Below are 72,089 nucleotides of genomic sequence, written 5' to 3'. Positions count from 1 at the left end.
GACATTGAGATCAGTGATTGCCTTGGCCTCTATCTATGGTTGGAAGCTTTATCAAATGGATGTGAGAAATGCATTTTTGAATGGTAACTTAGAAGAAGAAGTGTACATGGATCAGCCAGAGGGCTATGTAGATCCAAAATACCCACATTATGTATGCAAGTTGAAGAAGGCTTTATATGGACTGAAGCAAGCACCAAGAGCATGGTGTGATAGAATCAGCAAATTTTTATGCAGTATGGGATTTTAGCAGAGCAAAGCTAATTATTCACTTTATGTGAGGCATACAGAAGATGATATGGTTGTTGTTGTCATCTATCTTGATGACCTCGTTATTACAGGTACATTTGAGAGGGAGATTGCTGAAGTTAAGCATGGATTACATAAAGAGTTTGATATAAAGGACCTTGGTTTGTTGAGATACTTCTTGGGTATTGAGGTTATTGACACCCCTCATGGTATATGGCTAATACAAAGGCAATATGCATTTGAGATGTTGGAAAAATATGGCATGACAGGATGCAAAGCAGTTGATACACCATTGGATCAAAATGTTAAGTTGATGGATGATGGATCTTATGTTGAGGATGTCACTATGTTTAGAAATATGGTTAGTAGTCTTATCTACTTGACCATTACAAGACCAGACTTGAGTTATGATGTTGGATTGATAAGTTAGTTTATGTAGAAACCATGCAAATCACATGTGGATGTAGTGAGAAGAGTTCTTAGGTATGTGAAGAAGACAGTTGGCTATGGCTTGTTTTATGAAAAAGGAATCAAGCTTACATTGTTTGGATACTTAGATGCAGACTGGGTAGGTAGCTCTATGGATAGAAGATCTACTAGTGGCTATGTGTTCTCATTTGGTTCAGCCATGGTAACTTGGAGCAGTAAGAAGCAACCTACAGTTGCTCTATCAAGCACTGAAGCAGAGTATAGAGGCATTGCATTGGCAGCATGTGAGCAGACATGGCTGAGATTGGTTTTATATGACATGGGGATAGAGATTGATGGTGGAGTCATTATGTATTGTGACAATGTTAGTAGCATTATGTTAGCAAAGAACCCAGTCTACCATGCAAGGACAAAACACATACAAGTGCATTATCACTTCATTAGGGAAAAAGCCATTGATGGAGAGATTGTCTTGGTCCATGTGAAAAAAAATGACCAAGTTGCTGATATCTTTACCAAAGCATTAGGTAAAGATAAGTTTGAGTACTTCAAGAGTGCACTTGGAGTCTTATGTGTGCAAGCTCATTCTGATCTTGAGGGGGAGTGTTGATAAATATGACATATCCTAAGTCAAATCCTATGGTTGTATGTATCTAAAGTACAAGCATATGTAAAGTGTCCTTAAGTTGAGGGTATTTATCACTGGAGGATTCCACTTGTAAAACACTGTGAGAATGGAAGAATAATAATGAAGAAGAAGATAGCAGGGAGATGACATTGTCTAGGTCTATCTCTTGATGGGCATCCCCCTCATCGAACTCTCCTCCTCTCCTAAATTTCCTGGTCCACACTTAACTACATGTTTCTCTCACCATTTCCACCCCTTCCTCAAATGCCACAAAAATCCTTCAAGATATTATCATTATGGATGTTGACATTGCCATAACTCATTCCCCAAGAAGTCAACAACCGAACCAAACATGACCATTCACTTGACATTCCTCAACTAATCATAAGACACTACCCTTCTATCACTCCCGATGGGACCTAACTGATTGTTGCAAGCTCAAGTTTTTTATAAAGGTAGTAGGACCCTCTTATTAGATGTAGTCTAACAAATGATGGTTTGCAAATCCTCCTTTTACAAGGCATACCTTAGTGGGTGTAATGCTATAAGGTGGTCCCATTAATAGCTACCCAACTTGTGGCATTGCCCAATCTGGCCCCTTGACTAATCAGCCACACTACCTCCCAACTTGACTTTCTTTTGCACTACCATGCCTACAATCATAACACTATTACCATTTTGATCTCCCTCTCCTCAAAGGAATATCTAAAAATCTCATTTAATATCTAAGGGGAAAATGATAGGGAGCTAATGTATCAACCCCTTTATCCATCAATTAAAGTCTCATTCGACCCCTCTAAAATGATACAAGGTTGCTTATATGCTAATCTTCCTAGGATAATTATATTTTAACTCTTATTAATCCATTTATTCTACCATTTTATGGGAAACCTCTCAGTTTGCTAGACCACCCCGCCATAGGATACATATGGCATCTCCCACTTCCCATTTGAGATGGAGCTGCCCTTTATTATATAATAGCATAACATAACTAATTCAACATAGTAGAACATATTCTTTAGTTTCTATGTTAATACAAGGTTCAATTACATAATGTAAACACAATACAAAGATAAGATTAAACAATCTGTAAAATGTACTAGTAATAATGTATTCATCCACACACTCTCTAAGGTGCATTGCCAATTGAGCATTTCTATCCCTTACATCAGAACCCATATTCAAAGCACTTGGATACTCTTAATTAAATCCCATGGATACATTTCATAATCCACCCTTAATCTAGAATAGGGTCTTCCAATGTCCATAGACATTATGCCACAGAAGCTTTCCATCTCCATCCTAGGCCCAACATGGGGTGTCCAAAGCCTCCCTAACCTGCAAGGTATAATAGGGAAAACCAATGTTTTTTGGTAGCCTTCTCACTAAATCCAACTTCAACCATTATATTGAGCAGTGCCCATCCGAGTCTCTTCCATTCACTAGCATCTTCTCTATAGTTTGATCATGGAGGTGATCCATCCATGCATCAAACCATCGTTTGGCAAACCTCGAAACAAGTATAGTCTCCCCCTTTGGGGGATTTCTAAGGTTAAAACAAGAAGAAGAAAAAACATCCTATCTTTAACTAGGAAAATTAAATCTTTCCCATGACAAGTATAACATCTCTTAAAGATAAAATGGAATTCAAGCAACCCCTTTTGAGTATCCCTCAAAGGAAAATTGATTTATCAGCATAATCCTTCGAAGAGTGAGATCACTTGAAAAGTGATATATAATAATCCCAGTTCATGCCTTGGTGGTTGCAAGTTAAGTTAGCACATCTTGAATCTTTTCATATATCATAAGTTTTCCCCCTTTGAATGACCTTCCAACTCCATTGCCTTTCCCCCTCTAATAACCTTCCACTACAATTTGGCACTTCCAACTACTATTTAGATGATGGCTCCAATTATCTTCCAAAGAGAGCATATTGTTTAATTGTAATTCCTAATAGGTACCTTCTTTTGGGAAAGAAACTTACAATGAGTTCCTAATATGCAATCCCTTTTAAATTTCCAAAGAAAGTAAAAAAATAACAAAAAATAAGAATATTGGAGTAGCGTGAGTACATGGGTAGAAATTTCCCTTGATCCTCATCATTAAAAATACTAACAAGAGCCAAAGCTAGGGTTATGGCTAGTATTTTCTAATCAATTGTTCTACTTGATCATAATCCCAATAGTAGTATAAAGCACCACTAATTGTTGAACCCAATTAATGATTATTTATTATGCTTACTTTTTATGCATGGACCCAATACACTTTCCATTGGAGTATGTTTCAATTCATAGAGGCATAACCTACTTTAAAACTTTAAGTTGATTTAGGACACTTGGGAAACTTGCAACATGGTTACTTGCAACCATATGCTTATTACCTAAAGTGCTCCTCTTGGGTGCCATCATGTGCATCTTGCTCCTTGTGCTCATTCTTAAGAATTGATAATACTTCTACTTATCTTCAAGCTTCAATGCTTGAGATCATGCTCCCTCCCGCACACTTTTGCATCTTCACATTCTTTGAGAGATCCAAGAAAGTATTATCTCTCTCTCTCTCTCTCTCTCTCTCTCTCTCTCTCTCTCTCTCTCTCTCTCTCTCTCTCTCTCTCTCTCTCTCTCTCTCTCTCTCTCTCTCTCTCTCTCTCTCTCTCTCTCTCTCTCTCTCTCTCTCTCTCTCTCTCTCTCTCTCTCTCTCTCTCTCTCTCTCTCTCTCTCTCTCTCTCTCTCTCTCTCTCTCTCTCTCTCTCTCTCTCTCTCTCTCTCTCTCTCTCTCTCTCTCTCTCTCTCTCTTAGTGTGCTCAAAAAAATTATGTATGAGAGAGAGGCAAAAGCCTTTGTATTAAGGCTCATATAGCTTTTATTAATCTTTGGTATAAGGGTTCTATCATCCTTTCTCCATCAAAGGATCGGATGAGGGTGATTTTCCCTCACAATGCCAACCAAGTGATGGCAAAGGGAATGAGGGAGTTCTCAATGCATATGACAGGTAGATCTAATCAAATGGCAGCTCTCTCTCACATTGAAGACAATGATGAAATGAGGAAATGAAAGCTTTTTCTTACATTCCATGGCAACTATAGATAATTTCAATGGAGATATTAGAGATGACATTTTTTTAAAGGCTAACAAGGTGGAAGATGATGATGGTTTAGACCAATGATCTATTCGTTCACTACCTTCTACCAACTTTTTTTTTGCATGGTAGACATGCAATTTATTTCCACCATAGTGGGGTGAGGGAGAAAAATGATAATTGATTCCTTTTATAAGAAACCTTAAGATTTTAAAGCTTTACTTTAATGATTATTTTCCTTTGTCCTTTAATCCCCATTTCACGCAGTTTTGATCTTGGAACTCAAGGATAGCACCAATACTAGTTCTATAGGGGGTGCCCATTCACACTTCAATTGTGAACAATTTAAGTCAATGCATGTACTTCCAAAGTTGGTATGAGATGAGGGTTAGGGTAATTCCCTCATTAAGGAATGTTGAGATCATCACTTGGTGCTATGAAGATTATTAGTCCACAATGGTGACACTAAGGTAGGCCATGGGCCCATGGGCAAAAGAGGCTAAGGAGGACATGGTCATCATTGTGGACTGCCATGGAAATCGCCATCACACAAAATACATGGGACTCTTTAGCAAAGTGGAGTAGAGGTATTAGATTGTAGTGATCGTTCATATAGAGAGTGCATTTATGGATAATAATTTTTAACACAAGTACCATGTTAGAATCATACATGAGCCCCATCAATCATGACAAACTCCACATTGCAAGAACTAGAGATGACCTTGACTTATAAGGGCCAATCTGCATGTGTTTAATCTTTTGCTTGTTTCCCTTTTTACACTTGAGTAAGAAAATGTCATTTTGCATTGAATTTCCCTTGTTTGATGTGCCAATCATAGGGTTTGTCTCATAGCTTTTATATTATGCAATTTGGTAGGCCCAAAGCATGGTGGCGAGCTTATGTTCCTAGTCCAAGTGGCATGCTTCGACATTCTTGATTGCTAAAGTAGCCTTGAATTTATTGGTAACTCAACCTAGCCATTAGCTTGTGGATACTATGGGGAGATTTGTCAATGGATTACCATAAGATTATTTACAAGTTGCTTGATTGTGTGATTTAAGCAATGAGACCCCTGATCATTAACAGGTTCTAATGATTTCCATAAAGTTGTTTACAAGATGGTTGAGCATGTGATTTAAGCAATGAGACCCTTGATCGTTAATAGGTTCCAACATGCATCTAAATAGGAAACAACTTTTTTCCAAATGAACTTTGTTGTGGTTTTTGCATCAATGGTATGTCATGCTTTGGCCTACATCCATTTTGTTAACTAATCAATGGCTATAAGATTGTAGTGTGTGTGAGTTTCTTTAGCAATAGGGCTAACAAACCCAACAAATTCAATTCTCCATTTTTTGAAAGTGTTTCCAGCAATTACGAAAAAAGTTGCATCTCATCCTTAGTCTACAAGACCTTAATCCATTGGTGCTCATCACAACACCACATATAAAGTTGATGTCTCAAAAAAGGGGGGAATCGTCAAAGTTGTGATTGTTGTATCTTACAAGTTGTCATACTAGTATTCAAGTATCCCCCAAAAATGTCTACATGTGCCTCATGTAGGGCTCAAACTTGCATGCATAGCATTGGAGAATTCCATCTCAACTTTGTTTGTTTAATTGGTCAACAACAATTTGATATAGGTGCATTCTAATTAGCAAGCTCTATGATTTTGCTTTAGCAACTATTCATCTCAGCTAACCCTTTTCTAGGATAGTCATTATGCTTTAGCCCAATGGTGTGTCAAATCAGAATAGAAGAGGTTTTTGTCTAGATTAGATAGAAATTGATGGGCATCAAATCAATTGTCATTAACACCTATAGTAGGTTCCACATGGTTAAGGTGAGACATGTGATTTGCCATGAAATGTGCTTACCCTTCCAAACAATGACTTGGAAGTCAAGAAAGTGTTGCATGCTCTCCATTATTATCTTTTATATATAGGTTACATACCATATCATGACTTCTAAGTGTTTTATTGAGGGACTTGTGAATGCCAAGTTGGTATGGTAAAAGAAGTGTTATAATGTTATTGAACATGTAGGAGTCCTTGAGATTAAAATTGCAATGTTACAAGATGCATTAGAGAACCTTGCACGAATATTGATCACATAAATTACAAATGTTGAAAACTTTATAGAGTAAAGGCATTATTTGTTAGATATGATCAATGCCCCCACCCTCATTAGGTGCTACCAAAGATCCATGGTGCTCAAAGTTGTAAGGCCCCCATTATGAGGAGAAGCCAAATGTGAGCCCGGACATTGGTTGAGTCCTGACTTGTATATCAGATGAGGTCTATGTGACCGGATGGCAAAAAGGTGACTGTTGTGGGTCTAATCTTTGGGTTAGACAGAGTGGTTAAGCTGGTAGCAACTCGAGGCACATTGCATTGAGTTGCGTGGTAAGGGAGTTAAAAGGGGCCCCTATTGTGGGGTCCGGGGGCCGCGGAAGCGGCCCCTAGCTGGGGGGTCCCAGGGGGGCCAGCGGCCCCCCTGGCGGGGGTCCGGGGGCAGCGCCCCCGGCCCGATGGTAAAGGGAATATTCCCTGGAATATTCCCTGGCCGACTAGTGGAGGCTCATATGGTAGATCGGTCAATAGGCCGACCTAACGACCTTCACGGGCTATAAAAGCTAAACCCCTTCGCAGCCATCTTACACTAATCTTTCACCCAGTCAGAGTTGTTGTTCCAGCTAGCCTTAAGCTCTTCGCCTATCTTCTGTCTAGATCGCCATCTAAGCTTCACTCAGTGGAAGCGCACGGGTGGACAGAGCCATCTTTGTATCAGTTGTTTGGAGTTAAAGAATTTTACTGATTCTCCTCTTATCTGTTGTGTACTCTCTATCTCTTTCTCAGATTCTGTTCGCTGCGCCGTGTAATATTTTACATGGTATCAGAGCCCAGGGGGCTCTAGAGATCGGAGAGCGTGCAAGAGGCAAAGGCTTCAACAGCAAAGAGAAACGATGTCGACTCCGGGAAGCAGTTCTGGCGCATCAGGAAGCGGTGCAGGAGGTGGTGCTGCTGTACCGGCTATTCAAACATTGAGGATTCGTCCACCAACCTTCAGCGAAGGCAAGTTAGATGGTACAAACTACACCTTGTGGAAGTTCAAAATTACAACTATCCTTGATTCTTATGAGCTTCTGGAGACTGTGCTGGGGACTGACGCAGAACCACAGCCTACCCCCGACCCATCAAATCCTAGTGTGATGATTCCTCCGAATGCAGATCTTCTACGAGCTTGGAAACGAAGGAATGCAGATGCATTGTGTGCCTTAGTTACAAGCTGTTCTGACAGTGTTTTGACTCTGATTCAGCATACAACCAAAGCGTCAGAGGCTTGGAATGTACTAAGGAGTCAGTATGAAACACGAAACCAAACAAGGATTCAAAACTTGGAGAATCAACTAGCAGCGGAGAAGTTTGCTGAAGGAGAGACGGTTGAAGCATTCATCACTCGGATTAAGAATCTGCGCGACCAGATGGCTGGCGCTGGGATACAAAAGACTAGCGAAGAGCTAGCTCGGAGGTGTCTTCGGATTTGTCCACAAAAGTTTGATGGACTAGTAACTGCCCTTAATACTCAGGTGAGACCTCAAGCTTTGACTTTTGAGGAGTTTTGTGCATTATTAATGGAGGAGGAGTTGAGGCTGAAAGCCCGAGAAGGAAGCAACAATGGAGATGCTGCATTCTCTGCCAATGCAAAAGGCAAAGGTGTTTCCTCCACCAAAAATGATGGTGACAAAAAGAAAAAGGGCGGCAAGAAGAAGTTTCAAGGAGAGTGCTTCTACTGTAAGAAGAAAGGACATGCAATTGCAGATTGTCGTGTCAAGAAGGCAGATGAAAAGAATGGTACCCTTAAAACTAAAGGGAAAGAGACAGCCAATACGGCTGAAGCAGAGTTGGAATTATTCATGGCGACCATTGAGGAAGTGTGCTCCTCGGCGCAAGAAGAATCTACCACTGACTTTTGGGTGTTGGATAGTGGGGCCTCCCGTCACATGACCAACAAGAAAGGTCTATACAGTTCTATGCAGCCTCTACAAGAATCCATCACTGTGACGGTTGGAAATGATGCTAAATGCCCTGCTGCGGGCACAGGTACTATTTCTTTTGTTGCTGCAAATGGTGAAGTCAAAAAGCTTTCAAATGTGTTGTATGTTCCCGAAATCAGGAGAAATCTCTTATCAGTTGCTGCCATAACTGATCTTGGTCATGAAGTGAGGTTCAAGAAGACAGGTGCAGAAATTATTGATAGTGCTGGCACAATTGTTGGCAAAGGAGAAAGAAGGAACAACCTGTATGAGCTAAGTGCTCTTACAGCCACCGCTGGAGTGGGCACAAGTAAGCTTTGGCATGAAAGGTTTGGACACATCGGATTTGCAGTATTGAAGGAGATGCAAAAGCAAGGTATGGTTGCTCACCTACCTACAATAACTGAATTGAAGGAACCATGTGAAGCTTGTATGATGGGCAAGCAACAGAGAAAGGCATTTCCACAAGAAAGCAAGAATAGAGCACATGCTCCTCTAGAGTTGGTGCATGCTGACTTGTGTGGTAAGATGCCTACACAGGCCTTGGGGGGATCTTCTTATTTTATGTTGATTGTCGACGACTACAGTAGGAAGATGTGGGTGTACTTCCTTCGTGATAAGGCTCAAGCTTTTGGTAAGTTTAAAGAATGGCTAATACTTGTTGAGAATGAAACAGGGAAAAGTGTGAAGAAATTTAGAACAGATGGTGGTGGTGAGTTCAACTCAAAGGAGTTTGAAGGCTTTTGCAAGAGCAAAGGGATCAAGCGTCAATTGACGACGCCTCACACACCTCAGCAGAATGGTGTTGTGGAACGCAGGAATCGTACCATTGTGGAGATGGCAAGATGCATGCTAAAGGGCAAGGGATTGCCTAACCAGTTTTGGGCTGAAGCTGTTAATACTGCAGTCTACATTCTAAATCGGAGCTACACAAAGGCTCTCAAGGGAAAAACGCCTCATGAGGCTTACACTGGTAAGAAACCATCTGTTTCACATTTCAGAATTTTTGGATGTGAATGTTATGCACATGTTCCAGATGAGAAGAGAAACAAGTTACAACCAAAAAGCAGAAAATGTATCTTCTTGGGTTATAGTGATGAGCAGAAGGCTTACAAGTTATATGACCAAGAGGCAAAGAAGATCATCGCGAGCCGTGATGTGGTGTTCAAGGAGGAGCCGCATACAGTGGAGGAGGAGAAGGCAAGGTCTTCCACTTTATCATCAAGCGAAGAAGTAGTCCACTATGAACCTGTCCCGAGAGCTATCCCTATCCTTAAGGAGGAGGAAGCATCATCTTCAGATGATGAGGAAATAGTTCACCAACCTGACATCACCCCACCGGAAAAGCCATTGCCGCGCTGGGTGAAGCAGCTCTATGACCACAATAATCCTATGCCTGCATCTGTTGAGGAGAAGGCAGACGGACCAAGGAGGTCTCAGAGAATAGAGGAGCAAAGGAGGGCTTCTGCTCACATAGTCAACATGGCCTTGATGGTTGAGATTATGAGACAAGTAAAGGAGCCAACTGACTTAGAAGAAGCACTTGCAGATCCATCATGGAAGGCTGCTATGCAGGCGGAGTATGACAGCATAATGAAGAATGACACTTGGGAGCTAGTGGATCGGCCAGCAAAGCGGAAGATTATTGGCACCAAGAGGATCTGGAAGGTAAAGTACAAGGCTGATGGTACCTTAGAAAAGTACAAAGCTAGACTGGTTGCCCAAGGATTTTCACAAGTTGAAGGGTTTGATTTTCAAGAGTCATTTGCCCCAACTGCCAGAATGACCACTATTCGCACGGTACTTGCAGTGGCTGCCCACAAGAAGTGGCCAGTGTACCAAATGGATGTTAAGTCAGCATTCTTAAATGGTGACCTCAAGGAGGAGGTGTACGTGGCTCAGCCACCAGGGTTTGAGGCCCCCCATTCTGAGAACAAAGTGTGTAAACTGAAGAAGGCATTGTATGGGCTGAAACAAGCCCCCAGAGCATGGTACCAGCGGATAGATAGGTTCTTTTTAAACCTAAACTTCAAAAGATGTGCCTCAGATGCTAACTTGTATGTTTACAGGGATGGTAAAAAGTCTGTAGTGATTGTCCTATATGTGGACGACCTTCTTATTACAGGTGACTATGAAGATATGATCAACCAAACTCGAAAGGCTTTGAGTTCTGAGTTTGAAATGACAGACTTGGGCTTGCTGCACTATTGTTTGGGGATTGAAGTCTGGCAAGAGCCAGGAAAGATCTTCATCTCTCAGAAGAAGTATGCATGGGAGATCTTGAAGGCATTTGGCATGACTGAGTGCAAGGAGATAGCTACACCTATGGAGGTGAATGTAAAGTTATCCGTTGAGGATACATCAGCACTAGCAGACATTGGGAGGTATAGGAGGTTGGTCGGCAGTCTAATCTACTTGTGTAACACCAGACCAGATATCAGTTTTGCTGTTGGTGTTTTGAGCAGGTTCTCAAACAAACCTCATGAGAGTCATTGGAAGGCTGGGATGCGGGTGCTCAGATACTTGAAGAAAACTCTTGACTATGGTATCACATATAGTTTCGGAACTTCTCTTGTGGGGAACTGTGACTCAGATTGGGCAGGAGACATTGATTCCAGGAAGTCAGTTTCTGGTTATTGTTTCTCTTTGGGTTCAGGAATTTTCTCTTGGATTAGTAAGAAGCAACCAACAGTGGCATTGTCTTCTACCGAAGCAGAGTACAAGGCAGCTTGTTTTGCTGCATGTGAGGCCGTATGGTTGAGAAGGATTCTATGGCATATGGGAGTGCAGGATGAAGAACCAACTGTGCTGAGATGTGACAATCAGAGTTGCATCGCCATTGCCAAAAATCCAGTGTTTCATGCACGCACCAAACATATAGAGATCCAGTATCACTATGTGCGTGATTTGATGGAGGATGGGATAGTGGAATTGGTCTACTGTCCAACAGAGGAGAATGGAGCAGATATCTTCACCAAAGCACTTACGAAGGATCTGCTTCAAGTTCATCTTCAGAGACTCGGCATTGGGCCGAGGAGATAGTTCACCTATGGGTGGACATTGAGGGGGGGTGTTAGATATGATCAATGCCCCCACCCTCATTAGGTGCTACCAAAGATCCATGGTGCTCAAAGTTGTAAGGCCCCCATTATGAGGAGAAGCCAAATGTGAGCCCGGACATTGGTTGAGTCCTGACTTGTATATCAGATGAGGTCTATGTGACCGGATGGCAAAAAGGTGACTGTTGTGGGTCTAATCTTTGGGTTAGACAGAGTGGTTAAGCTGGTAGCAACTCGAGGCACAGCGGCCCCCCTGGCGGGGGTCCGGGGGCAGCGCCCCCGGCCCGATGGTAAAGGGAATATTCCCTGGAATATTCCCTGGCCGACTAGTGGAGGCTCATATGGTAGGTCGGTCAATAGGCCGACCTAACGACCTTCACGGGCTATAAAAGCTAAACCCCTTCGCAGCCATCTTACACTAATCTTTCACCCAGTCAGAGTTGTTGTTCCAGCTAGCCTTAAGCTCTTCGCCTATCTTCTGTCTAGATCGCCATCTAAGCTTCACTCAGTGGAAGCGCACGGGTGGACAGAGCCATCTTTGTATCAGTTGTTTGGAGTTAAAGAATTTTACTGATTCTCCTCTTATCTGTTGTGTACTCTCTATCTCTTTCTCAGATTCTGTTCGCTGCGCCGTGTAATATTTTACATTATTCCTACATTGCATAAGTTGAAGTATACTGATCTCGACTCAATCATGAGATATATATGAAAATTTATTATCAATTTAGGAAACAAGCAAGGTTAACAATTCAAAACTTGTGAACAATAGTCAAATACCTTTGCAATCATTGATATTGATCATTGGGGATGTACAAAACTTTTATATTGGATAATCAAGATAGTAATTGACTTTCATTCCCATTCGTGAATCGAGATAGTAACTAACTTTCATTCCCCATTCGTTAATGATTATTGTGAAGACATTTTGATTAGGTTCCAACATGCTTAAGTACATCAAAAAGCATTTTGAAAAGGGCTCTAGCTACAAATTGCATACTATTTAATGAAGGTTGTGAATATGTATCAAATATACATTTGCTTATTTGGAAGCATGATATCAAACTTCAACTTACTTGTGTATATAGTCCTTAGCAAAATAGAGTAGTTTAAATTATTAATAGAGGGGTTAGAAAATGTAAAATAACTTATCAAATCATTGTTGGCCAAAAGTAGTTATATTATCTTGCAACAATGATCATGAGAGCACCTTGCATGAAAAATTGGATGGAAAAAGTTCATGTATTAACCATCTTAAAGTGTTTAGGTGCCATAAAAATGTTCATAATTCACAAATAAGAGGAAGGAACTTCATCAAAAGTCAAAATATTGTATGTTTTCTAGTCGTGGACAAGAAAGGAAAGCACACGTGCCATATCCCTACTACAAGGTAGCATTGATGAGCAAGTATGGAGTCTTTGATGAGTTGGTATCTTCTATGGATCTCAACCAAACACTAATATTGATGTTGATGGATAGTTATGATGCCTTCATTTTGACAATTCTATTCATGTAAGTCCTTGATCATGGATGCTAATAGAAGTAAAGATAAAGTTGAGGATGTTCTTGGACATTTGGGCAATGGATATGATGATTGTACTTCTAAAACTATTGATGCAAAGCAAGGTACACCATCAATTATTATTCTAGGGAACAAACATTCTAGGCATGTATTGTCATAAGAGGATAATCAAGTGATGATAGATATTTCAATTTTATGACCAAAATGTTGAAGAACAAGGTGCACTAGCAAGGAATGAGACTTAAGATCTAGTCAAACTAAAGCAAGGCAAGAACCTTGTTGGATCTAAATGATGTTACTTAGTGAAAGGTGAGTTGTGCACTTAATTTGAAAGATATGATGCTAGATTTAATGAAATGAGATATGCACAAATATATGGTCTTGACTATAAGAAGACATTGAATTGAAAGGCTAAAATGGAAATCATCAAAATAGCAATTGTTGCTTTGACAACTATAAACAAACAAGATTGGAAATAAATGGATGTCAAGAATTCATTCCTTAATGGTGATTAGATTGAATTGGTCTAACCTAAAGGTCACTTGTGCATCGTAAGTTTTTAGATTGCGTTCAAGTTGAAGAAGCATTTAGTGGGTTGAAACATGCTCCAAGGATACCAAATATAGGGATATCAAGCACAACAATGAGCACATAGAGCTCCATAGATTCTTGGTAATGGAACCAAACTATTGAGGCACTCGATCTCAATGAAGGAGATTTAATGGACTACTTATTAATTCAAATAGTTCTACTCACTCATGGGATCAAAAATGTGTTAACTAGGTTGCTCAATAAATGGCCCTCTCACTCCCTCTTCTCTTCGTCTAGTCCTATCCCAAGAATCCTAGCTAGAAGCAAGAGGAAAGCTAGAAACCTATGCAATTAGTCTAACTCAACTCTTTCCATCACATTTTGGATGTTTGTGGAAGGAGATTTCAATGGTCTCACATCTGTGGGCCACACATAGTAGCTTGTCTTGATCCATTTCCTAGTTCCATTTTCTCCTACTCATGCAAGCAAGTGGGGGAACAAAGAAGAGAAGGGAGTACTAAAGAAGGGGAAGAGGGGCATGGGGATGTGGATGTGGAGAAGACCCACACCTTCAAGCTCAAGAAGCCATCACAATCTCACTCCCTCACTCTCACTCAAGCTCAAGCTATGGTGGAAATAAAAGAGTGAAGAAAATAGAGAAAGAGAGCCAACGCTCACTTGCACACACAAGGCTAAAATTTCATTATCTCCTTTTAAATATTATGTACATGGGTGATTAGAGTTTTAACCCTCTCACTTTATCATTTTTGCATGTTTATTTCAGTACATTCTAGCTCTTAGCCTAGGCATTCACCACATTCACTCGCAAGATTCTGCACATTACTTGATGGATATCTTGGTGCTCAAATTTCCATGCTCTATGGAGCTAATGCTTGTGCTCTATCTAACTTGCAAGTTCATGTTCTCCTTGCCCTTTATGCCTTTCTTGTGCAAAAGAAACTTCTCTCTTGCCTTAACTTTCTTCGTACCATATGGTTGATAGGTAATGATCACACAACTAAAATATATGATATATGTACCCAAATAGGATCATCTTTATCATGAGAACAATGCAAGATAATGTTCTTAAATGTATCATGGTACTTTAACTAATCAACTTTATGCCACTCATACTATCACTACAAAGTTTTATTTACATTCTTACTTCTATGCTTTAATGAGTAGTAGCTTCTTCAATCACTCTACTTCACATGTAGCCAATGTTGCTCCTCTACATCTAAAGTTAGTAGTTCACACAAATATGGGCTTCTTTTTATTGCTCCAAGTGAGAACATTATTGTCAAGATTGAATGCAAAGCCACTAGGAGACCTCCTCATCATAGGCATATCCTACCTAGCCAATACTATATATCTTGATAACCTATCCATGTGTGTTAAGTAGACACATTTACATTTCCTGATCCTTCTCACTACATGGTGAAACATCAACCATAATTACCATACAGCCTAGTCTTGGTAAATTTCATACCATTGCATACCCTATGTTAATATCAATCACAAGCTTTGAGCTTCAACCTAGGGATCTACCCATGGGCTTTTAATTTGGCCTCCATTCTTGAGCACTATGTCCATACTATACTACACTTTCATCAAGCCAAATGTCATTTTGTTTCCTACCATATCAATGCATAAAAGATGCTTCTAGTCCCTTATATTAAAGTTTTTCATGTAACATGCTCTTAAGGTGTGATATCTCTTCCTTGGTTACATTGCAATATCTGTATAAATCATAACAAAAAAATAAGTCTTACTATGATCCTTGTATAGTGAATGAATAATAATCTAAATTCCTAAAATTAATCCAAAGTATTTACTAATATTATGCATCCTACATTGAGCAAAGCACTCTAAAGCCCACTAGCATTAGTAAAGGAAGATGTAGATAAAGAGTTGTGTGTAGAAGAAAATTTTAGCTAAAATGAAAACAAAATAAAGATTAGATTCATGTTCTAATTCCTATGCATCCCATATTTCATCCTCTTCATTTGAACATAGGAAGTGCTTGAGCACAGAGTAAAATCCTCTTTGTAATTAAATTTGCACTTTAGGCTACAAACTATAAAACTTTGCAATGAAATCTCTTAGTGTGTAAGAATTAGGATTCTTTTGTCAAGCCAAAGTCAACAAACCTCCCCAAACCCTCTAGCTAGCTTATGTTCACCACAAGGGGCCTATAATGTCCCCATTACACAACTCATGGCAATAAAACAATGTGTCCAATAAACATTGGGATTGGAAAAACCTAATTGTGTATACACATTCATCTCAAAAAATGAATCACTCAATTTTATAGCACATTAAGTTGACATTAGGAGTGCACTAGACCTAGCCTACAACAAACAAAAAAGGAAAAGCACTTTTGGTGCAATAAAAGAACGAGACAAGGAAAAATAAATTTGGAGTGGAGAAAATTTTTAACTTTGGCTTTTTTGTGAAATTAAAGGGGCTAAAACCCAATTGGATGAGCTTTTTCGAGAGAAGGCACACTCAACAAAACTAAAATCAACTGAAAGTGATGGAAAAAAAAACGAAAAAGGGGGAAAGCATGATGAGTTCTCTCTCCCAATCATCTTTATAGAATTTTCCTTCTAGAGAAAAAACCATGGATTCTCAACTTCATGAGAGATGACAAACCAACAAAGGTGCATGATCTAGAGGATAAGAAGATTCTATGTGTAAAATCTATTTGTGATAAAGTTCTTTGTGTCAAAAGCAATCTCCCCAAACATCTCCCTATTTTGCTACTCCAAACTTTCATATCATCCAAACTTTTCATGTTACACAAAATTTTAAGTCTATTTACACCATCTCTATCTCCTAGTTACTTATTCTAGCCCCCTATTTTTATGAGCCAAGCCGAGGAGGTGATTTGAATGCCAAAACGACTCCAAATTGTCTCCAAAATATTTGTGAGTGATGTTGTACCCCTACTCTACCTAGAGCAACAACAAACCTAAGCTTAAAGGCCATTCACACACATCTGTGAATTCCACGTCCCAAAGACTATTTTCAAGGACTCCAAGGAGATCTAGGAAATATGCTTGTGCTCCCACCATCAATGAACCCATCATTGAAGTTGAAGACCATATCTAAGTAGAAGCACAACTCAACAAGGCCATGGAACTCATGCAATCCAAAATAGTGGTGGTCGCACGCCAACCTAAAGCCATAGTGGTTCCACATAATGACATGTAGCCTAACAAAAATAATTTGGTTTGGCTAAATTATGGCTATGTAATTTACTCAAAAATTACTCTTTAAAATCTTTGATTTTTTTAATAATTAATGTGAATGGTCATATACATACTCGAAATAGCCAAAAAATGCATATAGAAGTGTTATTTTGGCTTTATAAATTGTACTTGCAAAAATTTACCTAAATAAAACCCTAAATCAGTCTTAAAAATTTTATTTCTTTTTTTAAATGTGATAAGAAAATGAGAATGATATTTTTTTATGCATGCCATGATTTAAAAAGTATTTTAAAACGTTATTTTATGATTGTGATGTGACTACTTTTGTATTTGCAATGTATTGGTTATCTTCCCCGAAAAATTCATGCTTGTGATAGCCAAATGAGATGAAATTATGTTTACTTAGGTCATTTGGATCCCCATACCAATGCACTTTAGCATCTTGCAAGATGCCAAAAAACTCACCTTACAGGGTGAGGGTCCCACTCTCTTGTGGGAGCAAGGCCTTTTGTTTTTTCAATTATTGAATCATCTAATAGGGCAAAGGGAAGAGTGGTAAGTGCCCCAGTTATGTAGGATGATTCTTGAGGCTCAGGGAAGCTTAGCAAGACTTTGAGCTCATCAATTTCTCATGACCACAAAAGAAGTGTGCAATCACATACCACTCAACCTTGTAGGATTGAAAGGTCCCATCCTAGGCGCGACAATTGTCTTCTCTTGCATGGAGATGGATTTTGTTCCACTCTTACAAGGGTGGTGGTTTTGTATAAACTTTATGGATTAATATCATGTTGGGGTTAAAGGTACCTATGCCTAGGTTGCCATGTATTCACTTCACACACCATGATTGCATACATGAACACTGCAAGTTACAAGCGATTATCATTGTCACTTTATTCTTTATTCCTTCACTGACTATTGAAGAAGGGAAGGCCAATCACACATTGTGACTATTGGAGTTTCCACAATGGTTTGTCTCTCTCTTGCTCTCATGCTCCATCTTCCATAGCTCTTGCTTCCACTTGGGCTCTACCTTTCAACAAGTATAAAAGCCAACCATTCGAGGAGCTTCTTCATCTTTTGCTTCAAGCGGGATTCAAACCTTCAACTCAAGGGTTCATGGCAGTCATTGTTTCTTCCTCCCAATGTATGCATTGAGTGTTCCCTTTTCTCGAGAATTCAAACTTGCTCTCGGCTTGTCGAGGAGCTTCCCAAGGCTCAATTGACCCTTATTGAGTGCTTATTGAGCTAAGGAACAACCATTCTATCCATTTTGAGTGGATAGGGAGCATGTTGTAGAAGTCATGGTAGCTTGATAATACTTTCAAATTTTGGCCATAACTTTTGTATATAACATTGGATTCATATGTTTTATAGCTAGAAATGAAGAGCATGACAAGAACTGCATATCTAAGCACTCACAAAGTTGATTCTATGTGATTTTCAACACCATTAGGACCGAAAAACATTAAAAATGACACTTTTGTTAATCCGTGGATTAAGAAAAGGGCCAAAGACATTTTGCCACGTGGACAAAAATATGGTATTCTTGTCTCCTCTGCTTTTGAGATAGTAGAGTTCATTTTGTGGTTCTCCCCTCCTATTTAGCCAAAATCTTCAAACCCTGACAAGTTTTGGTAGTCCCAATGGCCCCTATTAACTAATAAAAGCTGTCAAAACATGACAAAGTTAAGTTAATTAAGACCATTTTGAAAATCGAGAGAATTTTCAAAGTTCTTGGCACTCGTAGTATTTTTAATTTGTCTCCTTGACCTCTCTCTTTAGGTTTCTTTCTCTGCACATTGTCTGCATACTCGTTGTCTTTTACATGGCGTCCCACAAGGCGTCCTTCTCATTCCATAAACTCTTGCACTATGTATAGCAAGAGCGCAAATGGAGACTGGGAGCCCAAAATATTTACTATAAATGATTGGGTTACAATGCTACCATCTTGTAGGGGCTCTCACAAAGTGAAAAATACAAAACAAGGGGATATCAAATATCATTGGAAGGGACGTATCTTTGCCTTCAAAACCATGCCTCAAGGCTGGTTTACGTTGGTGGAACATGTTTATATGGCTAGAGATATGCACTTAGCTCCATGGGAATGTTTTTCCCAGCAAGCACACTGTAAGTTTGAGTTGTCAGGTTTATGTGAGTATATGGTTTTGTTTGAAGCATACGCTAAATAATGGATTGTTGATTGTAGATATCTTTCCATCAACAAGTTTTGAGTGGCAACCTATGGAGAGTCTCAACGAAACATTCCATGCCATTCATAAAGAATTTGTAGACATTATTTATGCTGATCAAACCACGAGTTTTTTTCATGAAAGTGGAATTTTTGTGTATTATGCACAATATGCGGTTCCTTCAAGAGCAGGTGTGTATGGATACCTTGAAGATCTGTAGTTACTAAGCCTCTCATCTTTGGATTGGGAGATGCCTGATGAAGCAACAATGGAGAGTTTTAAACTCAAGATTGCTCAAGATTTTCAAAAGGCTATGACCCCTGGAAGGATCTCGAGAAGAGTACGCTTATCGTGGTTTTTACCTTTGCATGTTTTTGTAGCTTGCTTTAAAACATGTTTACAACGGACGAAGGTTTCATGGCTAAACAAAAAAAATTCAGAGGAAGATTTGGACAAAATTTTAGGTCTATGTTGGAAAGTCAAGGAATCTGACCACAAAGGTGACTTCATAAGGTGCAATATGTGCCCTCAATCATTGGGTTTATCCTATAATGTATCTCGGCAATCTCTTACCATAGGTTTTGATTAGAGAAGATACAAACTTAGATTGGGTACTTGGGTTCCTTTAGATTCAGATATTGATTGTAAGACATTGAAACTTACAGTACAAGTTACCGCACAAGAAGTAAAGGAGGTGAACATTACTTCAAAGTGGAGTCTTAAGGATGTAAGAGACACCTTGGAGTTTCTAGAGAATGTTACTCCTGGATATAAGTTCAAGGTAAATGGTGTTGTAATTGGAAAAAGAGTTGAGAGCTCTGTATCATGTATGAGTTGTTTGCCTCCTATGTTGTGAGTTTCGAACCATAAATATGCATGTATAAATAATTTTGAATATTTCTTTTGCTCACAAATATTGCTGCCATAAACATGGAATTATACACATTGATAAGTACTATTTAAAAAAATATTAGTATAAGCTTTGTAGTGATTCTATGAATAACAAATTGTCATTTGTGGACCAAAATGATTTCATTATATCATAAGTTACAAAATTGCAATGCAATTTAATAGAAAAGACTTGGTACAAGCTTTATAATTCTCTATGATTCTATGAACAAAAAGTCCTCTTTCATGGGTAAAATCAAAATGACATATCATTACATTTTGGGTTAGAATATTGCACTACAGATGTATACACAAGGGAAATGTTACTTCAGTACAAATAGACAAACTAGTAATTATAAGGCTATTCTTTAGCTTCTCTTTGATCTTTGGCTTTTCCATCCTCGGGTTGTTCTTTAGCTTCTCCATCCTTAAAACTTCTCTCTTTCTTTGGAAAAGTTGCTTCATCTTCCATATTTTCATCCGTCATCGCTAGTTTCCTCTTAATAGGTGTTTTCCTTGGTCGCTCGAAGAACTTAATTACCTCAAGCACTCTTTTCTCCTTGGGATTTAGAGGGGATGGACTAAATTTCAATGGAGAAAGCTTAGGCATGCCCTTCATTTTGGGTCCCTTTTGTTTGGACCTTGGAGACTTCTTTTTCTTAATGGTTGCCATTTTCTTGCCTTTGTCCTTCGTTGTTGCCTATCCTTTGGAATTTTTAGCTGGGAGAGGGGAATCTGGGTCCACCAGTGTAATTGCCCTATCTAAAACTAGTTCAATACACCTCTCTCGTATCCACCACATGTATGACTCAGGGTAGTCTCTACACTGTAAAAAAGTAAACAAGTTATTTGAAGTAGTAAGAGACTTTCACTATAAAAAGGATAAAGCATAAGAAACTTACATTCACCCCCTCTACATTTAGTAACTTTGAATCTATTATCCTCGAAGCATTTGAAACCACTCTCTAGCCACAACTATGTACGTCATTTTGCAATGGGACCTCTTGAAGCATAAACTTGAAAGGTCTCTGAGGATCAACAATGCTTTGAAAGCTGGTGTCCAAGTGAGTAGTAACAATTCTAGCAGCACTACATATATTAACTTATTAGCAAATGCTATAAACTTTATCCAATAAAAGATAAAATAAAGAGTATTTATTGATAATACATCTTTGATTGGCCATGGATTCCTGAAAGAGAATTCATAAAAATGACCTCTCTTGCAAGAATGTCGATATAGATTAGGCTCCAGTGTCCTCTACAAACCAAAACACAAGTGAGAAATAACCTTAAAGACAAATAATCAAGAAATAGAATGTTGAAGAAAGTACCTTTCAATATATGGAAAAAAAATATGATGGTTTGCGACACTATCGAAGTCCTTAAAAAACTTTGCAATATTTGAATCAGATTTTGAAAACAAATCCACAGACAGAAGTGGATCAATAACAAATATCCCCTTAGCAATATCAATGCTAAGAGAAGCAACATATGCCATGTATACAAAGTAGAGAATAAATAAGAGAATGACTGCAATATAAGGACCCTTGGAAAAATTCATTATAAATAAAGAGAAGCAAAAGACCTTACCTCAAATAACAATAAACTACTGAATCTGTTAGTTGAGTATCCTTTTTCTCAAATAGAATCTTATCCTCTGGAGAAATGCTAAGGTAGTCTTCTTTCTCATGACTAATAGAAACATTCACGACCATTTGGCCGTACACTTTGCCCATCCTCTCGTAGTTCACTTGGCCAAGAGACAAAATCTTTCTCTGACAGATCAAATCCTCATTTTCTATTACCTCTTTCCTTTTCTCCTCCAAGACAACCTCCTGCTCACTTGCAACCCTTGTAGGATATGCTAGTGGCTCTTTCTGCTTTCTCCTAGGAGGAACATTGAGGATTTCAAATGCCTTTTGATCAATTGATGGAAGAGGCTTCAAAACTTTGTCAAACATATATCTGAGTCTGTTAACCATACTAAAGTCTTTATTCATTAATGTAATTCGATGTGCATGGGCGGCTGCAATATAAGCATCATTCATAAAATCTATAAGAAAATCCTCTGCTGCCTCTTGCAAGCATAGTAGGGCAGACAGCTGCCATCTCTTGTTGAGGCCATCCACAGAAGCAATAGAGGAAAATCTATCAGATATCTCCTTCACCAGTCTAAAAAATGCAGCCTTAGGAATGAGGTGACCAGTGGACTTTTGAGCTTTCCTTATCTCTGCAAAACATCTCTGCATGTAAAACCATCTTGACTTTCTCTTTTTCCTCACAGGGGCTTCCTTGGGAACCTCAAAGTGAGGAGAGGCTGAGGGCTCAAACTCACCGAATAACTTGTTCTCTGAGGATTCACCTGAACAAACTTTACCAACTGGTGTAACAAGGACAACAACTTCTTCAATTGTTTCTTCAACAGTTAGCTCAGGACCTTCTTCAGAAGATTTCTTCACCAAGACCTTCCTGGAAATTTGTTTTGTCCTGGCCATTGAGACCAACACGGTGCGATAAGGAACCTAAACACGAAGACAACTGACTCCCATCGCATCGTAACAGCAACTAGATAAAGCCCTGAACTTCTCCTCGCTTGGTAATAAAGGCAGGACCAATACAACGCGATTAAGGGAATTTGAGTTTTTACTTTGTCCTAATCGCTTTATATTGGCAGATTCTAACGCAATCGAAAGCATGAATTCCCCACACAGTAATGAAGTCGGATACGAAACGATTAAGGATGTTGCAAAAGATCTGATGAATGATATCATGGTGTTTCGAAGATTCCAAGACCATACAACGCGATTAAGGATGTTGCAAAAGAGCTCATTAATGATATCGTGCTAATTTGGAGATTCGATTACCATGCAATGCGATGAAGGTTCTTGGTTTAGCCGTTGAAGTATTCTATCACGTTGTTTCAGACATCACTAGCTTTCAACGTCACGGACGTCGAACGTACGGCACCTCTGTTGGTTGGATACGTCAGAGCTGTTGGACGAATGGTAGTCGTGATGTAAGGTTTGAAATCACGTTCGCACCAATTGAGAAGTTTTTATATACTCATGGGTGCAGATCTCCATGTGTCATGTTCTCATTGGTTGTTTGATTAGGGTTTCTGGAATATTCCTTATTCTCGCGCTCACGCCTATTTAAGGAAACCTAAATTTTTTTGCGCACTTTTCTTCTCCATTTCCTCGTGCGTCGGACCGTCTCCATCACCCCTTGCATCACCCCCTCCGTCAACCCCTGCTTCACTTGCTCCATCAGCCCCTACATCACCTGCTCCATCACCTCCTGCATCACCCCTCGCATCCCTCCATCACCCCCCTCTGTCTCCTTGTTCATCAACATCCCCCTCCATCACCCCCTACATCACCTGCTCCATTACCTACTCTGCCACTCCCCTCCGTCACCTGCTCCATCACCTACTCCATCTTCAATCTCCATGTCACCACCCTCTGTCCATACTCCGTCACCCCCCTCTATCAAGATCGTGTTGTATTCCTAGTTCCCCCTCCGTCACCCCCCTCCGTCAAGATCGTGTCCTATTCTTATATCGTCCAACACAGCACGAGAGGTTAAATAGAAAGAATCTGATTTTCTTCCTATCACATCATATTGCTGACTCGTCAAGCACTCGTTTTCCTACTCTCACGGAAATGGCGCGATATTAGTGTTTGGGGATTCCGAAAGGCTCTCATTTGAACTGTATTGCTAGATCCTGCAACACGGAGCCAGTGCACCACTTTAAAAAGCTTATACCTTTATATTTGCATTGTATAGGCAAGCAGTCTTAAGCTTTTGAATCTCAAGAAGATGTCTGGTTCTACAGAGATGTCATACATGTCTGTCTCCACATCTATGAAGAGGAAAATAGTTTTTGATCCCGCAATGACAAAGGAGTCAGTTGCCTCAGATGTTTCAATAGCATCTAATATGTCTGTGACAACTGAAGGTTCAAGCAAGGATCCAAAGAAGGGAAAGGCTTCAAAGTCTCCTGTGAGGATCCCAGGGCTGTCTCAAATTACAGATGTCATAGCCTCTGAGAAGCTTTTGGATTTTCTCATTGAAAACAATATTGACATTGGTTTCTATCCAACACCTAGGGAGATTTTCAATCGAGGGTGGGACCTTGATCAAGTTCTCAATTTCTCAAATGAGTTTATCAAGGAAGATTTTGCAAAGTTTGAAGAGTTGACATATTCTGTTATTCAATTGGATTCCAAGGAGTATGTTCACACCCCAGTTGGAAGGTCAAGCACTAAGAAGTCCTTGTTTACCAAGAAATGTGGTTATCATTCTCTTGATAGATTTTATGCACCTAAGTTATGTTGTTTACACCCCAAAAAATGCAAGCTTATACTTAAGTCTACTGCATTCATTGTATTTTCCATTGTGAAATACCCTCTAAGATCTGATGAAAAGCATAAAGAAATCTCAAAAATATCTAGTTGTTGCCTTCTTAAAGAGATTGTAGATGAAGTTGATGTTGAGGAGCAACTAGACACCCAGATGGAAGCATTAGTTGCAAAGGACCTAGATGTTGCTGAATTTAAAGCAGAGACAGTAATTCAAGAGACCGCTATAGAGGTTGATGAGCCATCTGACACTCCTTCAAGTCTTATTGTTCCATCTTTGCCTACTTTCCCAATTAAAGACAATGAGTACATATTATTTTCTGATCTTCAAATTCTTTTCAATTTGAGAGAAGATTATTGCTTGGCATTTATTGCTGCAGAGGCATCTGTAGATGCAAAAGGCATAGTGGATGTTGAAAATGAGTCCAAGGAGGACTTACTCAAATTAGATACTCAAATGTCTGATGATAAGTTAATAGATGCATCAAATGCTTTTTCCCTATGTTTAAGCAAGGTTAAAGATGCTGAGAAAGAGTTACAAGCTGCTAACAAAGAGTTTGACCAATTTCAAGAGAACCTTGGAATCCTCAAGGACATTGGTTTTTGTTGCTCCTCCTCCATGTCTGGTGCTCCGAAAGAAACACATATGTGCTTGGTAGTGAGATTTCTCCATACCTTGGCTACTATAAGTTGCTACGGGCCCTTGCTCTTCCACAAAATAAGTCCCATGAACAAGAAGAATATGTTGTGACAACCCAACAAGAAATAATAAGTTTAGATCATCAAACCTTGTTTTCAAAGCAAAAAGATTCAAATTTATGTATTGCCAAGTAGAAAGTAATATCCTTTTCTCCCCAAGCTTCCTTAATTGCTTGAACAAGATCCACAATTGAACATTTGTACTCTTTTGAATAGTTAGATGTTATCTTTTGTTCCCTGAGCATTTTTAAAAATATGTCAAGGTGTCTCCAAACCTCCATTCGTAGGAATGCAATTCGTGGTGTGCTAGCGACATTTGTTGTGATTGCACACAACTCTCTCCAGCACTCCCACAATGCATTCATTTGTTTACCAATATGATTTGTTAGAAATCGTATAGCTTTTTCACCCCCCAAAGAGACATCTACTAAGACCTCTCTTGTTTTCCCTGAGGCTATTGGATCCTTTCTCAGGTGAACTTGAACTCCATGAAAACCCATTTTTGACAGTAAAGCCTCACATTCATCAATGCATTCATCTGACAAAGATACTGGTTTTATTGAATATGCATAGTCAAGATGCAATCTAAGCAACTTATCAATTATTCTAATCTATGCATGTAATGTGCAAATATGAACGTTCCTTAGAGAGATTGAGAGAATAGGATCCCACAAGCCATCCATGTTTTTAAACTTGCTCAAATCTATAGAGTTCCGAGGTGGGGCTCTTCTTGCTGGTCGCAAAGTACTCCATTCTTTGGATCCCAAACTCTCCATGCAATAAATACAAGGATATTTTGCATTGGCCCCATTACTTAATCCAAGCATACATTTGATACTTTTTAAGTCAGCACTCATATGCCATTCAACATTAAAACTACCAACAACATTGACTATCAACATTTCACCTTCACTTTGAGACTTTATAATATCAAGAATACTTGTATGAGAGAATAACCATTTCAAGATTTCATGACTTTCAGTTCGTACCTAGGCCGCACCAATCCACCAAAGCTCCATCTCGGATTGTATCTTAAACTGTTGTTCTTGCCCCCTACCAGTACTATAATCCAATGCCCTATTCATGATACAGATGTGGACTCTTTCTATCTTTTGTCCCTTTTGAATCCGTGCTTCATCTAATTTTAGTGCGAACTTCAAAATACCATCACATTCTTGGACAGTAAATTTATACATATGGACCATTGCAATCTGGACTCTTTTAAGATCAATCCAAATATTATTAAATGTGTTGTATTCAAAAAATGCCTTTGTTTTATATTTTTCATAGGGCACAGATCCCTCTATATGGATATACTCTTCAAAAACATCTGGAATCCTACAATTCATAGCTATCCTAGCAATTGAAACTGCAAGAGGCCGAGGCAAACCAAATGCGCTTATTCTGTGACATTTAAGATTTGTAAACCACAATTTAGAGAGAGCACGATAACCTCTACGAGACTGATATCCATACTGTCACATGTCTCCACTATTTCATTTGGTTTAACTGTTCCTTTTAAATCTTTCACTAACTCTTTCAGAGTTTAGCTTCTCAAGTCTACATTTACAGGTGATTTAAGAATCCTTATAATGTCCTTCTTTGTCATGCTTTCTTTAATGATCTTAATCCTCTCATCATTCTCTCGAATATTAATACCTTAAATATTAGAGACACATCTCTTTGCAAGATTTAGTCTCCTTTTCTTCACATGACTACACAAGTCCATTATATTTTTAAGTCGTCTTTTTCTCTGTCTAAATCCTATTGAAGTTTCTTTCAAGCGCAATATTTTTTCTTGCAATGACTGATTAGATTTTTCTAGATTATCAACCTTGTCCGTTAGCTCAAAAATAGTTTTTTGTGCCAATGTTAATGCTTCCTTCATTTCATGCATTTGTTCTCTAAATGTAAAAGATGCAAAATATAACCTCATGCAATAGCGAAGGATCCCATCACAACCATCTCCAACATACCTTATGTAGTCGTGAATATTGTAAAAAGGAGGCTGTTTACCTATAGAAGGGTGTCCGGAGGATAAATATTTCCATCCAACCATAACTCTACATGCTTCTTTCCTTGTAATCGCAACATTTTAGCATCATCCTTGTCCAACAATGCTCGATGGTGTATACTCCTCCAAGATGAATAGACAGGATCTAACTGAATAGTAAGTTTATACTTGCATGGTGGGGCTGCGCTTGTATTGCTAGAAGAGGTGCTAGTAAACATTTTGGTAGGGAACCCTAAACAAGGCAACAATATCACAGAGAAGGAAATAGAACCACAGGAAAGAGAGGTGCAGAAAATGAACGTCGAGGAATAAACGAGCGACGTCTTTTGGTGCGAAAATTCAAAAATACAAGATTTTGCAATTTCCAAGAGAATAAGACTGAAAAGGTGACACTTAACGTCCATTAAAGATTGATGATATTTAATACCCGACCTCTTAAATCAATCATACATTCTCTAATCATGTTCAAGCAGTCAAATTTGGAGGGTTTTCCTCTTCTAAACCTCTTCTAATTAGCAACTTAATCATTTTCTTACAAGTGCCGTTTTGAAATGTTTTTGGCCCTAATGCAAAATAGAATGGTTCTACTTTAGACAACAAACAATAAATTCAATATCACCTCTTTAATGCTTTGAGGATGCTACTTTGGTGTCCATATGATGTGGTTATGCTTTGGGATGCTATTTGGATTGTTTAGAGCTTGATTAACTCAATCTTGTAGATTCTTATTGCTATCATAATAGTTTGGACAGCAAGTATACAACAATGAACTTCATGCTTTGAATGTCTATTGTACCAACATGGTATTTCGAGTGTACTGCATATCTATGGTGATGTCTAGCATTGATGTATAAACACAAATATAGTTATGACATGCTTTGGCAATTGAATTCGAGCTACATTTGATGTACTTGGGCTTTGATCAGTTGCTTTGAGCTTTTAAACTTGCCCACTTATAAGTATTGAAGCTTCATTGGACATTTATGCTCCCGAATATATTTGTAATGCGCTTGGGCTTCCCAAATGCTTTGATGCATATGTATTAATCTTTTCTTGCTCACTTCACATTCCAAATTCACTTGCAATGGGAGATGCTTGTACTTACTTGGCAGAGCTTGGTTCTTTGAGATAGTGGGACTCTTCATTCATTGGTGTTGGATAGCTCTATACTTTGGGAGCCTCTTTTTCCCTTGTTTGGCTAACTTTTGGGGGCTAATTCGTAGCCATTTATAGCATCTCATTCTCTTGCATTTGACATTGGTATATCATTATGGATGGTCTCAAATGATAGTGCTATTTTCAATATTGAAAAGTTTGATGACACAAATTTCATCAATTAGAAGACTATATCTTATCAAATTTCACCGATTAGAAGACGTAGATATAGTAGATATTGGTTCAAAAGAAGCAAGTTAGTCCTTTGAAAACCAAGAGTATAAAGCCTAAAGGCATTGATCAAGATATCTAGGATAAGTTGGATGAGCTATGTGAATCCACTCTTATATTGTCATTGTCCAAACAAGTTTATTTCATTGTTGTGGCATCTACGGATAATTCTTGGCAAATATTATGGAAAAAGATATGAAATCTTTGTGACAAGCAAAGTCCAACTTTACATATGTATTGGTTGAAATAGCTCATAGACTTTCGTATAAAGGAAGGGACTAGTGTATCCGCACATTTGAATGAGTTTCACTCAATTTTCAGCCTGTTGACTTCGAATGGCATTGAGTTTAAGGATAATCTTCCTACCTTGTTCTTGCTTGCGACACTTTTCGAGTCATGGGACACTTTTCGTACTGCGATGTGTGCTAATATACCTAAGGATGGTTTAGGACTCCAAGATGTTGAGAGTGCCTTACTCATAGAGGAGATAAACAAGAAGAATATGGATGCAACCGTACTTATGCATTGATTGTTAGGGGCAAACATGATGGTAAGAGCGGTAATGACCATCATGTTAGAGACTCCATAGAGGTCTCAATCTTGCGGACCATCTCACAATAAGCCCTATGGTCATAAGGCCTCTCTTACATGTCATTACTATGGGAAGAAGGGTCATATTAGGCCACAGTGCCATGATGGTAAGCGCGATAATGACCACTATGGTAGAAACTCACAAAGGTTTCAATCTTGCAAGCAATCTCGTAGTGAGTCCTATGGTTGCAAGGCCTCTTTTACATGGCATTCATGTGGGAAGCAAGGTCATATTAGGCCACATTACTATAAGATACACAATGATAAGCCCAAGGAGAAAGGCAAGAGTAAAGTGCATGATAAGTTTGATTATCACAACATCGTTTCTAGTAAGTCCAACATGAAAATTGAGGAAAGAAATGCCTTGGAGCCTAAATCTAATAATGATTACATCTTGGCAACGTCTTCTCTTGATACTAGTCAGTTGGATGATGCCTCATGCACTTTTTCTCAATGTTGACTACTTGACTTGGGAGCTTCTTTCCATATTAACCAGCATAGGGATTGGTTTCATTCTTATCATAGCATTACATGTCCTCTAAGACTAGGAGATGACTTGGCATTATATATTATTGGCATTGATGATATTAGACCGCAGTTTGATTTAGGCAGTACTTTTGTTTTGCATGATGTACACCATGTTTTGCTTTGACTAAAAGTCTATTGTTTGTTGTGGATAGTTGGATGATGCAGGATATCATGTATCTTTTGATTATTCTACATGGAAGATTACATGTGGGACTCTTGTCTTTGCTGGAGGTGCCAAGCCTAACAATCTCTATCCCTTACCTATATTCGAGTCTATTAACCATATTTTGGCTATGACTGATATACCGCATGTATCTTTATGGCCTCGTCACCTTGGAAACATATCCTTAAAATGAATGAATATGTTTTCCCACTTGTAGTATCTTTTGCTCCTAAACTATAAATGTTTTGATTCATGTGATTATTGTCTTTATGGTATGCAGACATAGAGTTCTCATAAGAAGTTTGACATTACATGCATGGGTGAGCCTCTGTCTTTTGTTTATTCTGATGTATGTGGTCCCATGCCTTATCAATCACTAAGTGGCACAAAGTACTTTGTGACTTTCATTGATGATTATTTGCATAAGGTCTAGGCATATCCTATAAAGCAAAAATCGGACGTATTAGTGACCTTTCAACATTGGCTTGCTCTTGTTGAGAACTAGTCTGGATATAGATTGAAATGCCTAAGGTCAAATAATGGGGATAAATATATCTCTAAATCATTTGAGAAGTTTTACAATGGGTAGAGTATTAAGCATTAGTTAACTGCCCCTTACAACCCACCCCAAAATGGTGTTTCAAAGTACGTAAATAGAATGATTCAAGAGAGAGTTCGTAGTATGCTTAGCCAAGCAAGCTTACCACAATATTTTTGGGCTAAGACAGTTACTACTGCCATACACTTAATAAATAGATCCCCATGCATTGGTATTGGTTGTCAGGTTGCATAGGAGATATGTCTAGAAAACCTCTATCATATGCTCATTTGTGTGTCTTTGTATGTGAGGCTTTTTGCAATGTTCCCAAGGACAAACATAATAAGCTAGATCCTAAATCAGTGAAATGTACCTTTCTTAGTTATGGAAATGCTGTTGAGATTCAGCAATCACACTCACTAAACAGCCTCTTTGTATGGAACTTCAGGGCTAAGGACATGCAGCCTAACCTATCCCATATGCACAATGGTGCCTACTGCAGTTTCCTACTTTCCTATAAAGCATTGTACTTGCTTCCTTTTCTAAAAGCAATGATAGTACTCTTTTCTTTTCAGTGAAGTGTCAATGTCATTGTCCACATACACAAGATTGTGTTTATGAGTCCAAGTCTCAATCTTGGAACCTAATTCACTTGTGTAACAAACAGTGTCTTTGTCTTCTCCATCATGAGTCCACACTTCTCCTTCCATCCACCATAACTCACTGCCATGCTCTAGATCCCGCATATTTCTCAACATGGTATCAGAGCCCAGTCGGGCATGGCTCAGCTCGGCTTAGCTATCCTCTGCTCTCTCTCAACTCATGTTAATCTCTGGTCAGCTTAGTTCCATCCCATGACTTCATCTCCCAACTCTACCCTCACTGAAGCTTCCATGGTAGCCATAGCCAGCAGCACCCTGTCAGATTAAGCTGCTTATATCTCACTCCACAGGTCAAATCTCTTGGAGCTTCCTTCTTGAAAAGTATTCTCCAACTCACAAAGCTTCCCTGTATCACATCAATCCAGGACATTTGACCATCTGAAGCTCAGCATTGTGAAAAGTCTCAATCTCTTCTCTGTGTCTGACAAGACCTACCTCACTTGGAGCTTCAATAACTTCTCAACCAGGCCACTTCATCTCTTGATTTCTTCTAGGGATTGTTCTTCTACTCAAGGTGCTTCATCCTGGCATGAAAATTGATCACATTGCTGCGCCCTGACCCCGGCATTGCACAAATTCGTCATCGTTGTCCTGAACTGCGCCGAATCTGTTCGAGCTGCCTGCGTGCTTTATACAGTCCACGATCTTGACGATTATCATGGGGTTTTGATAGCCCATGAAGTCAACTTCCTAGGCATGTAAAAATTTTTGAAAATGATCAAGTATAGCTCCTGCAATGTTGAAAAAACCAGGCCCCTGTCTCAGAAACCCTAATTCCACCATAGCCAAAATTTCTCAAGCTTTTTTTTCCTCAGTTTTTCTCTCTCCTGACACTCAACCCAAGCCTCTGTCACTCTAATCCATTGACCCAGCATCAAATCAAAGAGGGGAAGGACCTGAGAAGATTGAAGAACGATCGCACGATCCCGAACAAGAAGAATCAAGCTCAACATCAACACTGACATAGTGTGTTTTCACACTGTCACTAACTGTGTCTCTTGACACACTGCATTCTGCTCTTCTACTAATAAAATCTCAGAATTCTGGTGTTGATTTGCTGCTGATCTTGCAACGTCAACATGGGAAAAGACTCTCCAAATGCTCGATTCAAAGGAGTCGAGTTTCACACCTGGTAAACCCGCATCAAGCTCATCCTGATGAAGAAGGGTCTTTGGGCCATCACAAATGGTAAAGAGAAGAAACCCCGAGATGCGGACCTTGCAGTTACTTGGCAGAAGAATGATGACAAGGCACAAGCCATCATCAAACTGGAATTGGATGACAGCTACATTCATCATGTGGATGCCTGTGACACGTCCCATGACACTTGGGATAAATTGGATACCCTATTTGGTGCACAGTCAAAGTCGTCTAAGTATGGTCTATTAATTGAATTTTTCCGACTTGATATGAAGTCTCATACATCCCTGGCATCCCATCTGAACTACATGGAAAGCCTGCTTACTCAACTTGCAGGAATAAAGCTAAAAATGGATGAAGATGTCTGTATTGGTGTCTTGTTAAAAAGTTTGCCTCCTGCCTATGATAATGTATCAACCACTCTAACCAATATGCCTGATCCTCAACTTGTTGATATTAAAGCCTCTCTGCTAGAGGAAGAAAAGAAACTTAAAAGCAAAGAAGAGCCCAGTACTTCAAAGGATGAACAAATATTATATGTAAACAACAGATACAAAGGTAAAAAGGAACCGCTCTTCTGTGACTTCTGCAAAAGGACGGGACATACTGAGTTGTACTGTCATGCTGGGAAGAGATCCCAAAAGGCCTATCTTGCAGCTGTGAAAGAAAAAGAAGACCATGGACCAAAAGATGAAGAAGAAGATGAAGATGAAGACCACCAGGATCGGAAGGACAAGACTCATCAGTCCTTCTACTCTCATAACTCTGATAGACTGTTTTAAAATCCTTATATTTCCTTGCCCTAATGCTTCCTACCATAAGCTTTGTAAACTCCTCATGTAACTTGGCATTACAGTCCCTGTACACTTTGTGAGGCCCCTGTTACAGCCTCTGGATGTCCATCATGTTTTGGTTCCCACACTTAGCCTTTTCTGCGACAGTCTCTGGTGTCTACCATGTTTGTGGTGTGCCCACACTTTGCAGGTGGTTCTCATTACAGCCTCTACACACTTTGTGCCTTTCTAGTTGTGATTGAGGAGGGGTGTTGAGATTCAGCAATCACACTCACTAAACAGCCTCTTTGTATGGAGCTTCAGGGCTAAGGACATGCAGGCTAACCTATCCCATATGCACAATGGTGCCTACTACAGTTTCCTACTTTCCTATAAAGCATTGTACTTGCTTCCTTTTCTAAAAGCAATGATAGTACTCTTTTCTTTTCAGTGAAGTGTCAATGTCATTGTCCACATACACAAGATTGCGTTTATGAGTCCAAGTCTCAATCTTGGAACCTAATTCACTTGTGTAACAAACAGTGTCTTTGTCTTCTCCATCATGAGTCCACACTTCTCCTTCCATCCACCATAACTCACTGCCATGCTCTAGATCCCGCATGTTTCTCAACAAATGCATGTAAGATGGAATATCGCCTATGGGATTTGCAGGCTAGCAAGGTGAAAATGCATAAACAACATGAGCAAGGAGTTGAGATACGCAGGGTGATATTTCAAGAGTCGTCTCCTATTACAACACAACCAACTAGAGAACCTTATTCCAACGGCCCATGATCATGATGTTGAATAGAATGTACACTCCCAACAGCCTATTTTGAGATGGTCTACTATAGATAGACATCAACGTAATCGGTCTGAGCTCCTCCATGGAACTATGTTACGATGACAAATTCTAGTGAGCCCCTAACTTATAAGGAGGCCATGCACAGAGGTGATTGTAACTCTTGGGAGAGGGCCATGCAGTCAAAGTATAACTCATTACAAAATAACCATATATGGGATTTGGTTCCTTTTCCCAATGGGAAACATGCATTGCCATGCAAGTGAGTATACCAGTGAAGAGCACTACTAGATGTCCCAAGCCAATATATAATGCAAGATTGGTAATTATATAAACTTTGATGAGGTCTTTTCTCCAATAGTCAAGATGACTACCCTACGCTTAGTATTGGTCTTGGTTACAAGTTAGATCTAGAACACGCTATCAGATGGATGTTAAGACGGATTTCTTACATGGGGACTTGCATGATGATATTTATATGTAGCAACCTATAGGCTTTCAGGAGAAGGGCAAGGAACACCCAGTGTGCAAGTTGAGAAAGAGCCTTTCTAGTCTTAAGCAAGCACCCATGGAATGGTATCATAATTTTGATGCATTTATGTAGTCACAATCTTACTCCCGCACTGATATGGATCCATATCTCTACAGAAAAAGGCTCGCGATGGCAGTCTTATTATCTTGGTACTTTATGTGGATAATATATTGATTGCTTGGAGAGCTCATGATGAGCTGGATACTTTGAAAAATTAGCTCAAGAATAGCTTTGAGATGAAGGACATGAAATAGGCCTCATATTATTGGGATGCACAACATCACACGCGATTGCTCTCAAGGGTTCCTTTACTTGTCACAGAAGTACATACAAAAGGTCCTTGAGCATTTCCATATATACAATGTTAAGCCTATTGGCTATCCTGTATCTTCCCATGTGAAGGTCAGTCAATCAAATTCAAATGAGCAGAAGGTCGAGATGACAAAGATCCCTTATGCATCCACAATGAGCGATTTAATATGTACCATGATAGTCACTTGCCTAGACATAGCATTTGCAATGGGAATTGTGGCACGCTATATGGTTGCACCTTGTTGATGACATTAGGACGTTGTGAAGACTATCATGAGGTACTTGAAAGACATTGTAGATAAGAGTATATACTATGGTGGTCAAGATACTACAGTCGTGGGTTACACTAACTCCAACTATGCAAGACATGCAGATAATAGGAAATTCACCTCTAGGTATGTCTTCACTTTTGCTAGAGGTGCTACTTCTTGGATGTCCAAGGTATAGAAATGCGCAACCTTATCTACTACTAAGAAAGAGTATATCACAACCATTGAGGCTTGAAAAAAAGGCCCTATGGTTAGCCTGTCTAATCTTGGTATTACTATTGCTCCTACACCGCATTCGAATTCTACGAGTGCTATTCAGTTGGCTAAGAATCATGTCTTCCATACGAAGACAAAGCACATTGAGATGCATAATCACTTCATCAAGGAGGTGACCCAACTAATTTCAATGTTTCTCGAGGGAAAAATGGATGAATGGTGACACGCAGACTCAAAAGTTTCAATCAACTACTAGAGAACTCCTCTAGGTTTATAGAGGCACCTCACATGGCCACCCAAACCTATTAAAGTGTCTAACCTCTCAAGAGTAGGTAAGGATGCCATTAGGATAATCCATGAAGCTAAAATTGCTTAGTTGACTAGTAGATCCAAACTAGAAATAGGAATCATCTAGTGATGCTTAGACAAGTGTTTCAAAACCATAACGAGAGTTGTGACCAAAATCAAGAGGTCATCCAAAAACAATTTTATGAGATTCAAGAAACAAGAAGATGAAATGGAGAGTATTAAGAAGTTCATGTCCATATTAATAACGATTATGAGCACTAAGATCACAAATAGATAAATGCACTTATTAAAGTACATCCAAATAGTAAAAAGCTCCCATTAAGAAAATATTGTGCATTCCACTCTTTGTGAAGCTAATTCCAAATATTTAATTCTTTAAACAATTTTTTCATTAAAATTTGCTATAGGATATGTGCTATGTGCTTCGATGTATATCATGGGAATTTAGACCTCATGAAGTTCATAAGCCAATGGTTGTTGACATCCAAAGAAAGTGAGAAAATGGCTGCAAATACAACGTTATAAATACAAATTTTCCCAAATCAGCCCGCATGAAAAATTTCCCTACATATTCTACTCGCCAAAAACCTAGGAAACTTTATGAAGACCAACATAGAGATTTGGCTCTCAAAATGCCATTAATCTATCAAGAAGTGCCTTGATATGACGAGGATGCTAAAAGAAAATTGAAACAACACACAAAGAAATATAAACCATCATCTGAAGGGTACGATATCCAAAGCATCTTCTCAAGGCAACATGATGCCTAGCTAATCAATAAAAAGCACTCCCACTCTTATTTTGTGTCACTTTATCTTACTAGTCAGAAAACCCACAAACATATTGGATTTCAAATGTCATTCAGCCATGGTAAAACTTAGGCACGTCATTGTCTCATTCCACTCAAATAAATGTAGGAATGTGTCCTCTCCATTCTCCCAAGTGGAAGCCATCTTTGGATTGAGCTTCAAATGTAAGCAACATCAATCCTACAACACATGCAACACTCCTTTTACAACCACACAACACATACAAAATAACGGAGGAAATGATGAGCATAGACACCTCTTTACAGGAAGTGGAGTAAATCAAATGGTCAAGCCTTTACCTTAGATCACGCTCATGTACACCTTGAGTTCAAATTGGATGTTAATATCCACACACAATGTGCTTATACAAACACTATAGCCCTTTAGAGGTAAGTGTGGCATGACAGCAAATCTGTTTCTCTCAGCGCGAGTCATAAAATGTCTTACGTTATCCAATAATGCCTTAAACAAATGCTTCCTCCAAACAGCCAAACTAGCTCTTGGACTTTCCTATAATATCCCGCTTGCATCACTACCACCAAACCCAACACATAGAACACAAATGAAACAATACTATTTGTGCTCTACTAGTGTCAAACTTCAAGGGGAGACATTTCTTTTTGGGATTTGTATTAGGAGCACATTGAGACTAATAAAAATTGCTCAACCATTTACCTCTAGTTTTGATTGATTTAACTGCCACTCGGTATAGCAAGCAAGCTTAGAAAACTCTCATGGTTCATACGATAAAAGAAGCCACAAGTCAGCCTGTGAAGAAGAGGCCCAATATATGAACAGCCATAATATAGGAAGGAACTCTCCCAGTTTACAGCAGATACAATGAAACATTTTATTTCTCAAAGCTTGCCAAAGCTTTGAGAAATGAAGGAACCCTCCCAGCTCACAGCAGACACAATGAAACATTTCATTTCTCAAAGCTTGCCAAAGCAAGTCACTACACCCATTCTGACTCCTTTTCCAGATTCACCTTCTTACAACTCTCATTATCCTCTTTGTATATCTGCAATGCTCCACTTGGATGTCTATCTTTGATGAGCTTCAGTGCTCCTTATAAGAAATCTTCTGTTCTCAAATTTATGATGAAAACACCCGAGTATAATCACATTCTGTTACTTGGGTGTATCTCTCTAGTCTTCAGTGTTCTCACTTTTTTGTTCTTTTAGACTCGCTATGAGAACTTTTGCGCCTCTTCTTGCTTTTCCTTTTCTTTTTTTGCTTTAAATCTGCACCAATATGATCGTCCTTGGACTCTTCTAGGTCTTCACATTTGTGCTTCGCCTTCCTCTTCTTATGATCTAAGTCAAAATGACCCTCATTGAAATCTTCCAGGTCTTCACCTTTGTGCTTTACCTTTCTCTTCTTATGGACTCTCCTAAACTCTTGCATATGTTTATCAAACTCCAATGATGGCCCAGCAACAGGACCAATGACACGATCCTCCCAGTCCTCTTTGTCCCGAACTTCTGGAAAACATTGTCCACCAGGTTGAGGTAAAGGGTATGGTCCAGTTTCATCCATCCGAGAACCAATTGCTCCTCGACCGCGTTTAACCCTGCACACAACAAATAAACAGGCTTAGGACACGAGAAAACAATCTATGACATACATATATCAGATAAAGCACATGTAGGAACAAGAAACAAAACTGACAGAGGGCTTAGACATGATGCAAGTGTCACAAGATAACTGCCCACATGGTCCATGGAACAGTTCAAGGATAGAAAATTCAGTGGATCCTGACACCAAGATTAGACTAGCACATTCCCAAAATCCTTTATTCCCAGAAAAATCAGCTTAATCTTATTTTGACATACTGTACAAAACTATACCCATTAGACCAACCAGTTGGTCCATCTTGTCATTACAATTTCGCTAACCTGTCACTAATTTTGCCTTCCCTGCACATGTAGTCTAATTCCTATTGATATAGGAAAACTTTGTGACTTCATCCCTTGCAGGAATATCCCCGTTTCCTGAATGTTTGGCCTGGGTGTTGAGAAGGCACAGCCTGTCTACACTAAAAAATCCACAGCTGTACAGTTGCATTTGTTGCACAGTTGCACAAGTTCTTAAACCAGGAAATCAATAGAAGGGCAATGCAGGAGCTAACATTCATTGTACAGTTGCACGAGTTCTTTAACCAGGGTATCAATAGAAAGGTAATGCAGGAGCTAACAGCATCCCCATCTTCGTAGAAATTGTACTCCAAGTTTGCCTCAAAATAATATGCATAAATGCATATTGTCTATTTTACAGCTGACTTAAGAGCTGTATGCAGGTAACTCTAGTAGCTAGGAAAAAGTCCTGTCTTTATATTTAAGGTTAAAAACCAAAATTGTCTTCAAAAAACACCGCATTGGGATAAACAGTGAGATTTGACAGATGGTGCCTTCCTTGCCAGCAGATGTACAAGATTCAATCAAATTCATCATATGTTGATGCAAAAAGTCGTGACCAACTAACCCTAAAAAGTCACCATGCTTGTGTTTAATCCTCAAACACCATGTAATGCTAGTCAAAAGGTCAATTAATGCACAAGACCACTTGGGAGTCAAAAGAGTCAAAATGGCCTACCCAATTTAATTGTGGATGCACATATTGATTTTTTTGTTACACTTATCATGTTCCTCCTAAGTTCTGATGTGAATACTTCCTTATCCATGGGCGATTTTTATCTTCTAGCTAGAGAAGGGTTCCTTCCCCATGCGAACACCCATTAGTGGCTATGTTACTTAGTACCTTAAGGATTGTACTTCCATATCATTCTCACATAGTGGATGTGACATTCCACCACCGTCCTCTCTTGTGATTCACTTGCTCATTGTGTGCGCGCGCACACGCAAGCAAGCATGTGTGTGCATGCATGCTGCTGAATCCTGTTGCATTGGAGCGCTTGCTAGAATGTGAGCTTGGAATAAGCAAAGATAGAGCTGAGAGTTGAGAGCTGAGAGTAAGAGTGTACCAATGTGTTGCACTGTACACAAAGAAAAAAAATGTATTTATATGTTAGGGTACAAGTAAAGGGTGTGTTCACACCCGTAAGTTTATACACGTGGGATAAATGGGAGTTTACACCCGAAGGGGTTTTACATCCAACAACCTCCCACTTAAAGGCCCGAAGTGGTACCTGTAAAAAGCTATCCAACTCCAAATAGTCGAATGCAATGCTAATGCTGAGCCTTTGCAGGGCCTTTAGTGAGAACATCTGCAGGGTTATCTTGGGTTTTGACCTTAGTCAGTGTGACAAGGTCATCATCCAAGACCTGTTGAATGAAATGATATCAAACATTTGTGTGTTTGGTACGGGCATGAAACATGGCATTTTTAGCCAGACATACTGCACTCTGGCTATCACAACCAAGCACTGGAGTACGGGAAGAAAGACCAAAATCATTGACCAAACACCCAAGCCAAATAGCTTCCTTAGAAGCTTCTGAAGGTGAAATATATTCAACCTCTGTAGTACTCAATACTACAATTTTTTGCAACCTTGAACACCAAGAAATAGGTCCACCAGCCAAACCCACTGCTAGACTTTCTAGTGTCAAGATCTCCTGCCATGTCCGAATCACAAAACCCTTGCAACTCTAGTGTACCCTTTCCGTAGCATATACATTTGTCTTGTGTACCTTTTAAGTATCTAAAGATACATTTCACTACTTCCCAATGTGGTTTGCCACGGTTAGACATGAATCTACTAACAACTCCCACTGCATGGGCAATGTCTGGACAAGTTGCAACCATGGCATACATCAAAGAACCACAAGCTAATCCATAAGATATGCCTTTCATCGCAACAATAGTTGCATCATCTTTTGGGCAATCAACTTTGCTAAGCTTTGTATATGGTGGTAAAGGCACACTAAGAGACTTAGCATCAGCCATATTAAATCTGTCAAGTACTTTACTGATATACTTGTCTTGTGGGAGAAACAACAAGTGCTGTCCTCTATCTCTTTTAATGCGCATGCCCAAAATGTGTTCAACTGCTCCCAAATCTTTCATTGAGAAGGCTGAACTCACCTGCCTTTTAAGAGTATGTAAAGTACTCTTATGCTTTTCTGCAATCAGCATGTCATCCACATATAAAACCAACCCAAGAAGGCTTCCATCATTAGCCTTCTTAGTGTATGAGCAGTGATCTGCACGGCTGCATTTGAATCCATGGCTAAGCATAAAGGTATCAAACTTTTAATACTACTGTCTAGGGGCCTATTTCAACCCATATAAGCTGCGTTTCAACTTACAAACTAAATGCTCTTTCCTTGGAATAGCAAAACCTTCGGGCTATTTCATATACAGCTCTTCATCCAAGTCACCATGAAGAAAAGCAGTCTTCACATCCATTTGATTCGACTCTAAATCCAAGGATACAGTGAGAGCAAACAAAACACGAAGCGTAGACACCTTCACCGCCAGTGAAAAAACCTCTTGGAAGTCTATGCCTTCCTTCTGTGTATAGCCCTTAGTAACCAAACGTGCCTTGTATTTGGTATTCTCATCAATACATTTCACCGTATAAACCCATTTGTTAGGAATAGCCTTCCTATCCTTGGGCAAAGGTACAAGCTCCCATGTGTTGTTCGCATATAGAGATTTCATCTCTTTCTACATAGCAAGCTCTCACTTTCTCTTGTTTTCACATGATTGTATAACCGGCCTGTTCTCTGGAAAGGGCGGTAGTGTACAACCAAAATATATAAATGTTTTATGTCACAAGACTGTGACAACTATTACCTTTTTGTTGATTTCTTTATTACATATTTTATTTGGTTTTTCTTTTTGGAAGGATCCCTCTTGAAATCTAAACGCCTGAGTTGCATGGCCAGTATGTGAAACGGACATGAATGTCTAATGAGTCAAGACTGGACAGTTAAGGTTCAATACAAGTCTGGAAGAGGCTGATGGCACTGTAGATTGACAAGTCTGGAAGAGACTTGTGAAAGTGTATATGGACAAGTGTGTTGAAGAACTAGCCTGGAAGAGACTAGTTCAAAGTGAAGATGGACAAATCTTCAAGAGATTAGTCCATGTGGGGTCATCAATGGAAATTCACTTTCAGTTGAGCTACATTGCAAATTTGAATGTAGCCATAGTCAACAAAGATGGTCAGAAGACTAGTAGGGATGCAATGGAAGCAACTCCTAAAATTTAGGGAGTTACTATTTTTGGACCCCAGAATCTGTTCGCGTCATTATCTTCGTTTTTGCACGAGGATCAATCCTCTGGTCTGTACCGAGGTCAAATTCTGCACCGAGCATGGAGAATTTTAGACCGGAAGGTTGGAACGGGAAATATCTTCCAATGCTGCCACTTGGCACAAAATGGTGTACTTCCCTCTTTAAAGAGGGGCTGGCGTGCAGTTTTTGGGGTGGAAGGGACTCATTTGTGAGGAACAGCTGCAGATGGAGAGCTCTTGAGAGCTGGCCTACCCTGTCTATGATGCACAAAAGGCTGAGCTTGCTTCCTACTCTCTCTCTCTCTCTCTCTCCCTGACAGTATGGTTATGTTGCAGAATCAAGGGTCTTTCTTCTAATTCAGGTGCAGCTATGTGGAATATGTTGTTTTTGCATGAGGCAAGAGCCTCTTTTCTTCAGGAACAGGAGCAGTTGTTTGTTGTTCCCAAGCAGAAATAGGTGAGGGTGGTAATCTCACCAAGGACGTGTCTGAAACAGCACTAAATCAGTACAGATTTTTGGATTGTTCAGAGGTTGTTTCAGAGCCCAATTGATGTCAAAATCAAGGGACACTTGGCACAGATGATGCAGGACAGTATAGGGAACAATATAAGCTGAAAACAGGTTTCAGAACAGGTCTGAATCAGTAATTACAGTGGGCTGAACAGCATAGGGAACAGTATGAGTTGAAAACAGGTCTCAAAACAGGTCTGAACCAGTAATTACAGCAGACTGAAATGGTCAATTCTGCACTCCAACCAGAAGTTTCAGACTTGGGCAGAGTTTCCCCTCCTAGTCGGCTTGTTTTGGGTTAGTAATTGTACTGTTATGCTGCCAAATTTCACCCAAAATAGGTGAAAGACAGCCCATTGTACTCCCTCTCTTTTTAAAAATAAAGAAATACCGCAAGGGGCGCCTAACTTAGGGGCCAACAAGGTGTCTGTGTGGCAACAAGAGCATTTTAGCTTCCTATTTTTCTTCTTGATTCTGTGTCTTTAAGTTCAGGGAAAGTGGACGACTGTAAATTGGGTGAAAGCATTTATCTATTTTGGTTGTACACTACCGCCCTTTCCAGTGAACAGGCCGGTTACACTTTCACCCAATTCACAGTCACCCACTTTACCTGAACTTAAAGACACAGAATCAAGAAGAAATACAAGAAGCTAGAATGCTCCTGTTGCCACACAGACACCCTATTGGCCCCTAAGTCAGGCGCCCCTTGCGGTATTTCTTTATTTTTAAAAAGAGAGAAAGTACAATGGGCTGTCTTTCACCTATTCTGGATGAAATTTGGTAGCATAGCAGTACAATTACTAACCCAAAACAAGTTGACCAAGAGGGGAAACTCTGCCCAAGTCTTAAACTTCTGGTTGGAGTACAAAATTGACCATTTCAGCCCGCTGTAATTACTGGTTCAGACCTGTTTTGAAACCTGTTTTCAGCTCATATTGTTCCCTACAGTGTTCTCCATCATCTGTGCCAAGTGCCCCTTGATTCTGACATCAATTGGGCTCAGAAATAACCTCTGAACAGTCCAGAATCAGTACTGATTTAGTGCTGTTTCGGACACTTGCCTGGTGAGGTTACCACCCTCATCTATTCCTGCTTGGGGGCAGCAAACAACTGCTCCTGTTCCTGGAGAAAGGAGGCTCTTGCCTCATGCAAAAACAGCATATTCCCACACAACTGTACATGAATCAGAAGAAAGGCCCTCAACTGGGGTATAACCAAAACTATTAGGGTGAGAGAGAGAGAGTAGGGAGCAAGCTCAACCCTCTGTGCATCATGGACAAGGTAGGCAAGCTCTCAATAATTCTCCATCAACAACTGTTTCTCTTCTTCAAATGAGCCCCCAAAATCCCAAAAAATTGCACGCCAGCCCCTCTTTAAAGAGGAAAGTGCACAAATTTGTGCCAAATGGCAGCAAGGGAAGGTATTTCCCATTCTAGCCTTCCAGTCTAAAATTCTCCATGCTCGGTACAAAATTTGACCTCGGCACAGACCAGAGGATTAATCCTCGTGCAAAAACGAAGATAATGGTGCGAACAGATTCTAGGGTCCAAAAATAGTAACTCCCTAAATTTTAGGAGTTGCTTCCATTGCATCCCCACTAGTCTTCTAACGATCTTTGCAGACTGTGGCTACATCCAAATTTGTAATGTAGCTCAACTAAAAGTGAATTTCCACTGATGACCCCACATGCACTAATCTTTTGGAGATTTGTCCATCTTCACTTTGAACTAGTCTCTTCCAGGCTAGTTCTTCAACACACTTGTCCATATACACTTTCACAAGTCTCTTCCAGGCTTGTCAATCTACAGTGCCATCAGTCTCTTCCAGACTTGTACTGGACCTTAACTGTCCAGTCTTGACTCACTAGACATTCCTGCCCGTTTCACATACTGGCCATGCAACTCAAGCGTTTAGATTTCAAGAGAGATCCTTCCAAAAAGAAAAACCAAATAAAGTAGTAATAAAGAAATCAGCAAAAAGGTAATAGTTGTCACAGTCTTGTGACAGATTGTGCCTCTTTAAATGTCAAAGGCTCACCTTCATCAGTCAATAAAATGCAATCCAAAGATGGTTGAAACCTCTGTGGCTGCCTTTTGACCCCTGTAGACCTTCTTACCCAATGATCTGTATTGATAGGCAATGGGCCTACATTCTCATGTATGTGCACACCATCACCTGGTGGCTGATTTTCAGCATTTTCTTGTTGCTGTAACCTGTTTTCAACATGTTCTTCTTGCTGTCCTATTCCATCATGTGTATCAATTTTCTATCCATTATCTTCTGACTGTAGCGCAATGCTCATTTTCAGCATCAAAAGGGACAGAATCTTCAACTAATGGTTGTTGAATAGCTGGTTGTTCATGCTGAAACTTGACCTTCTTGTCAAGGTCACCATGTGTAGCATTTTTCAAACAACTTTGCCTCATTAAATACTACATCTCGGCTGCGTACTATCTTCCTATCCTGAGGAAGCCAAACTCTATATCCCATCTCTCCCTCATCTCCATATCCCATGAAGATGCTCTTAATGGATTTCATGTCTAGTTTAGTTCTCTAATTTACAAGAATATGCACAAAAGTATCACAACCAAAGACACGCAAATGATCATATGAAGCAAGTTTGCCAGACCAAACCTCTTCAGAAATGCCATTTTTCAACGCACGATTGGGAGAGCGATTATACACATAAATTGCAGTTTTAAGAGCCTCTCCCCAAAACTGCTACGTGAGATTAGTTGTGAGCGATATGCATCTAACTCTCTCACAAAGTGTGAGATTATATCTTTCAGCCACGCCATTTGATGCAGGGTTGTAAGGGGCTGTCAACTCCCTCTTAATGCCATGCATCTCACAAAATCTTTTAAACTTATTAGAGATATATTCCCCCCCATTAGCCATTCTTATAGCTTTTAACTTAAGCCCTTTTTGTGTGGTAACAAAGGCATGAAATCTTTTAAAAGCATCAAGCACTTCCTTTTTGCTCTTTAGTACATACATCCATGACTTTCTACTGAAATCATCAATAAAAGTGACAAAGTATCGTGCATCTCCATGTGAATTAGCAGGCATAGTACACACATCTGAATGTACTAAGTCAAGCGCATTGGACTTCTTAACAACACCATAGTAATAAGGAGACTTCACATGTTTTCCATTTATGCAATCATTACAAAAGTCGAGACCAAGCCTTTTACATCAAATCTCCTTGAGAAGAGAGAACTTGAAGGCCTTTCTAGCTCATATGACCAAGTCTTTTGTACAAAAGTTCCATCTGTATGAATGAACTTCAACCACAGCCAAAAACTTGCCACGTAATGCTTTACAATACAGATAATACAAAGTCGCCTTTTTGCTGCCTTTAACAATCAGCATAGAGCCCTTGTGGACCTTCCAAGATCCACCACCAAAGATAGTAAAATACCTTCTTGCATCAAGCTGCCCAACTGATAGTAGACTTTTCTTTATGCCACGTACATATCTGACATCATGCAAATTTAGCTCTTGGCCATTTTCAAGGGCCAAGTGAATGATACCTACACCCTCTATTTCACATGCATAATTGTTGCCCAAGTAAACCTTGCCTAGCCAATTTGAAGTGTATTCAAAAAATGACTCCAAAGAGGGAGTGACATGAAAAAAGGCACCGATGTCCACTATCCATGATTGAGACATCCCATCATGAGCTGAAAGTAAGGCATCAATCACCTCCTTTTTAGTGATGCGCATATCACCTACTGCTGCTATAATATCTGCATCGTTACATGAGGCTACAACAAGTATCTCTCCAGTGTCAGAGATCCCTTCAATAACCACACTATATGCAACATTTACTTTTGCAACTTCTTTTGAGAGAGAGTTGTCATCATCTTTCTTGCCATCCTTCTTTTTCTTTCCTTGTTGTTTCTTTCTTTCTTGCTCTTTCTTGTAGTAGTGACAATTGGGCTTTTTATGCCCTTTACGTCCACATTGATAGCGTACTTGGATGCTTTTCCATGGCTCTTACAGGAAGAATTATGGCAGTCTGTATAGGAACAGCTTGCTGTATAAAAATACTGTCATGAATTAAATTGCCTTAACAACATCAACAAGTGGTTTTGATGGTATGGACTAATGCTTTAGGTTGTGCACTTCATTTCTATACCTCAAACACTCAATTTGGACACTCCAGTCAAAAGTTATGGCAGTTTTACGAATTCAACGCAGTTTGGACAGCAAGCAGTCATTTCACTATTTCAGATTCATTATGAAACTTCTTCATGGAAAGTGCTTCCACATTCTTCTGGATCTTCATCGACATGATTTGCTTCATTAATGACTTGTCCATCGCCCCATTATCTTCAGTTTTGAGGACAAAACCATCTTTGGGAAGGGAGGGTTTGTACTGAAGCAAATTAGCCACATTAATTCACTATTCTTTACCAAAATAAACCATGTAAATACCTTAGGCATGATAATGTTAGCGATTCAGAGACTGGCGGACAGTCGGACTGCCACGTGGCAGTCCGACCTGATTCTGCACCAGTCGGCTGCATTTAATGCAGCCAACCTACCTATTTCTGGTGCCCAGTTTTTGGCTATTTATAGCCGATATTTCAGCAGTCTTCTCTGTAACGTGTCCACTAGTATCATCCAGGACACGTCTTAGCAATCCATCGGAAAGGATATCTAGAAAGCTCCGCCCGGCACTCCCATGGAATGTTACGGGATTTGCGATCTAGGGCTTCCCACGTCTGCCACGTAGCGGAAGTATTCTGGCCGTTCCCACTTAGGATCGACCGGAATTAGGGTTTTCCTGATTGGTCATTACCTAATAGCAACTAGCGTCGGACCTAAGCGAACTACTTTACGCAGAAACGCCAGGTCCGAAGCGGATTCACGCTGCACTTGGTTCAAGGAGAATGGGAAACGAGAGAGATGCAAAGCTCAACCTCTCTGCCATAAGACCTAGTCCCATTCCGTTCCCCTAAAACAGTGTAAATCGGGTAAGACAACTCTCTAGGTCATCGCTTTCGTTGTTCGTGTCCTTTGACGATCATCCCGCTGTTCTTCGAGATTTGAGAAGAGTTCCCGGCCAACCGGGACCACCCAACCGTAGGACGAACCCATGGCCCATCCTCCGCACTTTCCTCGGTTTGTTTTAGTTAGGTAATTATCTAACACGTTAGTTGGACATGTAACAATCAGATTCTTTAATTAAACGGTTAAGCACTGGTTCCTTCACGTAATCTTATCACGTGACATAGAAAAACAATACTAAACAAGTTCTTTATTAACATATCATCATATTTATCTTTGAAATACAAGGAGATCCGCCCGTAGACTTGTCCATAATCCGCCCGAAGGCTATCCAGTAATCCACAGGGATCACTATTCTAAGCTTCCGCCCGTAGACCAGTATGCGGGCCTTGAGATCCAATCCCGAGTCACGTTAGCCTCTTGTGCAGGACCCGGAAGGCGAGGGATTGACGGCCAGAGCCCCCCCTGGCACCCAAGCGTCCTCCTGCTCCAAGTAGAGCTCAACGGAGAGACCTCTCGCAACGAGTTCGGTCCACGTTCCCGGCACGGTCAACAACCCCCTTGGTTAGGGTCAGGCAGGCAATCGGGGGTAACTGAAACTGCCTCTCCCTTCAGGCCTTCAACCTAAAGTATAGATATTCATTTAATTTGTAATTCATAAATCAAACAGTGCTCTAAAATCTCTAGCAAGCACAAACATTTCCATTAATCTATCTTGTTGTTGGCAAACTGCTAAGGAAGCAGTCTTTCCTTTTGAATGCATCTAGCACTTGATCTGGGGTACCTTGCAACTTGGCAATATCCCTTATATTCTGGGTTAGGGCGTACCCTATTAACCCAACTTGGTCAACCCTAAAGTTCATTGGATACTTTAGTTTCCGGTTTTTAACCTTCCTTACTTAGAAGGATATCAAAGAATACATCCTTTTGCAAGATAACTTGCGTAAGGATCCGCCATCCTTGTTGAGGGTATTTAACCTTTCTTCTTGTGAATCAATCACAAGACCATATGACTTCGTACTTGCTGTGCAAGTCCTGCATCGTAATATGCGATGAAACAATCCGTTTCAGTTTCTTTAAGCTGACGTTTGTCAGCCAAACCTAGGGTCTCCTTTTATTATTTTCTTTAAGAACCTCAGGGACAAAACCTAGTTCTTTTACGTTTATGATTTATTGACCCTACAATCAGGGAAGGTGGGCAAGTATTTAAGGTATAAACATTTCTTGGATTTTAAATCATTCCCAATGCATATTTCGCAGCATAGGTATTTCTAAGTTTATATTAATTTGACTAACTTTTAGAGGGTAATATCGAGATCACCTCGGCACGATTTGTTATCTATGTGACAATTGATTTTTCAGTCCTAAACTTTATTGCTTTGAGGTTAGGTAAATTTAATTAAACTTCCTTTTTCCTTGCGAACAAAACTCATGCCAAATAAACAATCTTTTCCTTGCTAAGATATGCAGTTAGCAATGATAAGTTCCTAGAGTTTAAGCAACGTAAGAAACCTTTCATGAATTTCACCTTCTATGATGATTCATTGTAAAAAAAATAGGGGTTAATGGTACAAGATGCAGTTTTTTATACCTTCAAGATTTAGCCGAAATATACTACTTTAGTGGGTAAATAATCTTGCTCATAATTCGTTTCAATGCATAATGCTATTTGAAGGAAAACTATGTTTTATACATTATCCATTTTGCATGTTCAATTAAACTAAATTCCTTCATCGTAAATAACTAGGACAAAATATATCTTGTCCCTAACAATTCATCTTGCATGATTGAATTAAAACCGATATAAAACCAAGAAGGAAAAACCTGGTTTTGGGGTGAGATATCCACATGAATACCGGGAGATGACCCTCCCGCAGCTACTCCTTGGACTTTCTTAGGTGGCATTGCAGTTGTAATCCTTCGAACGTGAAGGCAGCTTTACACTCCTTTTCGGAATTCCACCGCCGCTTTAATACTCTTCTTCTCTCTTTCGAGGCAAGGAGCCGTTAAGGGATTGACCACGAGAAGGGGATAATAAGACCTTTAAGGTCTTAGCTTCTTCGAGAGGGAAAGGTTTACAAAGCCTAAAAAAGCCCTATAGGGTATATACACGGTAAAAAGGGTGTGTGTGAGTGTGGTTTCGCAAACATATGAAGGGCCTTGAAAGGGTATATAAAAAAAAAGGGGATCTTGATGGGATTTCTGGACACACGGGGGTAAGTTCCAAACCAAGGGGAGAGGTGAAGGGTGAAAGGGGGTAAAAAGCACAAGAAGGGGTAATAAGTTAAACACGGGGGTTAAGGTGGATAAGACTTTTCAAGCCTTAATTCTTTAGGGGGGTTCCATCCAAGGGAAGGGCTTAAGGCTTATAAAGCACGGAGGGGGGTTTAGTGGTTTTTGAGGCTAAGGGGAGTGGGGGCTAGGATGGCTTAAACACGGGGTGGGGGTTTAGTGGCTCCACGGGAAGGGGTTAAGGGTTTAAAAACCCCGGGGGGGGGGGGAGGTGAAAGGGTAAAAGGGGATAAAACCGGGAGGGGGAAAATTTGAAGGCTAACACAAGGGAATAGAAGGCTTTAAGGGCCTCCACGGGAAGGGGTTCAATTTCAACGAGGAAGGGGTGTAAGGCAAGCTTGGAAAGGGCTTAACTCCAAGGGTTATATAAAAACCCACAGGAAGGGGGCTTTGGGAGGAGGCCCTCAAAAGCTTCAAGAAGCTTCTAAAGAAAAACACGTGGTGGAACCACGTTGATGAGAGGGGGGTGACTAAATTGGCAGGGCGACGTCTTCCCTCTGCCGGCAGCTCATGACCCAGTCCTTCGTGCTCAGGCGGCGACTTCACAGCATCAGGCGATCATTCTCCTCCCTTCACAACTACCATACGGCCCTCCTTCAACAGCAGCGAGCGTAGTATGTCGTTGTCTTCAGCTCTACCTCTCTCACAGTCTGTGGCAACTGCAGCGTGATCCCTCTCTCTCACACGGCGAAATCCAATTATCACAGCCTCCCTCTCTCCTTCCCAGTCCCCATAGCCCTGGTTTTATAGAGAGGGGGAGAGGTACCTCCCCTCCCCCACGCGGCGTGATGCATGAGCATCAACCTTTGGCGAGCTCCACCGAGGAGCTTAATCATTAGCACCTCTCTCCCTCTTTTCCAGCACGACCGTCGGTTGGGGGAAGAGGAGATTTTTTTTTTTTTTAAATTGCCATAAATACAACAATTTATCCTCATGACCTCCTTCCAAGAGGAGGTTCATATGAGGATATGCGGTTCCTTTGTTTAAGCCAATGAAATCGCACCATCTGTTTATACAATGCCGGCATTCCCTTGCGGTTCAGATATATTTTCAACGGAAATATTACATTCTCCCACTTCTGTACGTAGGTTCCACGCTGGAGATACGTGCAGATTACATCTCTGTTCGCAGATTTCAGATAGGAGATCGTGCGGACTGCAGCGGACTTCGAGGTGAACAGCAGGTTGCATCGTCGAGGTGGAGGCACGCAGTCCCGCGCACTACGCCTGTGTACATATCTGCATATCTTTGTATACAGCACACTTTATACAGCAGATCTTCATCTTCCACTGTCTCTCCTCTCTGCGTTCTCTCTCTCTCAGTCTTGGTCCCACGCTTCCGCATCGCTGCACTAACATGGTATCAAAGCAGTGTAGAAGGGCTGGCTAAGTGAAGAACCAACCTGAAGAGGAGTTTCCATCGCGACACAAGGCTGCGTTTCCAGCCTTTGAGGGCAAGCGGGAGGGCTGCGCCTCGGAACAAGGCTGAAGCGAGCATGGGCACGCGGGAAAGGAGTCCAGTTGGTGGATTTGCTGCTGTTTGCTGTTGTCTGAAGAGGAGAAAGGCTGAGTTTTCAGCTTTCAAATGCAGGTTTTTCTTTTTCATCGCCTCCGGTGGGTGAAGAAGGTTCGGGACGCGGAAGAAAGAGCCCTAGCAGGTTGCGTTTTCACAGTCAGAGGGGGCTGCTTTTGCGTTTGTGATGGCATTACAGGTGAAGATGTCTACAGAGATTGACTTGGAGTTCCAGACGATCATGGACCGGAAGGTGCCTGTCTTACCAGCTCTTCTCGTAGATCAAAAGCTCGATGGCGACAATTACCACATCTGGCGCATGATGATGTTGGCCATCCTTGAGTCCTACGATTTGGCGGAGCTTGTACGGGAGGAGATCAACCGGCCCTCGGTGAGAGATGAGTCCAAACTCTCTTCCAATGCTCGTGCGGAGTTGGCCAAGGCACAATCTCACTGGGACAAACTAAATGCCCGGATTCGTTCTTTTCTTTTTCTGTCTTGTACTACAGCTGTGATAGCCTACATCGAGCACTTGATAGTGGCTAGGGAGATATGGCCGGAGCTTGATCAGATGTATGACCGGATGACCCTTATGAAGCGGGTTTCTTTGGAGGTGCAGATGCGGACCCTATCCGCGAACAAGTCTTCTTCGTTGCGGAAGCACATCAACAAGCGTAGACAGCTTCAGATGCAGGTTCAGAATGCGGGGAAGCCGATTTCCTCCGAAGACATGGCAATCACACTTTTGTCCCAGTTGCCGCCACGATTCGATGCTTTCTACTCCGCCCTTATTGCTTCGAGGCGTGAATCTACTCTTCGGTGGGAAGAGCTGGTTCCTATGGTCTTGGACCAAGAGGAACAACTGAAGGGACAGCATACTTCCAAGTCGGAAGCGTTGACAAGTCAAGCCTCTCAGAAGAAGGGGAAGGACCAAAAGAAGAAGAAGGAGGACAACAAGTCAAAGAAGGACAAGAACAAAGAATCCACATTTCATATTTATGGAAAGACTGGCCATTGGAAGAAGGATTGCCCTGACAAAGACAAGAAGGACACCAACAAGAAGGACACGAAGGATTCTGGAGTGGTGGCTGCACCCTCATCAGCTGTGTTTCTTCATCTAGCTGTCATTGAGAACTCTACACCGAATGCTTCTGATGCTGCAATGACAGCTCCCCAGGCTCGAGAGTGGATCCTTGACAGTGGAGCCTCCCGGCACATGACTCCTTCATCAGTTGGTGTCGCCCAGTTGCGACTTTCGCGTGGGCAAATTCTCATTGGCGATAGCTCTTCGGTGTCTATTCCAGGACGGGGTGAGATGCAGCTTATTCCAGATGGACGTGGTGGTACCCATACCTCAGAGGTCTTGCATGTGCCAGGTTTAGGGTATCATCTACTTTCGGTTCATAAGATTTGTTTCCTTGGACTTTTGGTGGAGTTTGACAGTGATTCGGTGCGAGTCCTTGATCATGGGTCAAGGAAGGTTCTCTCATCAGGATATGAGGAGAACAGCATCTACAAATTGACGTACACAGTCGGAGCTATGGCATGCTCGGTTTGGTCACCTCAACTATGATTATCTTCGGAGGGCGTCACACGGACAGCTTGTTCGAGGGTTGCCGGACATAGTGGTGAGCCAGCAGCCATGCGTCTCCTGCATTCATGGGAAACAACATAGGGATGCGATTCCCAACAAAGCTTCGCAGCGGTCTACTTTACCGATGGAGCTTGTATCTACGGATCTTTGTGGCCCTATGAGGAACGAGTCCTTGAGAGGAAGCTCGTACTTCATGTTGATCGTAGATGACTACAACAGGATGACATGGGCCTATTTCTTGGCGTTGAAGTCAGAAGCTTTCTCCCACTTCAAGGATTGGCTTCTCTTTGAGGAGAACCGATCAGGCCGGAGATTGAAGACCTTGCGATCCGACAAGGGTGGTGAATTTGTTTCTAATGAGTTTACTCGTTTTTGTGCAGATAAAGGAATTCACCACGAGTTTGCTAACACCAACACTCCTCAAGAAAATGGCATTCTTGAACGGAAAAACCGAAGTGTGATCGAGATGGCGCGCACCATGATGGAGCATCGACAGACACCTCAGTTTCTGTGGGCTGAGGCTGTGGCTACTGCAGTCCACATCCTTAACCGATCCCCCACTTCGGCCGTTGATGGAATGACACCTTTTGAGGCCTACTTTGGGACTAAGCCCGATGTTTCTTATTTCAGGGGTTTTTGGATATGATGCCTATGTTCACATTCCCAAGGCTCATCGTGATAAATTTGAAGCAGCTTCCCAAAGACAGGTGTTTATTGGCTACAGCTCTCAGTCCCAAGGCTATCGTTTGTATGATCTCGTCAAGCGAGATGTGTACACCAGTCGAGATGTGCGGTTCGTGGAGGTTCCAGCCATAGCAGCGGGTGAGGAGCATCCCGTTCTTGGAGATCCAGGGGAGAGTTGGGCTCCCGAGACAGTTCCTTTGGAGCCCGTGCCTCTTGATTCTGATTCTGTTTCCGATACAGAGTCTACTGTTCCACCGGTCACCCCCGAGGTGTTACCACCGGTGGATATCACAGAGTCTTCAGCTAATGGAGAGAGACGAGGAGAGTCTGGCCTCCTCCTTGTTGGGCCCATAACACACTCCGTGATTCAGGGATCGAGGGGGTCCCTGAGGAATGGGGACCACAGGATGGTCCACGGCGGTCACGGAGGCACCAGGCACATTCTACGGAGCTTGTTTGCTCTAACTATTGTTTGATGACCCGTGTTATGCAGGATCGAGAGCCCACCTCCGTGAAGGAGGCTTTACAGTCCGCACCATGGAAGAAAGCTATGAAAGCCGAGTTGGAGGCTATTGAGAGAAATGGCACTTGGTATCTCGTGCCTCACCCCCCGCATAAGAAGGTGATTGGCGTCAAATGGGTCTTCAAGACCAAGTACCTTAGCGATGGTTCTTTGGACAAGCACAAGGCTTGCCTTGTTGCTAAAGGTTTTGCACAGCGCCCAGGGATTGATTGTCATGACACTTTTGCCCCCACTGCTCGTATGGCAACTATTCGAGCTGTTTTTGCCTTGGTTGGCGATAGGAGATGGCCTGTCTACCAGTTGGATATGAAGTCGGCCTTCCTCAATGGTGATTTGAAGGAGGAGATCTATGTAGAGCAACCTCCTAGCTTTGGATCTTCAGATGGGCAAGTCTACAGGTTGAAGAAGACCTTGTATGGCCTCAAGCAGGCTCCGCGTGCATGGAACAAGAAGATTGATTCGTTCCTTCAGTCACAGTTGGGATATCAGCGTTCCAAGGCCAATCCGCAGCTTTATGTACACACTTCCGAGGCTGGTTGTGCGCTTTTTGTGTTATATGTTGACGATTTGATTGTCATAGATGATCATACACAGAAGGTCAAAGAGACGAAGGTAGCTTTACATCAGACGTTCGAGATTTGGGTCTACTCCATTTCTTCTTGGGCCATGAGATTTATCAGTCTCAGAGGGGGATTTTCATCTCTCAGCAGAGATATGTACAGGAGCTCTTGGTTTCTTTTACGATGGAGGATTGTCGGACCATTTCTACTCCTATGGATCCGAACTGGAAGGCCACTTCCCATTCAGCTTCTCCCTTGGCGTATGCTTCCCGCTATTGTCAATTGATTGGATCATTGATTTGGCTCCTCAACACTCGTGTTGATATTTGTTTTACTGTTGGTCTCTTGGCGGGGTTCATGAGTGAACCTCAAACGGTGCATTGGCAGGCTGCCCAGAGGATACTTCGGTATTTGAGGGGGACATCTGATTTAGGGATTCATTATCCAACAGGCACAGGTGGTTCAGATCTTGTACTTGCAGATTGGAGCCACTCGGATTGGGCTGGTGATGTGGACCACAGGCGGTCTACAGCAGGTTATTGTTTTACCTTGGGTGCAGGTGTTATCTCATGGAGTAGCAAGAAGCAGCCCACGATAGCTCTTTCGTCCTGAGGCGGAGTATCGGGCCGCGTCTTCCACCACATGTGAGGTTGTGTCGCTTCGGAGATTGTTGGAGGAGCTTGGCTGCCCCCAGGCTCGTCCTACTTTGCAGCAATGCGACACTGCGAGTTGCATTGCCTTGGCACGGAATCCTGTTTTCCATGCCCGGACGAAGCACATAGAAATCCAGTATTACTTCATCAGAGAAAAGCTTCTGGATGAGATCATCGCTGTGGACTACTACAAGACGGAGGACAATCTTGCAGATTTGTTTACGAAGGCGCTTCCCCAGGCTCTACTTCGGAGACATTCCAGATCCCTCAGGCTTCTGCCCCGCCCAAGCTCTGAGAGGGGATGTTAGCGATTCAGAGACTAGCGGACAGTCGGACTGCCACGTGGCAGTCCGACCTGATTCTACACCAGTCGGCTGCATTTAATGCAGCCAACCTGCCTATTTCTGGCGCCCAATTTTTGGCTATTTATAGCCGATATTTCAGCAGTCTTCTCCCACTTCTGTACGCAGGTTCCAAGCTGGAGATACGTGCAGATTACGTCTCTGTTCGCAGATTTCAGACAGGAGATCGTGCAGACTGCAGCGGACTTCGAGGTGAACAACAGGTTGCATCGTCGAGGTGGAGACATGCAGTCCCGCGCACTGCGCCCGTGTACATATCTGCATATCTTTGTATACAGCACACTTTACATAGCACAACTTCATCTTCCACTGTCTCTTTCTCTCTCCTCTCTGCGTTCTCTCTCTCTCAGTCTTGGTCCCACGCTTCCGCATCACTGCACTCTGACAGATAATACTAGGGTTACTATAAAAAAGAAATAAGTGCTAATGTGTGGAGCTTTTTGACACTTACACTATTTTCTTAGAGATTTCTTGTTCATCAACATCTTGGGGTGAGTATACCAAGCTATGTTTTCTTATATCTTGATTTCAGCTTCCATGGCTACGTTGTGCTGCAGTATAATGAAAGATGTCTATGGCATGGCCATGATTGAAGCACTTCATGTTATTTCCTGTTATTTTCTTAGTTCATTTCATTAGTTTTTCTGTTGATTTTCATGGTAGAATAGACCTTCTTTACAAATTGCATAACCATAGAAGTCCTCATCTGAAGAAAGTGTACCGTTCCTATTATCTTTCATCAACCTACGGATCTGTTGTCGCAAGCCTTCAACCTGACTCCAATGTTTTCTATTTATTCCAAGCATTTCTAGGAGTTTTCCAAAAGTTACTCACAGTGACTGCATCATACAGTCCAAAGTGGTCCTTGAAAAAGAGTTTATAAGACTGTCTTTGCTGCATATACTTGAACTGGATTGTAACCCACATTATGAAAAACACTATAAATGATGAACTGCCTCCGTTTAACCCTAAATTGCTACAGAAACTGCAAAATACAGCACACCTTGAGCGCAAAAATTCGTCAACTTCATCCTCTTTAAGACCATCATCACGTAGATCTTCTTTAAAAGCAGAAGAATCATCTGAATCATGTTCGTAAGCCCGATCAGTTGCATTTTGTGGATTCAATTTTGAAGAGTAGCTTGTCCCATGTGATCCTGCACGTTCACTTGTGTGGTTGTCAGTATGGTGATCCACTGTGCCATGATGTGAACGTGATGAGCTTTTATCGTGGTGTCGGTCCTTGCGCCTTTCCTTCTTTCTTTCCTCCAGCTCTAGTTCTGAAGCTCTGCGCCTCCACATATCACTGATCTCAGCAGCACGATTTGCTGAATATACAAAAAGAACTGTACTTTAATCCTGCCCACTCCTACAATCAAAAACACAATCGGCTGGAAAGACATTCTACTGTAATGTGAATTTATCAAATCATATACGAGTAGGTGACGGAGATATCTTCAAAGATTTAATTATCATAGAGAAAACCCTAAAAGATACACAGGCAATGATTAAGCTGTCCTCGTTTATTGGTAGGTGATGACGATATCTTCAAGGATTGAATCATCATGGAGCAAACCCTAGACGGTACATAGGCAATGATTAAGCTGTACTGTTTATCCAGCGAAGCTCAGAGAGACATACCTTGCTCTATGCCACGAACGGTAGCCTTCAAAAACTGCGGATTAGGCCTGCCGCGCACACTGGGCTTGGCAAGGTAGACATGCACGCCTTCCTGGTCTGCCTGGAGCCTCAATCGAGAGGCTTCCTCCATAATCAAAGCAGCCAGACGCTTCTCGGTCTCGCTGTCCATGGGGATCCGACCAGATGAAAGCGTGGGCAGGAGAACGGGCGTGTGTATGAAAGAACGAAGATCGGGAAACACAATCATACAGTCTTCTTCGCTTTCTACTTCATTTCTAAGGGCGCTTTTTCCTGGTCTTATACCTTTGAAATAGTTAGCCTTAGATTGGTTACACACCTATTCGATCACCCACTAAACAAATTGGTGGATTTAGGCTCTATCCCTATGGGACACTATGAGGTACCAAATAAATTGGAAGATATTATATCACCTTAAAAACAAATCAAGCTTAAGCAAACTATACATTTTTTCTACGAAAATCCCATGAAAGCGAAGTGACTAATCGTGTTGCAAAAAATGGGCTTTTTGTATTCACATTTGCCCACCCAGCCTCCCATAATAAACCTGATCTGTCATTGCACTTTGACATCCGAGCCCATCATAATTCAAGGCAATCTCGACCCGTCTCCTTAAAGGGTTGTTCAAGTAACCAAGCAAAGGAAACCGATCGTGTAAAGGAAGGACCGAAATCAATGTCAGTACCTTTAACCACCTATTTCTAGGCATGTGTCTTAATTGCTTGCACATCTAAATGACTATGAAAGCAAAGCATACCTTTTTAAATTTTGCCAAGTGGATAAGAATCTTGATATGCAACTTTTCTGATAGCCCAATTTGAAATGGGCCTTAGGTTCACTAACTTCACTGCAAGTTGAGGTTTAATGTAAAGTGAATTGCAACTTTTTTAAAACAAGGTAATCAATTTCAAGAGCTTCTCAAAAGTAAGCCCAACATTATATATGTTTTTGCTTAAATTATTATTGGCAATAATAAGAGCAAATTAAATATATCTAACTAGTGAGACTAGAGAGGACACATTTATTAGCTGCCCAATTACTCAACCTAAATGACACCAACTAGATCCCATGGAACTCATATGCTTAGTTACTCGGATTATTTTTGGGTCTACATCATAGGAGAAGCATCTAGCGTGACCCACAAGGATTGACTTGACATACCTCTACTAATGAATCAACTAAGTCACCTACTAGCAATCTAACTTGAGCTAAGAGAGATCACTTGTGTGGTCAGAAGCAAGCTAACACCACACTTGCTTCAATGAGAGTGAGAGATGAGAGAGATGAGAACATCAACCCCTCTACCCATAAGGCATAATCTCACCTCAACCCCCTAAAACAGTGCTAGGTTGGTTCTAAGTCACAAAACCTAAGTAAGTCATTGCAATCGGCTCTAGTTAAGAACTATTGAGAAGCCACCCAACTAATCAAGTTAACCCATCCATATGATACTTTTGTTAGGGAAGCCGTCCTCCCTCTTCCACATACACACTCAAATCAACTTTGGTTATTTAGTTGGAATCCTAGCACATTTATGATTGCATATGCAAGAAACTTTAGTAATTAATCCCTTTAACATGAGCTCATTTGTGTAACTTAAGATAAAAACATGGAAATAGTGTAAAATAGTCCATTAGAAACTAATTTCACATACACACACACACACGTACCCTTTCTGAGGTATAATGCCTCACCAGCAACCTCCCTACATTGGGATTTGTATCCAAAGCACTTAGAGACCATAATCCATCCATATTTAGAATTGGATCTTCACAGACATTAGGCCACAAAGGTTTCTATCTCCATGTGAGAGTGTCCAAAGCCTCCTTAACCCTCAAGCTACCATAAGAGCGAACCTTACTTTTCCTATGATGGCCTTGCCGCCACTCAAACTTCAATTAGTATATTGAGTATTGCCCTTCTAAGTTCAATCATATTTTGCGGTGAAAACATGAAGGTGACCCACCTATGCAATAACCCTCGTCAAAAAGACAAGGATAACCCTCCCTTGGGGACCCTTGATAATTAAACAAGAATAATGCAACTGGCTTAAAATTATCTAGGAAATCTTCCTTTTTTAAAACATCTCTAATAGGTTCTTTAAACATTGTTAATGATCCATGAAGAATTAAAAAAACAATCTATTAATCCATCCCATAAGCGATATCTTACATCATAAGTTCCTCATAGGAGAGTATAACAATTAAAGGGGACCCAATGCTTATGGCTACATCCAATTGGTTATATTTAGTCCATTGCATAAGAGTTTACAAATCACAAGTTTGTACTAGTGTGTATCCGTGATTTGGGGGTTCGTGACCCAATTTCCACTCCCTAGGAGTTATTAGGTATCTTTTACTTTCCTATTTCCCCTCTTCTAATGCCTCAAGGTTGAATTGGCATGTCATAATATCAATCTTAGTCTATCCCTTCGTTCATAATTTCATAACCCAACTATACTTCATGATCTTTTAATATGACATCATTATTTCACAAAGGGTATGCTCAATCTCTATCTCTATTTCCCCTTGTATTAGAATCTAAGGTTCTTCCCTACCCCAAGTTAAGATATTGAATATGGTTTCTCTAGACAAAGTGATATCGAGGCTAATTGTGAGTTTAGACAAAATGTATTGTCTTGTCCATTTAGAAATCATTATAAGAGGTAATCATTGGGCCTACTCACTTTAGTGACTTATCATCATGCACGTAAAATGACACTATGTAGGCTACTTATCAGCTAGTGAGGCATTTTAGTCCATGGGTTCCAAGGGGGTGGGGGGGGTCTCAAGAGCATACCTACTCAATATCGTGCATTTCTTTGAGCAACATATTCTTCTTAAGAAAGAGATAATTAACAAATCCAAGCATTTGAGGGGACTATTCTCAAGAGCATACCTACTATAGATCATGCATTTCTTTGAACAATGTATTCCTCTTAAGGAAGAGATGATCAACAAATCCAAGAAATACTTAAGAGGTGAATATCATGTCCTTGGAATAATGTATCCACAAGAGGGTAAATGTCCTAGCTGACTCGCTTTACTTATGCATGAATTCAAAAGTTCAAGTATATGTGAACGCATGTGGGAGGCTTTACAACACAAGTGGTCAAGTTTTTGTAGCTACAATTGTCCACTTAAAACCTAATGCACTCCTCTTGGGTGCCATATCAAATTTCTAGCTTCATCCCCTTTGCTTCTCAAATGCACCTCAAGCAAAGACTTCATTTGTCTTAGGTAACTCCTTTGTTGCTTCACACAAGAGATGCATAGATGGAGATCAACAACTTGGTGTAAGTAGGTCTCTCTCTCTTCCTTGATGCCATGGTAGTAAGGTTGGTTCACTAATTGGATCTCCTTTCTAGGCTTCCAAGGTCCTCTTCTTACATCTCTTTATGCTTTCCTTCTTATCTCCAAATCTCCCTCCTCTCACTCTCCCTTCTCTTTCAAATGGCCTCTTTGGAGTTAGAAGTAATGATGTAGATGGTGGTAGCAATAAGGAGAATAATGGTGGCTGTAGATGGAGGTGGTATCAATCATCAAAGGGGAATGATGGTGATGGCACAAGGGAGCAATAGCAACCCAACAGGAGGGACTGCTCTGTGTGTGTGTGTGTGTGTGTTGGGGGGGGGGGGGGGGGCGCTGGGCTTGATCGTAGCCTATTAGCTAAAATGGGGGACCTCCTCAATTGCCTTAGAGATAGAGATTATGGTAGAGAGATAGCCTATCGACTTTGCCTTGCCTTGTCTTTATATGCTTCCTCTTGCTCCCCCCCTCCCCCCCCCTCTTGCTCAGCTCACCTTTAGGCCATCTTTGTGATCTCAAGCTAATTGAAATCTAGTTGAATCACACAAAGTTCAGTATTTTACTACTCAAAGAGAGAGTTTTTGGGATAGTCTAATCAATCTTTTTGCTTATTTTGGCTTCTAAGAAGTAATCAACCAAATCCAAAATGGTTTTCTTAATTAGTTATTTTCTCCTTTCTCATCTCAATTCACACTTCGATTAGTAGTTCATTCGTTTTTTGTTTGATTAGTTGGATTAATATTTTAGCCACTAAACTACCTTAAATTGGGGTCATGTAGTAAAGTTGGCCTCCATCCAAGTAGAGCAATTTGTTCTTTCTTGGTTTTGTAGATCAAAGTGTGGAGGTTCTTTAGCTGATAGTATGCTTTATGGTCATCCTGGCAGCAATGCAAAGGAAGACACAATGGCCATCATATGGTGGTCTAATTAGAGATGACAACCAACTTTTAAACAAGCATATTATAGGTTTTGCCAATCATTGGTTATTACTATCTTTATTTTATTCATTTCATCTTATTTATATTGCCCATCTCATTCCTTATTATATTTGGCACCCCTTCTTGCTCTTCATTAAGGTTCTGATATTCCCCCTTTTCTTCTTTATTTGCATGCTAAAAAACCTTCTTATGGTAATATTGCATTGGTATCTATTCTAAATACTTCTTTGAACATTTGATTGGGTAGTGTCAACTTGTAGGAAAAGGTATGGGTACCAAAATCTATGGGGTACATTAAAGGAAATGAAAAAATACAAATAGACTTTTCTTTTAAGTGCCCAATTAGTCAATCGATTATACTTAAGGAAGAATTAAAAACCCAATAACAAATTATATGTTCTTGCCTATAGGCAAGCCAAAAACACCTTTAAATTATGTAAAAGATTGTCTAAAACCCAAGATTTAGAAAAGTTATGCATAGTACGATCTAAAAGTCCATCCAAATTTTGATCCCAATGGTTCTTTTTATCATGAATAAATATTGTTCATTATTTATTGTGTCAATCTTGAAGCAACCTTGTATAAAAGCATGTAATTGCCATTCATTCAATCTCAAATAGAAAAACACACACACACAAAGAAGGAAAGATAAAACAAGGTGATGCAATCACAAGGGCCTACCTACATAGCATGATTATAGATAATCTCCAAATATATCATGCATTCACACACACATATGCCCCTAAGCATGCACACACACACACACACAATGGTTGACACTACTCTATTAGTTTAACTTGATGATATGTAACACTACAATATCTTGGTATATGCATGGAATAGCTTCCTTCCCAAGTATGGCAATATGTTTCCCCACATCATTCACACATTTCAATTGATTAAGTCTCTTCACACCTTCTCTTTATCTTTCATGGTTTCCCTTCTTTCTTTTTCTAGTGTTTCTCTCTCATCTCTCTCCTTTCTATAGTCTTCTCTCTCCTCTCTTCTTCCTCCTCGGTCCTCTTCATTATAGTTGGTATCACAGTAGGTCATCACAAGTTTTTATGCATATTTTAAAGGTTTCTAGTCAAAATGGAGTCTCGAGAGTTAGGAAAGGCTTAAACCATAGTCATTTCTCAAGGAAGAACCAATTCTTTTCTCTCTCCTCAAGATTCCTAAAGATGCCATGGATCCTCCAACCAAGAATCACCTTAGATCTCTCTCTCTCTCTCCCCTCACACGGCATAAATGGATCCACGATTGAGTTCTAGACACCTTGGGTAAGAGATTGAGCAATTGATTGATGGGTTTCCATGATATTTGAGCTCTAGGTAGCCCTAAAAAGATAATGTAGTGGTTGATTCACTCTCTTGTATATGTGGGCATGCAAAGTATCATCTATCACACTTCATAGTGATTGGATAGAGGATCTTCAAGAGGCTTATTTGCTTAATGACGGCTTTAGCTATATTTGCCAAAAATTAGAATAAGGTATTATGGAAGAGAATTCCCAATATTAGCTCAAAAATGGTCTCAGATGGCCATCTGGTAAGCATATCGTCAACATAAAGCACCAACATAATAAGGCTACCATCATGGGCCTTCTTCATGTATAAACATGGATCCATATCATTGTGAGAATACCCTTAAAAATGTACAAAATCATTGAACTTATGGTAGCATTCCCTGGGTGCTTGTTTAAGCCCATACAGACTCTTCTTCAATTTGCATACTAGGTATTCTTGTCATTTTCCATAAAGCCCTTAGGCTGTCTCATATAAATATCCTTGTGTAAGTCCCCATGTCGAAAATTTGTCTTATCATCCATCTGATAAAGATTCAAATCCAAGTGAGCAACCAAGGCCAACAAGTCCAAGTGTCAGGTAGTCATCTTGACCAGATAAGAGAAGATCTCATTAAAATACTCTTTTCTTGCTTAAAGTCCTTAGCAACAAATTTGGCCTTATATGCTAGCTTAGGGTGACTAGGGGTACTCTTCAACTTGTACACCCACATGCATGGCAATGCACACTCTCCATCATGTAAGGAAACTAAGTCCCATGTTTGGTTTTTCTATAGCAAATCAAACTTAGACTACATAGCTCCCTCCCAAGAATGAGAATCACCCTTGCACATAGCCTTCTCATAAGTAAGTGGCTCAAAAGAGTTTGTCACTGTGATATAATCCACAGAGGACTCATATTGATCAAGAGAACGTAAAGCGCTAGAAGAGTACCTCAAAATTGGTTGTGGGGCATGTATGGCCCATCCTCTTTGTTCAATATCATGATGTTGCACAATAGCAGGTAGATGCTAGGCCATTACGCCTTCAACAACTACAACAAGATATCTCATTGGGGGTGGTTGTATGATAATAGGAGGCTTCTCTTGAAAGATCACTTTGCATACCCCAATCACTTGCTCGAGTCTCAGATGCATTTTCTCATGGAAGATAACATCGTGGTTGTGGATAACCTTCCGAGCTTAGGGATCCCAAAGATGATAGCCCACCTACATCTCCATATCCAAGAAAGATGCATTTGAGACACACTTTAGATCCAACTTATTGTGCTTGTCTTTGAGAATATGGCAGAAAGCATCATATCCTAAGACTTGCAAGTGTGCATATGAGGGAGGTTTACCAGACTATACCTTTTTTGCAACTCTAGCACCATGAGTAGTGTATGGGGATCTTTTAATGAGATACACAGAAGTAGTAACTACCTCAGCCCAAAAGCGTTGCAATAAGCCTACTTGACTAAGCATACTATGGATTCTTTTCTAAATAGTCCTATTCATGCACTGTGCAATACAATTTTGGGGTGAGGTGTATGGAGCAGTAATTGTTGCTTAATATCTCACTCATCATGTAGACATATTCACTCCCATTATCAAATAGTAGGCATTTTAACTCATCCCTAGACCATGGAAAAAAAGTGCAGAAACATAAATAAAACATCATACTTTTGCTTAATGGGATAGGCCCAAACCTTATGTGAATAATTATCTATAAAACTAACAAAGTACTTTACACCACCCAAGGACTAACACGGCATGGGGCCACAAACATTTGATTACACAAGAGCCAAAGGCTCACCCACATGTATAGAACTAAACTTTTATGCAAATGCAAGTCTACTATTATACAAATAATAATCATATAAATCAAAACAATAATAATCTAAGGGTAGGAGATGACGAAATGGGTCAATACTTTTATTTCTTTCAAAGATATGTGCATATGGAAATGATGCCATAAAGACATGGAAATGTGGAAGATTGGTCACATCCCTAACATGGTTAGCAAACCCAGAAGTAAGCAAAGGGTAGAGGCTACAAACCTTGACACCTCTAGTAAAAACAAGATTGCCATGGATGATCTTTCATCACCAAAAGATATATGATACATATCATATCATCCAATTGTCCACAAGCTTAAATAAGGCATTTTAGACAAAGTTGGGGCATGACGTGTCAAGAATCGCGTGGTGGGGGGACTTGCTCAAGATGCTGTGCCGAACACACATAGAATGCACAAGGTGATGCTCACTCAAGAGACAAGAAGAGAGATGAAGGCCAAAACATTTTCTTGTTGGTTTCTTCTTCTTCTTCCATCCTCTTTACAATGTACACAAAGTATAGATAAGATACAACATAAAAGGAAAGTGGCCTACTAAGTCAAACAATGCATAACTGACTACACTAGTCGACTGACGCTATAACTATGCTAGCTATAAATAGGTGTAACAACCTGAATATAATAAGTAATGAGTCAGTGGCCATGTGAGAGTCATAATGACCACCAACGTGCTAAGTGTAGACGTGTGGACCCATCTAACGAGGCGGTCCATCATCAATGTCTGCATGTGTTGAGCTTGTCATCTCAACATGATGTACATCATAAAGCACAAAAGGAGTATCAGTACCAAACGGCAATCTAACATCACCTATGCCAATGATATCCAATTTAGTGTCATCTCCCTGTTTGATAGAACCTATAACTGCACGATAGCTACAAAACCAATGGCAATGTGGGGTAGCATGGAATGAAGCCCTTGAATCAAAAACCCAACAATGAAAGTAAGTGGATGGAGCATGGGACAACTTAGTAGCATCAAGTGATCAACTAGTAAGAATGTAATCATCAAAACTGTACTCCCATGAAATTTTCTCCTCTATCTTCACATTGAACTTAGATATAATCTTAGTGAACTTTGCATTTTCTTGCACTTTTCCCTTGCCTTTCTCATTGCACCTATCATTGTGCATTTTATGGCATTGTGACCTAATGTGCCCTATTGCCCACAATAATGACATGTCAAAGAGGACTTATGACTATGGAACTTACTATGGGATTACCTACAAGAATGAGACTTGCCCCTGTTGGGTTGTGAGTCTCTATCACAGTTATTATTGCTATTTTCACCATTTATCTCTAGTTGTAAGTGTATGAGAAGTACGAGCTGCATCAATATTCTTCTTGTTTACTTTTTTTGTAAGTAAAGCACTCTTTACATCAATGCATTTAAAACCATCCTCATGAGAATTAGCAATCATAACATTATGAAATGTATCCCATCACTCTAGTTGTGTGACACAAGCAAGATGAATAGAGACTTTATATAATCCTCAAATTTGATGCCCTATGAGATAAAATGGCCAAAAATAGAGTGAAACTCAATTAAATGAGTAGACATAGGGATACCCTACTTCATATGAAGGTCCACAAGCTTCTTCAACCAATACAATTGAGATGCATAACTTTGATTGTCATATAGATCACATGCCTTCTTCTATAAATCCTATGTGCTGTCAATAATAGAGCTAACTTTGAAATACATCTTCTTAGACAAAGAAAGTATTATTGTAGACCTGCATAACTTATCCACTTCATCTCAATTTTTTTACTTCATGCCTCTTGCTTTCCATGGCCTAATATGCTTCTTTTGCATCAATACCTGCCATATTTGCATCTTCCAATATTGGAAGTTGCTACTACATAGCTTTTCAATGTTAAAAATGGCATTATCAATTGATGCATGTGAAGTAATTGCCATGGTAAGTGCAAAGTACAAGAGTATGGGCTACTATAATTATAGCAAAATAGTCCCAAAACTAAGTTGAAAGGGCAGTGGGGAACAAATGAATATATAGCTATCCACAAATAGTAGGCACTAGAGTGCTCAAACAATGCATATGTACTCAAAGAAACGACTCATAAACAATATTTAGCATTGTTGTCCATAAAAATGCGATAAATGGCCTTACATTAGTAGGCAAATGAATAATGGAGCAAGCTTCCAATAGTAGGAATATTCGAATAGCAATTCGGGATATATAGAGTGCAACTAGCAATGTAGTAACCAAGGACCAAGAACTGTCAAAGCATACAAAGTGCAAGATACATAGATGTACACAACCAATGCATGTCAAGCATCCACCATTGACAACCCACTAACAATGATAGATACAAGGCATCCAAATGCTCAAAAGCAAATCAATCCACAAGAGTCAGTATTTGCAAGAACAATGTATGCGCATATCAATCGAGCATGCACATGAGGCAAGAGATTCCCACTGTCTCTAAAGAACTAAGCTCTACAAAGTAAATGTAAGTGTATTTGACTAGAAGCAAATCTAGAATGTAAAGTGAGCAAGCAAAGCTCGAGACATGAGTGTCATAGCATCTCAGAAGCCCAAGTACATCATAAATACATTTGGGAGCATATACATCCAACATACCTTCAAACTCACAAGTGAAGGATCACTAAAGAAAAATGTCCAATGCCCAAATACATCCAATGGAGCTCAAATGTGAAGCTCAAAATGCATCATAAGCATATTTGGGCACATATATTTATACCGAGCATCCATATATAAGCATGAAGCTAAGCAATGCGAGGATGAATGCCAAGTAGTATACCAAGTGCTAGGAGCAAGCAATGGCTAAAGTAGGAGCAATAGAAGCAAGGAGAGGGGCTAAAAAATTAGCACAAAGTAAGCTAGCTACTCCTATGCTCTTTACTGATGCTTCTCACTAAAATGATCACTGATGAATGTCCAATGAAGCCTTGGAACAAGTCTTGAAAGTCTTGGAGCAAGTTGAGACTCAATGTGTACCTTGGATGGATGATGGGTGGGCAGGCATGAAAGCTCAAAGTGAAGCTTTTCTTCTCAGGTGGTTGAAGCAAGTAATGAAGAAGCTCCTTGAAAAGATTCAAGTAAGAAGAGAGAGACCGATATGTGGAAACTCCAACAATTACAATGTGCAACTTGCTTTCCCTTATTCTATTTCCACTAAATGAATAAAGAATAAAGTGATAGTAATGGGTACTCACCACATGTAGTCTACAAGTATGCGGGTATAATATACAAGCAAATGTAGGTGGCTAGGCAATGCAACTTTTAAACCCCCAATAGAGATGCATTCTTAGCCTATTGCTAGCCACCTAGGCATCTTTAAGACCTATGATAGAATCTCAAAGAGTTTCTATTAGAAGGACCTATGGAATGATGTGAAGGAAATTGTATCTAGATGTATGCCATGTCAACAACATAAGGACATCACTCTTAAGTTAGGAGGTTTGTTATAGCCATTATGTATCCTTGAGGGTAAATGGACACAGATTATGACAGATTTCATCACTGGCTTACCCATGACCAAGAAGGGTTGGAATAGTATCTATATGATAGTCAATAGACTCACAAAATAAACCCACTTTATCCCAACAAAGATACAATATACAACATCTCAAGTGGCTAGTTAGCTTATAGAGCATGCCTTTAAGTTGCATGGGCTTTTGCATATTTGTGCATGATCGGGATACTAAGTTTATAAGTCACTTTTGACATACATTTTTCAGCTCCATAGGGACAAATTTAGACCCATTTGCAACATATCACACCCAAACAATGGCCAAATTGAGAGAGTCAACAAGTGTCTTGAGACCTACTTGAGATAGTTTTGTTATGATGTACAACATGCATGGGATTCATGGTTCCATTTGGTTGAGTTTGCCTACAATAACTCCACTCATTCTAGTATTGGAATGTCCCCCTTTGAAGCCTTGTATGGCTATAGAGTGCCCCTTTCTATAGTCATATCCAGTGAGAAGTTATATCCTCACAGGAGAGATGAATTGGACCACATGTAGGCTCTACTTTAGCAATGTAAAGTGAATCTCAAGATAGTCCAAGAACACATAAAGATCTATGCTGATGAGAGAAGGTGATCCCCTGAGTTTTAATAGGTGAGTTAGTATTCTTAAAAGTATCCAAGTCTTGCTACTCCACACTCAAAAGGACGGCTTTAGCAATAAGTTAGCACATCGATATTATGGGCCATACAAGATAGTCAAGAGAACGGGTGACTTGGCTTATTAACTCCAACCCCCTCTCTCCACTAAGATTCATGATATCTTTCTCGTAAGATAGTTGAAACCTTTTATGAGGCCCCCCAAGGACTATGTCAAAGAGTTGCTACCATGGATGAAGACGGCATTATTCAATACACTCTTGAGGAAATCATTGGATTGCAAGAAAAGAGGCTTATAACTTAGTCAATCAAAGAATATTTGATTAAATGGTAGGGTTTACCCTTGGAAGAATCTTACTAGAGACCAATGTCTATTTTGGAGGAGTTTCCTACCTCAAAGATGGTATCCTATTTGAAGACTAACTAATTTTGGCCTAGTTTGGATTGCAGACAGCTTATATACAACACCTTATTTTGAAATAGTTTTGACCCTATGTTAATGATAGCCAAGTGTACGAGGGCTCCATTTTGATATGTTACAGCCCATAGAGAGTCGGCCAAATCTCTATAGCCAAGCTTGTTATGGACTACATGTTATCCATTATTTATAGGATCCCAACTGCTAAGATTTGGTGGCCAAACTCATAATTTTCCAATCTCACATGATGTTTATATCATATATGCATATTTACATGTCCCAATTTTATATGCAAAAGAGCTTTCACATATGCATTTTACTATGTGTAATGCTGAACAAAGCAATACAAAAAATGACACTATTGAGCCATACCAATAAGTCTTATTTGTATATTTGAGGGCAAAAACCTTTGGGGTCAAGATGGATTGTAAAGAGTGGGATAAACGAGGGTATGGGCAGAATACCCAGTCACATCGATGGGGTATATAAGGTGTAAAGAGACACAGTTATAAGGTGTGATATTTTGACTTTTATTTTCGACCTTCTCAACTTCCCCTAATTAGGATTTGAGAATTTAGACCATTAGAAAGGGAGTCTCGAATAAAATAATCCATATTTCGTAACCCGACACTTTCCAGGACTAATAAAATTTGCAAACATCTTTCACGAAATTGCCATACGCACGGTGGTCATGACTCATAAGTCAGAAATTGGCTAAGCACATTTAAAACTTGAAAGACCAAGAAGAAAGAAAGAAAAAGGCTTAAGCTTTTAAAAAAACAAGAAGCTTATGAGGAAGAAGGAGTTGACGAACTGGTTGTTGCTCCCCTTTTTTCATGGGAAAAAATAGTGCATCTCTCTCTCCCTTCCCAAAATTGGGTGAAGCTGGAAATAGGAAAAAGAGCTTGAATTCTCCTCCTCAATCTCAGCATAAGACTCCAGCAATCTTCTTCTTTTCTCAGTTCAACAAGAGGCCTATAGCAAGATCATCCAAGAGCCATGCAAATTAGTCATGGCATCTCTGGCAGCCTCTCTGGACCTCAACGATCAGATCGCCTCTCTGACCACAATCCATAAACCTCCTCTTCTTTAATTTAACTATAAATATGGGGCATGAGGAGCCGTTGGAGGAGCAGCTTGAACTAAGAGAAGAAACTCTTCTCGAACCATGAGAGAAGAGCAAGGAAATTCTTGTTGTGAAGACAAGGAGGATACTCTACCAGCTCTTGGAATCGAATCTCATCTCTTCCACCTTCACTTCCCTGTAGAATCAAGACTCTACTCGATTTTCTCTCAATTTCTAGTAATCGCCATCCCCATCAATCCAATTGTGACAACCCAAAGCTCTATTGTCAAAATCTCCTCTACAATCTTATGAATAAAAACCATGGCCTTGAAGAAGAAAATTATGAAGGTTGCGGAGGTGGAAGCTACCAATAACATTGTAGGTGTGACCACTACAAAGGGAATGCCAAGTATTGGGATTACAAATGAAGCTGTGAATATCATCAATCAAGAACTTGTCGTAAATTCCCAAGTACCATATTTGCTTATTAATATAAATATTAAAGACAACAAATAAATCATCATCCTATGGGTTGGTAACAAAAAGCTGCATTCATAGAATATGAATTTTTAAAATCTCCTCCATAAAATAAAAAGAAAGTAATCCTAGAGAAATTCCTAACCTCAAATTCCAAGGAATAATTTCAGTTTGCACTAGGTATACCAGGAATACATGCAAGGAAGATAATGTGCTTCCAAAAAGAGTTAAACTTTTGATTCATATTGAAGTAATGGAACCTCTGATTGATAAACACGGATGCTAATTCTTTGTTTTAAAAAAGTCAAGATGAAATTGTAAAAAATACTTTTCGTAATAAAACTAACCAAGAATTTTTGAATTATTGCGGGACAAGGATCCATGGAACTCCATTGAGAAAAGCAAAAGACCATCACGGGAGTTGCTCTCAAAAATAGAAATCTTCTTTAGATTTAATCCGGGCTAGATCCCAAGGGGAGGGTAATTCGAGAGGATTATTGGAAGATATTGCCACTTATGCTAAATTTTGCCTTGATATTATTATTTTAGAAAAAAGGTTTGTCTTGGAAATAAATTTGTTAAAAGTTGTGTATAATGCATTTGAAGTAAGATGTTTGTTATTGTAAGTTGCGTACTAATCTTTCCTAAAATCATTAGGCTAAAAGATGGATAATCGGATATAAACCGCCCATCGAGGGAGTATTCTGATTTTATTTTATGTAGGAGATCCAAAAAAAGTCCTATTCTACGAATGTAGCTTTTTGTTACCAACCCATAGGATGATTATTTATTTGCTGCCTTGATGATTTAAATTAATAATCAAATATGGTACCTGGAGATTTATGACAAGTGCTAGTTGATGATATTCACAACTTCGTTTGTAATCCCAGTACTTGCCATTTCGTTTATAGTGGTTGCATCCACAACGTTATTGGCAATTCCCACCTCCACGACCTTCATAATTTTCTTCTTCGGGGCCATGGTCATTTAATCATGAGATTGTAGAGGAGATTTTGACAATAGAGCTTTGGGTTGTCACAATTGGATTGATGGGGATGGCGATTACTAGAAATTGAGAGAAAAACGAGTAGGATCTCAATTCTACAGGGAAGTGAAGGTAGAAGAGATGGGATATGATTCCAAGAGCCAGCGTAGTATCCTTCTTGTCTTCACGCGATAAGAATTTCCTTCCTCGAGCTCCTCTTACCCCACTCCCTCTTGCTCTTCTCTCTTTGTTCAAGAAGAGTCTCTTCTCTTAGTTTAGGCTGCTTGTCCAACGGCTCCTCATGCCCCATATTTATAGTTAAATTGAAGAAGAGGGGGTTTATGGATTGTGGCCAAGAAGAGGAGTTCTTTGTGGAGGGCATCTTGGCAATCCAACAATCTAAACTTTCAAGATGCAATATGATGCTGGCGATTTGATCTTTGAGGTCCAGAGAGGTTACCAGAGATGCCATGATTGATTCACCTGGCTCTCGGATGATCTTGCTCCAATCTAGGCCTCTTGTTGAACTAAGAAAAGGGGGAGATTGTTGGAGTCTTATGCTAAGATTGAGGAGGAGAATTCAAACTTTTTTTCCTATTTTCAACTTCACACCCAATTTTGGGAAGGGAAAGAGAGAGATGGACCATTTTTTTCCCACAAAAAAGGGGGGGCGGGGGGAGAGGAGTGGCCAGTTCGTTGACTCCTCCTTCCTCATAAGCTTGTTTATAAAAAAAGAAAAGCTTAAGCTTTTTTCTTTCTTTCTTCCTTAGTCTCCCAAGTTTTAAATGTGCTTAGTCAATTTGTGACTAATGTCATGACCACCGTGCGCATGGCAATTTTCGTGAAAGATGTTTGCAGATTTTATCAGTCTTGGAAGGTGTTGGGTTAGGAAATATGGACTATTTTATTCAATTCTCCCTTTCCAATGGTCTAAATTCTCAAATCCTAATTATGGGAATGAGAAGGTTGAAAATAAAAGTCAAAATATCACAATCTCTTCCCCTTAGAGGAATCGAGATGTCCTCATCTCGAATGAAATTGGGGTTATTGGTTACATAGTGATTTTTCATCAACCCAAGTGGCATCCTCTTCAATGTATTTCCACTAGTTGAGATACTCCCTAAGGGTTTTGCTTCTTAGAGTCTTCTCTTGC

At 40.2% G+C, this 72,089-nt stretch overlaps 1 protein-coding gene across 1 annotated transcript; it reads right to left on the bottom strand.

Annotated features, from left to right (window-relative positions):
* Nucleotides 1-36,644: 36,644 nt before the first annotated feature.
* LOC148040396 (G patch domain protein) lies at nt 36,645-56,758 on the bottom strand. The gene is made up of 3 exons (XM_087699162.1): nt 56,472-56,758; nt 55,834-56,158; nt 36,645-37,496 (listed from the first exon to the last, which is right to left on the bottom strand). Exons 1-3 carry the CDS (start codon nt 56,716-56,718, stop codon nt 37,088-37,090), a joined length of 981 nt encoding a protein of 326 aa, XP_087555288.1. The 5' UTR covers nt 56,719-56,758; the 3' UTR covers nt 36,645-37,087.
* Nucleotides 56,759-72,089: the final 15,331 nt, after the last annotated feature.

The sequence above is a fragment of the Lygodium microphyllum genome, chromosome 2 (genome assembly GCF_053477565.2).
Source record: "Lygodium microphyllum isolate KBCC chromosome 2, Lygodium_microphyllum_v1.1.10, whole genome shotgun sequence".
Taxonomy (NCBI): domain Eukaryota; kingdom Viridiplantae; phylum Streptophyta; class Polypodiopsida; order Schizaeales; family Lygodiaceae; genus Lygodium; species Lygodium microphyllum.
The sequence above is the reverse complement of the archived record's forward strand: the minus strand, read 5'-3'. Positions and strand labels throughout refer to the sequence as shown.

What these genes read in the sequence shown, in the direction of transcription:
- LOC148040396 (XM_087699162.1), bottom strand. Translation starts at nt 56,718, where the DNA reads ATGATTGTGTTTCCCGATCTTCGTTCTTTCATACACACGCCCGTTCTC. An exon ending in CGTTCGTGGCATAGAGCAAG is followed by an intron (nt 56,159 to 56,471) that starts GTATGTCTCTCT and finishes TTGTATATTCAG; the next exon opens with CAAATCGTGCTGCTGAGATC. An exon ending in GACGAATTTTTGCGCTCAAG is followed by an intron (nt 37,497 to 55,833) that starts GTGTGCTGTATT and finishes TGTTGTGTGCAG; the next exon opens with GGTTAAACGCGGTCGAGGAG.